This window comes from Arachis ipaensis, chromosome B08 (genome assembly GCF_000816755.2).
Source record: "Arachis ipaensis cultivar K30076 chromosome B08, Araip1.1, whole genome shotgun sequence".
NCBI lineage: Eukaryota > Viridiplantae > Streptophyta > Magnoliopsida > Fabales > Fabaceae > Arachis > Arachis ipaensis.
Window position 1 is genome coordinate 70,237,064 of NC_029792.2, and position 66,933 is coordinate 70,303,996.

Here is a 66,933-nt window from a genome sequence, read left to right on the forward strand (position 1 = left end):
GTCTTATATCTTACATCACTGGGTACTGTTACCATACTGAGAACCTTCGGTTCTCGTACCATATTCTGTTGTATTTTTCAGATGCAGGTTGCAACCTACCTCGGTGAGTTATTTGGATGGTGACAGAAGTGGAGGATCATGATACTTTTGGACTCTTTTTGATTATTCTGTCTATATATCTCTCATTTTTGTGTTTTGTTTTGCCTAGAGGCTTGTATTGAGAGAGAAAAACTTCTATAAATTATTTTTAAATTTCAGGTTCTGTTTTGTCTGTATATATGTCTAGCCAGCTTAAGCTCCGCGAGCCGTGGCTAGATTCTTATGATATTAAACTCTTATCTTTTGTTATATTATATCTATAGCTTGTGCCTTAAGGTAGTAGTTCCGTTAGTACGTTTTGCGCTTTTCAATTCCTGTTTTTGAGCTATATCCTTTATCGGGCTTCTAGATTATATTAATTCTTTCTATATCGTATATGTATGAGCTTAGAACTGTCGTAACATTTGATTAACCTTTGCTTTACGACAAGAGGTAAGGCTTAGGCCAATTAGGGTGTTAGATTTCACCTTCCCAACAAGCTTGTAAACTTCTGTGACACCTATTAAAGACTTTTTGGCTTGTTTTTGGATGTTAAAACATAGAGAAGGTCTTGGGTGGAATTATTTAGTAATTCCTTGAAAAGTTAAAGAACAGAGGTTTAGGTTTCTAGTGTGCTGTGGATGGGTTTGGTTAAGTGAGAAGGAAGAATAGTATATTGGTAATTAATGATAAGGGATTGTGAAAGTGGTGAACTGATGAGTTTGGAATGGAATTTAAAAATTGGCAGTGGTTGAGGTAAGTCTGGGACTTAAAATGGAATGATGGATCCATGATATATTGAAAAATGATTTCTGAAAACCATTGAATCACTTTTTTATACTGAGATTGTTGAGACGCTATGCGCCTAGCAGGGATGGTTTGGTTGGATCTCGCCTGTCGAGGTAGCGGCGGCAGCGTAAAGGCGGTGGTTCGTCCCGCTTACGTTGAGATGTGAGGTCTGTGGCAATAATATCCCGCTCGCATTCCTTCATATCACTAGAGTGTGCAGGCACAAAATCCTGGACGGTGTTCCGAACGCCAAATCTCGAGGGTTCCCATTATGATTCTGAAGGTCGACATCTCCATGGAGATGTGTCGGTTTGGCAATTGAACCGACAATGTGATATCACAGCCAATAGGGCAGACATTCATCATGTACATTTTCTATGTGGTTGCTTGCTTTGTCTACTTTCATACTATGCCTACTTGTATAACATGCCCAATTGCTTCTTGATTTACTTACTATACTTGATTATTTCTTCTGTATTACTTGTATGTAATTATTTGTGCTTTCTACTGGGATTGAGGAGGCTCGGTAGGCGGTGGCGATGGGATCGTATGGCGGTTAGGCTGGTGAAGGCTGTGGGACAGTGGTGATCTGATAGTTAGAAATCCCTTAAGTTAGTTTACCCCTATTTATAAAGGTTTTGAAGTTATGGTTTTAATTTTAGTATGCTTTAAGTTATATCTTATGATGGATATGAAGCTCTAGGATTGCCTCTGGTATCCCGGGGTCTTATATCTTACATTATTGGACACTGTGACTGATGGTGGCAGAAATTGGCGAGTTAAGAATTGTTATAAGATATGCGTTGCAAGTATAGTTCTCAACCAACCAGAAATCCGCTTATCAATTTAAAAGGGGTGTCACAGAAATTAAAATTAAAATACCGAGAGTATGAATCCCAGGTCGTCTCCCAACGAGTTGCAGGAAAGTGTGCTATTTTATTAATCAGATGGTTTTCAAAAAGATTTGAGTTGAATGACAGGAAATTAAATCAGAGAATTAATGTAATTTAAATAAAAGCCTTGACTGGGAGTAGATTAGTTGGAAGCCCTATTCTTGTTGCAGTACTTTCAAGATTAATTAATAATTGGGGTTGTTCTGTTTAGTTATCCCTTACTAGGTAAGGGGAAAGTCAAACAAGTTGGAATGCTGTTTCTATTCACAAGTCCCAATCCGCTTACTTGGAAGGACTGGCGTTAGTGACTAGAGAGCAAACCAATAATAAACCCAATTACAATTTCTCCCTTGAGCACTCCAACTCAAGGGTTCCCTTCAATCAACTCCCCATCAAGTTAGGGAACTACTCGCTCATTGTGAATGTAGAATTCATAACATAGGAAAGGGAATTAAAGGAAGACATGATAAATAAGACTCAAAGGAATTAATCAAAAATAAAAATAACTCTTGTATTGATAAATTCTAAAATAATCCAACAGTAAGATTGAAATAAATTAAAGGACATGGAAGAGTAAAGCCAAGTAAAGAAAACAAACTAGAATGACGAAGTCTTGATGAGGTAATAACTCTTCTCAATATCACAATGCAAAAAGCAATTAAAAATCCTAAGAACTATGAATGTGTAGAGAAAACCTAGAGGAGAGGAAAACTAGATCTGAAAAACTAAAACTATCTAGAATGAATGTTGTTTCGGTTTCTGCATGTTCTCTGGCTCTAGTCTGCTTTTCTGGGCCGAAAACTGGGTCAAAATAGGGCCCAAAATCGTCCCCAGCGATTCTGCAAATTATGCAGATCGCGCACGTCACGCGATCGCGTCATTCGTGCGGACGCATCATTTGGCATTTTGCTTCTCCACGCGGACGCGTCGTCCACGCCTCCGCGTCACTTATGCTATTCCAATCCGCACGGTCGCGTGAGCCATGCGGCCGCGTCACTTCTCGCTGGTCATCTCCTTAATTTCTTGTGTTCCTTCCATTTTTGCAAGCTTCCTTTCCAATCTCCAACTCATTCGTGCCCTATAAAGCCTGAAACACTTAACACACAGATCACGGCATCGAATAGAATAAAGGAGAATTAAAATACATAATTAAAAGTCTCTAGGAAGCAAGTTTTCAATCGTGCAATGATTTTAGGAAGGAAATATAAATGCATGCTAATTATATGAATAAGTGGGTAAAGATCATGATAAAACCACACAATTAAACACATTATAAACCATAAAATAGTGGTCTATCAGTGACCATACTGAGAACCTCCGGTTCTCATTCCATACTTTGTTGTTGTTTTTCAGATGCAGGTCACAACCCACCTCGGTGACTTGCTTGATGGTGACAGAGTGGGGGATCTTTATCATGTATTTAGAGTCTTTTGATTTATTTTTATTAGTACTCTCACTTTTGTATTTTATTTTGCTTTAGAGGCTTACTTTATGAGAGATATTCTGTATAAGTTGTTTTATTTTTAAAACTCCGTATGTCAGTAGTTAACTAGTCGACCTAAACTTCATGGGCTGTGGCTAGTATCTTATGATTATTATACTCATATATAACTACATATATCTTGTTATCTTACATAGTGGATCTTGTCTTTTACGCTCGTAGCCTCATGTGAACGTTCGCGCTTCTAATTCCGTATTTGAGCTTATTTTCTTCATTGGCCTTCTAGAATTATTATTCCTTCTATATATATTTATGTATAAGCCTTAGGATTATCGTAACCTTTAATTAACCTTTACTTTACGGCATGAAGTAAGGTTTAGAGTAATTAGGGTGTTACATTTTTCCTCTCTTATAAGGCCAGTTTTGTCTCATGTATAACATCTTTAGAATTTCTATCATCATGGATGCACTTAGTTGAGATTGACTCTTCACTAGAAGTTAAGTACTCCACCATTTCTAAATCAAGAGAACCTCCTCTCCCCACTTGCGTATCCACATTCTCTATGCTCCCATAAAAGATCTTCATCCATATCACCAACCTCTTTGCTCATATTATGCTTTGTATTCATCACTAGTGCTGCAACATCATTATCTTCTTTTCTATTATGGAATTGAACATTTAAGCTTTCATATTTTTCATTTTCATGGCCTTTATCTTTAGAATAATGCTTTATAGCATTATTTTTCCATTATTATTCTCCAAATTTGTTTTCTTCACAAAGATATCATATTTCTCTTTATTCAGACTTTATTCTAAGAAAAATATTGATACGATGAGTCTAGTTAGAGTCAACCAAAATTTTGACAAAATTGAAGTAGTAAAATATTATTATGATAAGTATGAATGGATGGATGTCCATTTGTGACTTTCTTCACAATATTGGGCGGCCAACTTTCTCAAGATTGAAGGAATCAATCTTCAAGATAAATGCAAATAAATAAACTTTGAAAAAGTAAGGCTTAGTATGTGTAGAAATAAAGGTTTAAACCTCTGACAACACACACGATCAATAATAACAAATATTCTCTCTCTTTATACTGAATACTTCTCTCTCTCTTTATATGCATTATATATAATATTAGTAATATATATATATATATATATATATATATATATATATTGAGCTAATTATATTAATATTAGAGTCTTCTATTTATACATCTTTATTTTATATTTGGTATATCTTTTATTTATTTTACAACACGTTATCAGCACGAGACTCTGATCAAATTTTTAGGAAGACTCAGGTAACAAATTTTCATTGTGTCGAAGCTCTCTCATCTTGAATTCAATGATCTTGATATATCTGAAAATAATTATTTATCATGGATACTAGATGCTGAAATCCATCTTGATTCAATGGATCTTGGAGATACCATTAAGCCTGAAAATAATGCATCCCAGAAGGATAAAGCCAAAGCCATGATTTTTCTTCGTCGTCATCTTAACGAAGGATTGAAAAATGAATATCTCACATTAAAAGATCCTCCAAATCTTTGGAAAGACCTTGAAGAAAGGTATAATCATAAAAAAATGGTGATACTTCCTCAAGCCCGATACGAGTGGACGCACTTGCGTCTGCAGGATTTTAAATCCATAAATGAATATAATTCTGCAATGTTTCGAATCACCTCACGAATGAAATTATGTGGGGAAAAGATAAATGATCATGATATGTTGCAGAAAACTTTCTCAACCTTCCATGCTTCGAATGTGCTCCTGCAGCAGCAGTATCGAGAAAAAAGGTTTAAAAAATATTCTGAGTTAATTTCTTGCCTTCTTGTTGCTGAACACAACAATGAATTACTCTTAAAGAATCATGAAGCGCGCCCAACTAGCGCCGCCCCATTTCCTGAAGTAAATGCCGCAAATTACCCCAGAAGAGGTAAATGGCAAGGTTTTAATAACAAGAAAAATTATGGAAGGAAAATGAATTATATTCAAAAGAGAGGATCTCACCAGAAGTGGGATAAAGAAAGAAATTCTGGACAAAATAAATCAACAGAGGATAAGTGTTTTCGTTGTGGTGAAAAGGGCCATTGGTCACGTACCTGTTGTACCCCAAGGCAGCTAGTCGATCTTTACCAGGCATCTTTGAAAAATGATGACAAAGGAAAGGAAACAAATTTTGTTTCAAATGAAGCTTAAAATTTCACCACTCATTATGATGTATCTGATTTCTTTGAGGACCCTGAAGGAAATATTGGTCATTTGATCAATGATGGAATAGTTTAATATGTAAAATTGTTAAGTATCCATGTAAATAAATAATGTAACGAACTTATTGTTAAGTTTTATTTTCTGTGTATTTAAGTTTCAAATATGATGTATTTAAAACTCGGTTTGCGGATTGTCATTTTGATGAATCAAAATTTCCAACATTAGGGGGAGAGAATAAGCTTCCTGAAAAGGAACTTAATTGGAATGCATCATCCTTGATGCATTTAGATCCTCGATCAGGGCAATGTGAACTAGAAGTTCAAAAGATTATACATTTGCAAAGAATAGCAAATGAATTGCTTGATGCATTTTCCGATACAAAGAGGATAACCAAATCCTATATACCAGCGGAAAATGCCCTAATTCGAATTGATGTCCTAGTAGGACAACTAGCCACTGAAGCAAATTTACGCCAGAAGCGTGGCAGGCCTGTCAGTTCCGAAGACAAAAATTCTCGAAAAAGAAAAGAGGTAAATACGATTCCTGTTGAAAAAGACATAGTAAAGACACCTGCAGTTGTCCAAAATTCTGATATAGTTTTAACGACAGAAGACGTTCAGGTACCTGAAAATTGTGAAAATGACGAGATCTCGATAAATTATGTCTTTACAGGAGAGAAATGGGACCGAAATAAGACAATTGTCAATGAAATATTTGCATATAATGGGTCATTAAATATCATGCATGAAATTAAGGATCTTGAGCCAAGATCAGTCGAAGAATGTCGACAAAGGAATGATTGGCCAAAATGGAAAGAAGCCATGAAGGCTGAATTAGACTCACTTGCAAAACGTGAAGTCTTTGGACCTATAGTCCGTACACCAGAAGATGTAAAACTTGTTGGATACTGATGGGTATTTGTGAGAAAATGAAATGAGAAAAATGAAGTTGTGCGCTACAAAGCCCGACTTGTGGCACAAGGTTTTTCACAAAGGCCCGGTATAGATTATGAAGAAACATATTCCCCTGTAGTGGATGCGATAACATTGTGTTATTTGGTCAGTTTATCTGCATATCATAAACTGCATATGCATTTATTGGATGTGGTAACAGCCTATTTATACGGCTCATTAGATCGGGATATCTATATGAAAGTCCCTGAAGGACTAAAGATATCTAAACCATCCAATGAATATTCATAGGGGTTATACTCAGTCAAATTGCAAAGATCTTTATATGGTCTAAAGCAATCTGGACGAATGTAGTATAATCGTCTTACTGAGTATCTGGCCAAAAATGAATTCAAGAATGATGATATCTGTCCATGTGTTTTCATAAAGAAATCTGCATCTGGATTCATTATAATTGCTGTGTACGTTGATGATTTAAATATAATTGGGACTCCTGAAGAGATTCTAACAATTATAAAAACTCTAAAAGAAGAGTTTGAGATGAAAGATCTTGTAAAGACTAAGTTTTGTCTCGGTTTGCAGATCGAGCATATAAAAAGTGGGATCTTTATTCATCAAACAACATACACAGAAAAGATCTTAAAGAGATTTTATATGGATAAGTCACATCCATTAAGTACCCCAATGATCGTAAGATCTTTGGATATGGAGAAGGATCAATTCCGTCCTAAAGAAGAAAATGAAGATATCATTGGTCCTAAAGTACCATATCTTAGTGCCATTGGAGCACTAATGTATCTTGCTAATAATACACGACCTGATATATCATTTGCTGTGAATTTACTAGCAAGATATAGTTCCTCTCCAATCAGAAGACATTGGAGTGAAATCAAACAAATCTTTCGATATCTTCATGGAACGGTTGATATGGGGTTGTTTTATCCATATGGATCCAAGTCACAACTAGTTGGCTATGCAGATGCTGGATACTTGTCTGATCCACATAAAGGGAGATCTCAAACAAGATACTTGTTTACATATGGTGGAATGGCTATATCTTGGAGGTCCACGAAACAGACAATTGCTGCAACATCTTCTAATCATGCCGAAATACTAGCGATTCATGAAGCAAGTCGCAAGTGTTTTTGGCTCAAGAGTTTGATCCAATATATTCTGTCATCATGTAGACTGATTGATCATAAGATAGCTCCAACTATCCTGTTTGAAGATAATACAACATGCATTGCTCAACTTAAAGGCGGATACATCAAAGGTGATAGAACAAAGCATATTTCTCCCAAATTCTTCTTCACTCAAGATCTTTAAAATCAAGGGACAATTGATATCCAACAGATCCGCTCAAGTGATAATCTAGCAGATTTATTTACAAAGTCACTCCCAAAATCCTCCTTTGAAAGATTGGTACATGAGATTGGGATGCGCCGATTTCGAGACATCAAATGATGTCGACAAGAGGGGGAGACTGTACTCTTTTTCCCTTGGTCAGGTTTTTTTCCATTGGGTTTTTCTTGACAAAGTTTTTAATGAGGCAGTCCCCATTACAAAGGATATTGTACTCTTTTTCCTTCACTAAAGTTTTTTTTCCACTGGGTTTTTCTTTAGTATGATTTTAATGAGGCATATTCCTAAATAGCCATCCAAGGGAGAGTATTGTGATAAGTATGAATGGATGGATGTCCATTTAATATATTGTGACTTTCTTCACAATATTGTGGGGGCCAACTTTTTCAAGATTGAAGGAATCAATCTTCAAGACAGATGCAAATAAATGAACTTTGAAAAAGTAAGACTTAGTATGTGTATAAACAGAGGTTTAAACATCTGACAACACATACAATCAATAATAACAAATATTCTCTCTCTTTATACTTAATACTTCTCTCTCTTTATATACATTATATATAATATTAGTAATATATATATATGAATTATTGTTATTAAACTTTCTCTTTCTCCCCCTTCTAGTGAAACTCAATGCTCTCACCCTCCCCTCTAACTGAAGCAAAGTTCAAGTTTGGTACCAAACCAAAACCCTAGGTTCCTCTTTCGCTTCTTCCTCCTTACCCTCTTGTAGATCGGCACGTTGTCCCCATCCTCCGTCTTCATATTCTCGGCGCCATCGTCAACTCGTCATCTTCTCTCCATCGTCTGGTCGGCGTCTTCTGTCAATCAACGGTTGGTCGGCGTCGTCTTCGAAGGTCAGTGGCTCAATGCTCGCTTGTTCTTCACTTGTTCAGTTTTTGTTCTTTTTTTCTTTTATACTCTGTTTTTGTGATTTCTGGATTGACTTCAGCGAATGCATGTCTTGCTGCCGTGAGCCCAAGGACTGCGAGCTCGTCCGTGAGGACTACCTCGGGTGCCTCCATCACTCCAAAGAGGTCTTCCTTCTTTCTTTCGTATTATTATTGCTGTTGTTCTGTTTCGTTCTTCATTGCCTCCTTCTTTCCTCTTTCATTCTCCAAACCCCTAATTCCCAATTACTCTATTCAACTCCACTTTCATTCGTTCTGCGCTTTCAGATCTTAAGGCCTTTATAGTATAGCGTTGTTGTTATATGTTATCTTCATGTTTTGGTCATTTTGTTAAGTAGCGATTTCATAAACCACCAACGCAGGTACTACGGGGCACAAAATCAGAGCATGCCCGATAAATTATGCCAAGCATGCTCGAACAGTGTTATTCTTTTACCACCATATAATATTTTTTTGCCACTAAATTTTGGTAGATTTTCTTTCGGCAAATTCTTTTTGCTGTAAAGTATTTTTCTAAATTATCACCCAGTTTCTATTAGTCATTGGATAATTCTTCTATCTATTAGTTAGTAGCCAATAACTGACACAAAAAACTTAGCTTGCGTTCAAAATACAATAGTTTTGTAACAACAACTAAACTATATACTTTATATCCTATGCTATGATGAACTCCTCCTTCTACTTGATTTATCACCCCTAACGGCTTCTCAACCTTGTGGTTATTCAATGAAACCTCCCAAATGTGTTCAAAAGGTTTAAGGATGTGGATGGAAATTTCAATGGAAAACTTGCCACAGAAGTTGAGGGACTCTTAAGCTTATTATGAAGCTTCACATCTTAGGATTCATGGAGAAGACATATTAGATGAAGCTCTTATATTCACTTCGATTCACCTTAAATCCATTACTCTTATGAACGTTATTTTGTTTTATTTTATTTTTGGGTAAAATATACTTTTTGTCCTTGAACTTTGGCAAAAGTTTCAAAAGCATCCTTAAGTTTTATTTTGTTTCAATTTTGTCCTAAAAGTTTTCGATTTGCATCAAATATACCCCCAATGGCTAAATTTTCAAAAAATTTAAGACCAATCTAACAATAATGCATGAAAATGATGCTTGATTTGCTTGTGTTGAGGGTTGTTCTTATGAGATTGTTATTGAATTGATCTTAAATTTTTTGAAAAATTACCCGTCAAGGGTATATTTGATGCAAATTGAAAACTTCTGGGACAAAATTGAAACAAAATAAAACTTAGGGGTATTTTTGAAACTTTTATCAAACTTCAGGGACAAAAAATATACTTTACCCTTTATTTTTCAATTTGATGATATCTTTGATCTTTGTTGCCTATGTTGGTGTTTGTTGATGGCCTGGAGTTTTGAGCCGTTTGTTAGATGAGTTTAGATTTTGATAAAATTTGATAATTGTTATGTTTTGAGAAGGTTTGGTTCAGTGATTAGGTTGAACTTAATTGTAGAAGAGGTCTTGCTACTTAGTTGTAAGAGATGTACAATATTAACTTATTAAATGATTAGAATTGCATTTTGTTTGAATAATGTTGACTTATTGAATAGTATTCACCGATTGGAATTGCATTTTGCTATAGATGGTGATGATTTTCTTGTGGAATGATTAAGTTTGTATTAGACTACAAGTATGTATTAGGGTGTTTAGTTGTCGAACTACTCTCCGTCGGCAGATCCGCAGTTCTGGCATTACACTAAGATTAAGTGATTGTGAGTCCCTGTTCCCACTTCTCTAATTTTTCTGTTAAGTTTCTTGCCTTCTTCTTCACCCAATTAATTAATTTGCCAAATTTTGCTATAATTTTAATAATAAAGTTGATTTAGGTTTTGAATTTTTGATAACTTAAATTAATTTTCTGTTTCACTGTTGTAATTATAAGGTTGATTTAGGTGTAGCTGTTGTTGTGATTGTTGCTGGTGTTGTTGCCAGTTTGCTGTGATCGAAGGGAAATTGGGATTCTTTTCTGATTTTGTTTAATTGTCATGGTGATAATTAGGAAAATGAAAAAGAGAGCAGTACCTACGCAGTACCTATTGTTTTGTCTAATTAGTTGTGTATAGTACTTATTGTTCTGCCAATAATTTTTAGGTTTTTTTTATTGTTTGTCGCTGTAGGTTCTGTAATGAACTTGAAAAGACAAGTGGCTATTTTATTGTTGATAATAACGGTTACTATTGTCTTATATATGGGTTTTTTGTATTACTAAAAGAAATATAGACAAATTTACGAGGATATTATTCAACTATATTGGAGACTAAGAAATGTTTTAAGTTCGACTAGAGAGCAAGACAATTTCAGTAAGTATTTAAGCTTTATATCTTAAAAATTTGATTCTTTATATTTATCCTATCTCTTACACTCTTAAATTTTTCAGACAATTGTTGAGCACTCATTATATGTACTTCTATTGAAGCATTGCATTATATAGGGGCATAGCGGATTCTTCTCTCTTTGCAGGATTTAGTGAATTGTATGGTCAAGAAGAAAAATGACAAAATAGATGAATTTTCAATAGAAGATATATTCGTTGGATAAACGAAAACTGCATGGTGTTCGAAGAAGAAGATTGTAGTTTTCCAAGGTAAAATGAGATCATTTTACCTTACAAAAAGACTACAATCTTCTTCGAACACCATGCAGTTCTTGCTTATCAAACGGAATGTATCTTCAATTGAAAATCCATCCATCTTGTCATCTTTCATCTTGACCGTGCAATTCACTAAATCTTGTGGAGAGAGAGAAGAAGTTACTCTGCCCCTTCATGTTGATATGGTGCAATGTTTCAATAGAAGTACATGCAATAAATAAATGCACAGTAGTTGTCTGAAAATTTAAAAAAGTAAGGGATATGATAAAAATAAATAATCAAATTTGTAAGATATAAAACCTAAATAGTTATTGAAATTGTCTTGTTCTCTAGTCGGATTTAAAATATTTCTTAGTCTCCAATCTAGTTGAATAATATCCTCATAAACTTGCTTACATTTCTTCCAGTAGTACAGAAAAACCTTGTATAGGACAATAGTAACCGTTATTGTCAACAATAGAATAACTACTTGTCTTTTCAAATCCATAACAGAACCTACGGCGACAAACAATAATCATCTAAGCAATTAAACAACAATAGACTCTAAGGTACTGTTCTCTTTTATTTTCCTAATTATCATCTAAGCAATTAAACAACAATAGACTCTAAGGTACTGTTCTCTTTTATTTTCCTAATTATCATCTAAGCAATTAAACAACAATGAACCATATTGGATTGTCCATTGTCGAAAACTCTTACGGACAATCCTGGCCATCCAAGGCCTTTGGAAGGATCAGTAGGAGGAAGCTGATGATTACCTTAGGTTTCGCACCAAGATGTATTAGAGATCCTAACGAAGGTATCCGCTACTACATTTTATATATTTAGTAATGTTTGTCTCTTAACATTTGTTAAAATGTTAGCAATGTAGATAAAATTATATTTTAGAAAACATTTATAATAAAACTATAGTTAATTTTCTTAAAAAGTTGAAAGAACTGTTTCCTATTCCTATTCTTGAACACACTAAGGGTTCATACTCTCCCCAAAACCCTCTCACGAACCATTGCGTGTTTTCTCACTCGGTGCTTCCAATCGGTTCTCACAATCATTGTTTCCTTTGAAATCAAGAATCAGAAAACCATTCTCCATCATAATCTGTTCCTCTCTTTGGATCGTGATTTATTCTACTTCGAACCTTTCTCAATCTCAATCTAGTTCTAGGGTTTGATTATTCTCTATTCTGATTGTTTCATTTTCGTTTCATGCTTGTTCCGATTTCTTTTTAATTTTGTTCCAAAAAGTTACTTGCAGAAGAAGAGTAGCATTATTCTAATCTGATCGTAGTGTGCGTGAGTGATTGAATTGAAACTGCAATGAGAAGGGGAAAATCTTAATGATCAAAGATAAAGGAATCATAATCTTAAATTGTTTGAGCTGTTAATTGAAGTGTAATTAATGCAGAAGAAAATTCTACTAAAACTTCATGCCACATACACATACCTCTTCCTAAGATTTTGTTTTGGCATTTGAATTAGGTGAAGCTGCAGCTTTATTTTTGCCCTTTCTATGATTGAAGGTGTTGAAGCAGGGCTACGACTGCTTGAACTAAGATATTGAGGTGTGCTTTGAACACCAACATCTCTTGTCATTCCTTCTTTTTTCTTCTTTGCATAAAAATATTAGATTCAGAGTTGAATTAAGCAACTTCTTAAAAATAGGATACTAGGAGAATGCAGAAGAAAATTCATTCATGATTATTGAATAATTAGGCATTAGTTATTTGATTAGTCTATAGAAATGAAGTGAAGTTTAATTGCTTATAGTGATTGCTTATAGTCTTTTAATATTTCAATTATGTTATATAATTGACTATGTTTTCTATATTGTTCTGTTTTAAGGGGAAGAGAATTCCGGTCCTTTGAAGAATAAGATTACACAAGAGGCTATAGCGGACATTTTACGATGATTTAGTCACTACCGAGGCAGTTGGGACATTGCGAATTGCCATTATTGGGTTGTAAGTTCTGTTACTATTTTTCTGTTTACTATGTTCTTAAATGGCTGCTTCATTATGTTCTTCATGCCGATCGAACAATGACAAATAGAGAAGTTCTAAATGAATAATCTATTCCGTTTATTTTATCTAGTTAAAATGATAAAATGAAGACTAGTAGTGCTTAATTTATCTTATTTTTTTAATTAAATGAAAACATTTTTTTATCATTAGAATGCCGACGTTCCTTGGGATGTGTTCCAAACGGCCTTCTATAGGAAGTATTCTCTTGAGTCTGCAAGGGAAGCAAAGGAGATGGAACTTATGTAGCTGAAGCAAGGTTCCTTGTCTGTGGCAGACTACACAAGCAAATTCGAGGAGCTTTGTAGGTTTTCTAGGGTGTGTTAGGGTGCCCCGGAGACCTACGAGAGCTGGAAGTGTATCAAGTACCAGAGGGGCTTGAAGGATAGCATTATGACTTCTGTGGCTCCTATGGAGATCCGTGTTTTCTCTGAGTTGGTGAACAAGGCGAAAGAGATAGAAGAATATGCAAAGACGGTAGCTTCATCCAAGGAAACTCACGGAGGAAGCTCTAGTCAGGGACGTGGCAAGTATTTCCCTCCGAGGGGTCAGAGTTTCAAGAGAGGAGGATATGCGTCTCAAGGACAATGAGGCTTCAGAAAGAACACTCAGAATCAGTTTCACTATGCCAAAGGGAGAGAAAATCAGAGTAAGATTTCTTCGGATTTGACTTGTGTGCGTTGTGGGCGTTTTCATCCATACGACTCTTGTAAGATTGGTTTAGGTGGTTGCTTCAACTATGGGTTGTCTGGCCACATTGTAAGGGATTGCACTCGCGGGAAGAACCCGAATGCGGGTCAGAGTCAGCACCAGGGGCGAGTATTTGCTGTGAATGCCAAGGATGCTTCTAAGACGGATCCTTTGATGAGAGGTATATGTTTAATTGGCGATAAAACCTTAATTGCATTGTATGATACTGGAGCTTCGCATTCGTTTATTTCATTTGCTAAAGTTGAGGAACTAGGCTTGAAAGTATCAGAATTAGCATTTGAATTGCATGTACATACTCCACATCAGACGGTTATGACTAGGCCAGGATGTAGGCAAGTTGGTTTCAAGCTTGAGGGTAGAGATTTTGTGCATGACTTGATTTGCTTACCAATGGTTGGGTTGGAGATGATTTTGGGGTTTAATTGGTTGTCGAAGAAACGAGTTTTGTTGGATTGCTTTGAGCGGTCAATTCAGTTTATGCCGGAAGGAGAAAAGGGAGCAGTGATAGCTGGGGGTTACTACCTGAACTTGGTAATGGTGCACTATAGTGGGGAAGAGTGTCAGGGTTCTATTCTGTTGGCTGCAAATACATTAGGTGATAATTAGGAACTAGATCAAATTCCGGTAGTTAGAGACTTCCGGAGGTGTTCCCGAAAAATATTCCTGAATTTCCACCTCAGAGGGAAATTGAATTTGCGATTGAATTGGTGCTAGGAGCCGGACTAGTGTTGATTGCGCCGTATCGAATGGCTCTGATAGAGCTGGCAGAATTAAAAACTCAGTTGGAAGAGCTTCTGAACAAGAGGTTCATTCGACCGAGTGTATCTCCGTGGGGAGTGCCAGTTTTACTGGTGAAGAAGAAGGATGGAGGAATACGACTGTGTGTGGATTACCGACAGTTGAACAAAGTGACTGTGAAGAACAAGTACCCGCTGCTAAAGATAGATGACTTGATGGATCAATTGCAAGGAGCTGGAGTGTTTTCCAATATCAATTTGAGATCCGGTTACCATCAGATAAGGGTGAAGGAGGATGATATCCCTAAGACTGCGTTCAGGACGCGCTATGGACACTACAAGTTTGCGGTGATGTCCTTTGGATTAACGAATGCACCTGCTGCTTTCATGGATTACATGAACAGAGTATTTCGTCCTTTTTTGGATAAATTCGTGGTGGTTTTTATAGACGACATCTTAGTTTATTCTAAGATGGCAAATGAGCATGAGGAACACTTGAGGATTGTGTTGCAAATCTTAAAGGAGCAAAAATTGTATGCAAAGTTGTCGAAGTGTTGTTTTGGAAGGAGGAAGTGAAGTTCTTGGGTCACGTGGTGAGTAAAGGAGGTATAGTCGTAGATCCTTCGAAGATAGAAACGGTGATGGAATGGGAAAGACCAATGACGGTGACGGAATTTAAGAGCTTCTTAGGATTAGCCGGATATTACTGGAGATTTATTGAAGGATTTTCCCGTATAGCACTGCCGATGACTAAGTTGACAAGGAAGGAAGTGCCTTTTGTGTGGACGCCAGAGTGTGAAGAAAGTTTTCAAACTTTGAAGTAGAAGTTAACTTCAGCACCTGTTTTTATTTTACCGGAACCGCATGAACTGTTTGAAGTATATTGTGATGCTTCTTTGAAGGGTTTGGGTTGCGTGCTGATGCAACACCAGAACGTTGTAGCTTACGTATCGTGTCAGCTGAGACCGCATGAGGTAAATTACCCAACTCATGACCTGGAATTAGCGGTGATTGTGTTTGCCATGAAGATTTGGAGACACCACTTGTATGGAGTGAGGTTTATCGTCTTTTCTGATCATAAGAGTCTCAAATACATCTTTGATCAGAAAGAGCTCAATATGCGTCAGAGGAGGTGGATGGAACTTTTAAAGGATTATGATTTTAAACTAAGTTATCACCTTGGAAAGGCGAATGTGGTAGCAGATGCATTGAGTCGAAAGTCCTTAACAATAGCTTGGATGAGAATTAAGGAAGAGGAGTTAGTGGATAAGTTTGTGGATCTTAAATTGGATATTGGTGAAGTTTCCGTAAGAGCTTGTTTGAATCAGTTGCATATCTCGAGTACATTTAAAACAGAGATTCAGAGGGCTCAGTAGGATGAGCAAAAGCTTCAGCAACTATTTCAACCAGTTGGTGAGAAGAGGCTTGGAGAACTCACCAAAGATGATGAAGGGTTATGGAGATATAAGGGAAGAATTTGTATACTGGATGTCGGGAGTTTGAGGCGAGATTTGTTATCAGAAGCTCACAACAGTGGGTTTTCTATTTATCCCGGAAGTACAAAGATGTATAAGATGTTCTGGTGGCCTGGGATGAAAGGTGATGTAGCTACAGTGGTATCCAAGTACCCGATGTGTCAGAAGGTGAAGATAGAGCATCAAAAACCGTCGGGAATGCTACAGCCACTTGAGATTCCTCAGTGGAAATGGGAAGGAATTGCTATGGACTTTGTGACCGGTTTACCAAGGACTAGATTGGCATTTGATGCGGTTTGGGTGATCGTGGATCGCTTAACCAAATTCGCTCATTTTCTGCCTATTCGAGTGAACTGTTCTATGGAAGAGTTGGCGAGATTGTACATCAAGGAGATAGTAAGGTTGCATGGTATGTCATCGAGTATAGTGTCAGACCGTGATCCCCGATTCACGTCAAGATTTTGGGGAGCTTTCCAAAATGCTTTCAGTACGAAACTATGTCCCGGTACTGCGTATCATCCACAAAGTGATGGACAGTCGAAAAGGATTATTCAGACATTAGAAGATATGCTGAGGGCGTGTGTATTGGATCAACCTGGAAGTTTGGACCGTTACATGTCATTGGTGGAGTTTGCGTACAATAATAGTTTTCATGCGAGCATTGAGATGGTTGCGTATGAAGCCTTGTATGGATGGAAGTGCCAATCTCCACTTTGTTGGTATGAAACCGGTGAAGCAAGTGTTTTGGGTCCTGATTTGGTAGCAGAGACTGCTGAGAACATTAAGAAGATTCGTGCAAGGATCTTGACTGCCCAGAGCCGATAGAAAAGTTATGCGGATCAGAGAAGGAAACCGTTAGAATTTGAAGTGGGAGAACACGTGTTTCTAAGGGTTACACCGATAACTGGGATTGGAAGAGCGATCAAAACCAAGAAGTTGAATCCAAGGTTCATTGGACCGTTTGAGATTCTGGGGCGATTCGAGCCAGTGGCGTATCAGGTAGCCTTGCCACCTCACTTGTCTAACTTGCATGACGTATTCCACGTGTCACAACTCCGTAAGTACACGTCGGATGCAGCTTATGTGTTATAGCCTGAGTCTGTCGAGTTGAGAGAGAACCTGACATTTCAAGTAACACCGGTGCGTATCGACGACACTAGTGTAAAGAAGCTGCGAGGAAAAGAAGTTCAGTTGGTTAAAGTAGCTTGGGAGCGAGCAGGAGTCGAAGAGCATACTTGGGAATTGGAGTACGAGATGCAGAAAGATTACCCCGAGCTATTCTCAGGTAATCACTAAATTTTGAGGGTAAAATTTCTTATTCGGTAGGGAGAATGTAAGAACCGCTACAAATTAATTGTCTAATTAGTTAATTAACATTGCCCAAATTAGGTTCCAAAAATTTAGAGTGAGAATTTGACGATTTAAATATGATTTTTGGACTCAGTAGGTTTTTCTGAGTTAGAAAATATATTTTCTGCAAAAAATCGAGAAAAACTGCGAACCGGCAGTTGAACCGGTCAGACCGGTTCAAGTTTTCCCGGTACTGCGCAAGAAAAAGTGAAAACAGTCAAAAACTTTAGGAAAGTATTAGAAATGAAAAACCGGACGTTAATTTTAAATGTTTGGCCCAAAATTAGGCTGAACGGGCTAAAAACGCTAACGGGTTGGACCGGGCCCAAGTTGGGCCCAAGCCTAACATATATATACCCTCATTAAAGACCCATTTCAGCACAACACTCACTTAAACACCACACACTTAGCTAAAAAGAAAAGAGGGAAGAGGAAGAAGAAAACACTATTCATCACCATCTTCACAAGCTCATATCTTGAGCTACGGAGCTCCGATCGCTGCACCATTTGCAGCTACGCGTTCCTTCCGAAGAGCTCTACGAAACTCACCCAAGAAACTGGTAAGAAAACTACGAATCCTTCTCAGTCCTTCTCTTCAAAAATTTGAAAATTTAGGACTTTTGATTAAATGAGTTTTTGTGATTTTGAGTGTTTAAGTGCACTCTAGCCCTTGATTGACGTTGATTTTGGCTTCCAAAACTGTTGGAATCGGTAAGAGGTCTTGAACTCTTGTGAAATTTTAATTATGATAAGCCCTAGGTTGATGAGTTATGATTTATGCGTTTTATAGCTTGATTATTGTGAGTTTGGAAGCTATTGGAGCTTTTGGTGCCTGTTGGAGTGGAATTGGAGGCTTGCTTGTGATTGAAAGCATAGATTGTGCTCAATTTTGGGTTTTAGATATATTGAAAATCGGCCAAGGTATGGTTTCGGTTTTCTCTATGTAGTATATAATATTCATGGACACTTAGGCTAGTGACCTATAGGATAGGTTTGATTTGATGTGGTTGTTGATGATGGTTGGTTGATGATGTATGATGAATTGAATTTGTTAATGTTGATAAGTAATGATGTGGAGGTATGATGTTTGATGAATTTGAATGAATATATATTGTTGACTATTGATATAAAGCCTTAATAAGGTTGATAATGAGAATTTATAGTGATGGAATGATGATTGGTAAATGTGTTGATGGAGGATTAATTTTAATGTTATCTATAATTGATGTTGATGATTGAGAATGGTGAAATGTGATGGAAAATTGTATAAATGGTGAATTGTGACCCAAGAAAGTAGATTGTGCTGTAAATGAAAGTTTGGTATTGATTTAGTTGGATATGGCTTCAGAATTTCGGAAAATGAAGTACTTGTGAAATTTGGTAAAAAGGAATTTTGGTGAGCTTTATCTGATTATAACTCATGCCTCAGTTTTCAAAATTTGTTGCAATTTGTATAGAATTAAAGTCCATTGAAAACTCTTCAAAATGATATAAAGTTTGTAAAATTTGGACTTTTGTAGAGGAAGTTATGATCATTCAAAGTTTGGTGTCAAAATTTGAAATTCTGCAAAGATGAAGAATTGTGATTTCTGGTATGTGCGTACACACAGCCTTGTGCGCACGCATACCCCTGTGAAAATTTAAACATGTGCGCACGCACAGCCCTGTGCGTACGCACACGCAGGGGAAGGCTTTCTGTTTAGAGCGCTAGCACAGCTTGTGCGCGCACATAACCAATGAAGAATTACAATCTGTGCGCACGCACAGCCTTGTGCGCACGCACACGTTGGGAAAGGCAATCTGTTGGGGGGCGCTAGAACAGCTTGTGCGAGCGAACAGAATTATGAAAATTTGTACCTGTGCGTACGCACACCCTTATGCGTACACACATGTTTAAAAAATTTTTTGGGCGTGCGTGCACGCCCTGTTTCTCAAACTTAAACTTTGTTTTCAACTATTTCACCTTCCCCACAAGATTGTAAGCTTCTGTGACACCATTTTAAGACTTTTGGGCTTAATTTTTGGTATGAGATCATGGAAAAGAACCTAAGAGATTTAGTTGACGTTATTTTGAAAAATTAGTAAACGGTGGCTTAACTTTCGGGTGTACTGAGGATGGTTTGATGGCATACGAAGGTAGATTGGTATATGAAATGAGAACTGATGAACTGTTGAATTCGGAATAGAAATGTAAATTAACAGTAGTTGAGATGATTCGAGGACTCGGAATGGAAATGTTGATTTGACAGTGGTTGAGACGAGTCGAGGACTCGAATGTGCAATGATGAATCATTAATGTATCGAAAATATTTTCTGAAAAACCACTGAACTACTGTTTTATATTGAGATTGATGAGACGCTATGCGCCCGGCAGGGACGGTGGTTAATCCCGCCTGTCGAGGTAGCGGCGGCGGCGCAAGAACGGTGGTTAATCCCGCTTACGTTGTGATGTGAGGTCTGTGGCAAGAGTATCCCGCTCGCATCCCTTCGGATCAATAGAGTGTGCAGGCACAAAATCCTGGATGGTGATCCGAGCACCTTATCTCGGGGATTCCCAATGATGATTCCGAAGGGCGACATCTCCATGGAGGTGTGTCGGGTTGGTAGTTGAACCGACAATGTGATATCACAGCCAATAGGATAGGCATTGATCATGTGCATCTTCTATCTGTTTGTTTGCTTTGCCGGCTTGTAATTGTTTGCCTATTTGTATAACATGTCTATTTGCCTACTTGAATTATTTGCTATATATGCCTATACTTGTGTTTTACTTGCATTTCAATTAATTGTACTTTCTATTGGGATTGAGGAGGTTCAGAAGGCGGTGGCGATGGGATCACATGGAGGATAGGTTAGTGAAGGCTGTGGGACAGCGGAGATCTGTTAGACTAGAAAATCCTCTAAGTTAGATTACCCTTTTAATATGTTAAGGTTTTATATATGCGTTACTGTTTTAGTTATTCCTTAAGCTTGAATCTTGTGATGGATATGAAGTCTAGGATTGCCTTTGGCGTCCAGGGGTCTTATATCTTACATCACTGGGCACTGTTACCATACTGAGAACCTCCGGTTCTCGTACCATATTCTGTTGTGTTTTTCAGATGCAGGTTGCAACCTACCTCGGTGAGTTGTTTGGATGGTGACAGAAGTGGAGGATCATGATACTTTTGGACTCTTTTTGATTATTCTGTCTATATATCTCTCATTTTTGTATTTTGTTTTGCCTAGAGGCTTGTATTGAGAGAGAAAAACTTTTATAAATTATTTTTAAATTTCAGGTTCTGTTTTGTCTGTATATATGTCTAGCCAGCTTAAGCTCCGCGAGCCGTGGCTAGATTCTTATGATATTAAACTCTTATCTTTTGTTATATTATATCTATATCTTGTGCCTTAAGGTAGTAGTTCCGTTAGTACGTTTTGCGCTTTTCAATTCCTGTTTTTGAGCTATATCCTTTATCGGGTTTCTAGATTATATTAATTCTTTCTATATCGTATATGTATGAGCTTAGAACTGTCGTAACATTTGATTAACCTTTGCTTTACGACGCGAGGTAAGGCTTAGGCTAATTAGGGTGTTAGATTTCACCTTCCCAACAAGCTTGTAAACTTCTGTGACACCTATTTAAGACTTTTTGGCTTGTTTTTGGATGTTAAAACATAGAGAAGGTCTTGGGTGAAATTATTTAGTAATTCTTTGAAAAGTTAAAGAATGGAGGTTTAGGTTTCTAGTGTGCTGTGGATGGGTTTGGTTAAGTGAGAAGGAAGAATAGTATATTGGTAATTAATGATAAGGGATTGTGAAAGTGGTGAACTGATGAGTTTGGAATGGAATTTAAAAATTGGCAGTGGTTGAGGTAAGTCTGGGACTCAAAATGGAATGATGGATCCATGATATATTGAAAAATGATTTCTGAAAACCATTGAATCACTGTTTTATACTGAGATTGTTGAGACGCTATGCGCCTGGCAGGGACAGTTTGGTTGGATCTCGCCTGTCGAGGTAGCGGCGGCAGCGTAAAGGCGGTGGTTCGTCCCGCTTACATTGAGATGTGAGGTCTGTGGCAATAATATCCCGCTCGCATTCCTTCAGATCACTAGAGTGTGCAGGCACAAAATCCTGGACGGTGTTCCGAACGCCATATCTCGAGGGTTCCCATTATGATTCCGAAGGTCGACATCTCCATGGAGATGTGTCGGTTTGGCAATTGAACCGACAATGTGATATCACAGCCAATAGGGCAGACATTCATCATGTACATTTTCTATGTGGTTGCTTGCTTTGTCTACTTTCATACTATGCCTACTTGTATAACATGCCTAATTGCTTCTTGATTTACTTACTATACTTGATTATTTCTTGTGTATTACTTGTATGTAATTATTTGTGCTTTCTACTAGGATTGAGGAGGCTCGGTAAGCGGTGGCGATGGGATCGTATGGCGGTTAGGCTGGTGAAGGCTGTGGGACAGTGGTGATCTGATAGTTAGAAATCCCTTAAGTTAGTTTACCCCTATTTATAAAGGTTTTGAAGTTATGGTTTTAATTTTAGTATGCTTTAAGTTAAATCTTATGATGGATATGAAGCTCTAGGATTGCCTCTGGTATCCCGGGGTCTTATATCTTACATTATTGGACACTGTGACTGATGGTGGCGGAAATTGGCGAGTTAAGAATTGTTATAAGATATGCGTTGCAAGTATAGTTCTCAACCAACCAGAAATCTGCTTATCAATTTAAAAGGGGTGTCACAGAAATTAAAATTAAAATACTGGGAGTATGAATCCCAGGTCGTCTCCCAACGAGTTGCAGGAAAGTGTGCTATTTTATTAATCAGATGGTTTTCAAAAAGATTTGAGTTGAATGACAGGAAATTAAATCAGAGAATTAATGTAATTTAAATAAAAGCCTTGACTGGGAGTAGATTAGTTGGAAGCCCTATTCTTGTTGTAGTACTTTCAAGATTAATTAATAATTGGGGTTGTTCTGTTTAGTTATCCCTTACTAGGTAAGGGGAAAGTCTAACAAGTTGGAATGCTGTTTCTATTCACAAGTCCCAATCCGCTTACTTGGAAGGACTGGTGTTAGTGACTAAAGAGCAAACCAATAATAAATCCAATTACAATTTCTCCCTTGAGCACTCCAACTCAAGGGTTCCCTTCAATCAACTCCCCATCAAGTTAGGGGAACTACTCGCTCATTGTGAATGTGGAATTCATAACATAGGAAAGGGAATTAAAGGAAGACATGATAAATAAGACTCAAAGGAATTAATTAAAAATAAAAATAACTCTTGTATTGATAAATTCTAAAATAATCCAACAGTAAGATTGAAATAAATTAAAGGACATGGAAGAGTAAAGCCAAGTAAAAAAACGAACTAGAATGACGAAGTCTTGATGAGGTAATAACTCTTCTCAATATCCCAATGCAAAAAGCAATTAAAAATCCTAACAACTATGAATGTGTAGAGAGAAAACCTAGAGGAGAGGAAAACTAGATCTGAAAAACTAAAACTATCTAGAATGAATATTGTTTCGGTTTCTGCATGTTCTCCGGCTCTAGTCTGCTTTTCTGGGCCGAAAATTGGGTCAAAATAGGGCCCGAAATCGTCCCCAGCGATTCTGCAAATTATGCAGATCGCGCACGTCACACGATCGTGTCATTCGTGCGGACGCGTCATTCGGCGTTTTGCTTCTCCACGCGGACGCGTCGTCCACGCCTCCGCGTCACTTATGCTATTCCAATCCGCGCGGTCGCGTGAGCCATGCGGCCGCGTCACTTCTCGCTGGTCATCTCCTTAATTTCTTGTGTTCCTTCCATTTTTGCAAGCTTCCTTTCCAATCTCCAACTCATTCGTGCCCTATAAAGCCTGAAACACTTAACACACAGATCACGGCATCGAATGGAATAAAGGAGAATTAAAATACATAATTAAAAGTCTCTAGGAAGCAAGTTTTCAATCGTGTAATGATTTTAGGAAGGAAATATAAATGCATGCTAATTATATGAATAAATGGGTAAAGATCATGATAAAACGACACAATTAAACACATTATAAACCATAAAATAGTGGTTTATCAACCTCCCCACACTTAAACATTAGCATATCCTCATGCTTAGTTGAAGGAGATAAAATAAATGAGTAGGAACATGTGAAACTCATGCAATGCAATGCAACCTATATATGTAAATGCAACTATATGATTCTTGTCCACTTGATCAAAAGTAAATAAGCTCTTCAAAACAATTACAAATCAAATTCCACTAATTCAATTCTTATACAGTAAGAACAGCTAAAAATGCAAGAAAATAGCTCATGAAAGCGGGGAACATAGAATTTTAAGCATTGAACCCTCACTGAAGATGTATGTACACTCTAGTTTCTCTAGTGTATAGGGTAATTACTCTATTCTTCTCTAATCATGCTTTCTAATTTTCGTTCTTCTCCTAACCAATCAACAACATTTAATATACCAATGCAAACATCATGAGGTCTTTTCAAGGTTGTAATGGGGCCAAGGTAAAGGTAAGGATGTATATATGGCTAAGTAAGCTTATAAATTGAATCTTTATTTAACCCAAGCTTTCACCTAACCTCTATGTATATTCTATATAACTTTAGAATGCATACCCAGCTACCCAGAAATTCCCTTCATATTCCATACTCATGTTTCAACTTTTTATTTTAATTTTATCATACATGCATTGATCTTTGAATTCTTAACTCAGCATTGGGGTAATTTTGTCCCCTTATTTATTTATTGAATATTTTTGGATTTTTTTTTCTTTCATAAACATAAGAATAAACATAGCTTATCAATGCACATAGATTTTTAATTCTTATAGTTTCACATGAGTAGGTATCATTATATTATCATGACACATTCCCTTATTATCTTTTGTTCCCACAATTTCCCATACTTAAATAACACACACAATTCTATCTTAAGCTAACCAAAGATTCAATTTGGGATATATAATTGTTTTTCCGCTTAAGGCTAGTAATGTGGTAAAATATAGAACAAATGGGATTTAAAGGCTCAAAGTGGCTAAAAAAGGTAATTGAAAGGGGTAGGCTTAATTTGGATAAGTGGGCTAAACAAATAATGGCCTCAATCATATGCAAACATATAAATATAATAAACATTGGACATATAGGATGAGACAAAATATAGATTACAATTATAGAGAAGTAAACACACATGAATAAAACAATTATGGTTAAATAATGTAACCATTCATAAAGGCTCAAATCTCACAGGTTGTGTGTTCTTTAGCTCAAAAATTATGTTCCAAATACAACTTCAAGCAAATTTAACATAGAAGTTTTGATTAAAATTAGTGAAATTTTGTTCCAAAGATAGGGTCTTAGAAGAAACTTATTGCCTTTTCAATCAAGCAGAACATGCTTGCAACTAACCTATTACTATGCAATTTATCCTATTCTACAAAAGAAAAATCTAGCTAAATATCCTAATTTATTGATGTTTAGGGAAGGGAAATTACCTCCGGAAGTCAGGTACTGACCGACCCCCCCACACTTAAGGCTTTGCACCATCCTCGGTGCCATCTGTCAGGAACAAAGGTTGGTTGGTATCAGTATCTCCATCATCGAGGCCATCATGGCTCCCTGTGCTGGTAAAGGAAGTGGAGTCCGGGGTGTCTGAGTCCTTGAATTTTTCCAAAATTAGCTCCTTGAGGTATGTGAATCGGCGCTTGTTACGGCGCTCTCTCATCTTAGCTTTCTGTTCCTGCCGATCCAACCTTGCAAGTATCTGCTAGAGCAGGTGGTCTGTAGTAGGTGCTTGTGGTATTGAAGAAGGAATATCTTTAACTGGTTCAGTAGACTGGCTAGTAGTGGCTGCTGGAAGTCTAAGGTACTTCCCGTTAGGGACATACTGATCATTCCGGGGAAGCATGACTTTGGTGTCCCCAGCTCTGTAGGAGACTCCGGCTGCTGAGGCAAGATCTGAGACCAAGGCGGGAAAAGGTAAGTTGCTCGCAATTTGTACGTGTCCCATGGCATTCCGGATATGTCTAGGTAGATTCAGAGGTTAGTCTTTAAGGATGCACCATAGAAGAACGGCCATGTCCGCAGTGAAGGAGGATTCGTGAGTACTCGGAAAGACGTAATGGGACATGATCTGTGCCCATACGCGAGCCTCCAAGGTAAGTGCTGAAGCCGAAATTCCCTTAGGGCGGGTACGATGGTATCCGTAGATCCAACGGCTGCTAGGTAGTGCGATCACTCTAAGAACGCTGTCCCAGTCAAATTGGTACAGCTGGCGCTTGAGTGCGGCTTCTTGAAAGGCATCCAATCCTTCTGGAACAGGGGGAAGACCTAGAGCTTTTTGAATGGCCTCTTCCGTAATGGGGTCTTGCTTTTGACGGACGTAGACAGACTGCAGGGTTGGTAGGTGAAAGTTGGAGTAGAAATCGACTACCCAAGAAAGATTGACCTGCCTTGACTGTCTCTGTAGGAAATCCCATTGTCTTCGTGCAATCTGCGGTTCAACAAATGTAGCAATATGGTTTGGGAGGAGAAGAAGGTATTCGTTATTTTAACTCCTTTCTGCCAGGATGGGGAACATCTGCTCACAGTAGCGATTGGGGAATCGCGCAGTGTCCTTTGCTGGGAAGGCTCTTTCTTTATCATCAACTTTTATAATCCTCTTAATTTTCTTTGTTGAGGGCTTAACCGCAGTTGAAGAGGGTTCTACCACTAATGCTCTTTTTGTTCCTCTTCTTGCTGGTTGTTTGGGAGTAGCTTTCTCCTTTCCTTTCCTGGTGGCCATCCTGAAAAAGAAAAGAGAAAGTAAATTAAATTCAAAGAGATAGAGCAAGGAAGAGGGCGGGAAAAGTGGTAATCATTGCATAATAAAGAAGAACGACGTTATGATAGTTAAAATTGTGTTGGTTAGGAATTTCTCTTATAGAAAGAAGAATTTCGTTGTAAGCATAGCTCCAAACCAACAAACAACTCTCACATCAAATTAAAATATGGTTTTGTCACATGTACAAACCCCAAATAAGAATTAACCGAAGTATTTAGACTCCAGGTCGTCTCACAAGGAATTGCAATGAAGTGATCAATTATTGGCTATGAAAATGCAAGGGGGTTTGATTTTTGATAATTGACAAGAAAAGTAAATAGCAAGAAAGTAAATAATAAGAACTAGTAAAATAAAGGAAAAGAACTCTTGGCTAGACATAGGTAATTGAGATCACTATCTTTGGCTACAAACCATATATTGATAATTATGAGAGGCAACCTATTAAGTCTACTTCCAAAGCCTTAAGTACGTAATATCTACTCCTAGGCTTGAAGTACGTCAAATAGGCTTGATCACATCAACCCAAAAGCCCCAACCTACCTACTAATTAGATTAGTAGTGGGTTGGCATCAATGAGTATCAAATTGATCACCAAGGGTTCTCAAATCACCAAATCATTGAGACCCAATGACTCAAGGTCACTCAATTCCCTTAGCCTAGGCCAAGAGTCAAGAAAACTACTCAAACTAGAGAAAGCATTCTATCAAACATCAAGAGTGCAAGAAAAGTAAACATCATGAAATGCAAGAATTAAAAGAACCAACAACTAACATAAGCAAGAAATCATAATAACAATCAAGATCAACATAAAAGAAATATGGAAACATAAAATTTGTATTAAAGGAAATTTAAGATCCAACAAGGTTCAGCATCAGAAATGGGTTGGATTGGGCCCAAAATGAGCTGCAAAATCGCTGGGGGCGATTTCATTAAAGTGGACCCACGGGCAGAATCGGCGCGCACGCGTACATGGCGCGTGCGCGCCCCTGAGCGCGAAGCAACATATCACAAAATTTATATCATTTCGAAGCCCCGGATGTTAGCTTTCCAACACAACTGAAACCGCCTCATTTGGACCTCTGTAGCTCAAGTTATGGTCGTTTGAGTGCGAAGAGGTCAGGCTTGACAGCTTTACGGTTCCTTCATTTCTTCATGAGTTCTCCCACTTTGCATGCTTTTCTCCTCACTTCTTCCAACCAATACTTGCCTTATGAATCTGAAATCACTCAACAAATATATCAAGGCATCGAATGGAATTAAAGTGAATTAAAATCACCAATTTTAGGGCCTAAAAAGCATGTTTTCACATTTAAGCACAAATCAAGGGAGAATTGCAAAACCATGCTATTTCATTGAATAAATGTGAGAAAAGGTGATAAAATCCCCCAAAATAAGCACAAGATAAACCACAAAATCGGGGTTTATCAAATATCCCCACACTTAAGCCAAGCATGTCCTCATGCTAAGAATAAAGAAGGACAAGAAAGGGGTATGAACATTTATTCAATGAAAATAAAATATATGCACCTATCTATATGCATGAAACTAAATGCAATATGATTCTACCTACTTGGTTAAACGAAAATCAATCCCCAAGAACACATATGCACATGTAGGGCAGAGTAGTATGATGATTCATGAATCCTACCAATTTGAATATCAAAATAAAGTACAAATAGACTTGCAAGAAGAACGCTCATGAAAGCCGAGAACAAGGAATTGAGCATCGAACCCTCACCGGAAGTGTATCCGCTCTAGTCGCTCTAGTGTATAGGGTCGATCACTCAATTCTCTTCTAATCATGCTTTCCAAGATTTGTTTTTCTTCTAACAATCAACAATTATTCAATGCATGCATACATTCATCATGAGGACTTATTCATAGGTTGTAATGGGGCTAGGGTAAAGGTAAGGATGCATATGGTCAAGTGAGCTTGAAGTTTGTATCTTTGATTAGCCTAAGCTCTCACCTAACACATGTAACAACCTATACAATTCTAATATACAACCTAGCTACCTATGATTCCCACTTTTTCACATACTCATGCATTCCCTTTAATTCACCACACATATGCATTGATTTTTATTGAACTTTACTTTGGGGCATTTTTGTCCCCTTTTTATTTCTTTTTCTCTTTTTCTTTTTCTTCTTTTTTTTATATATATTTTTTATACATATATATATTTTCTTTTTTTTTTTAAAGTATATACAAACGTATCAATGCATATGGTTTTACATATAGTGTATGAGTATGTACTCAATTTCCAATATTTTTAACAAAAATAAAAGTTACACTTTTACCACAACCAATGTCCCAAGTTTTCCATACCCAAATGATACACACCCTCACTAGCCTAAGCTAATCAAAGATCCAAATTAAGGACATTTATTATTTTTTACTTAGGGGTAGTGATGTGCTAAAATTAAGAACAAAAGGGATTAAATAGGCTCAAATTTGGCTAACAATGGTTGATGAAAGGTAGGCTATTTGGGTAAGTGAGCTAAATGAAATGATGGCCTCAATCATATAAATGCATGTATACATGGAATAATGGATATAAAGAATCAAACAAATCAAAGATTATAATCATAGAAAGAGAATAATGCACACAAGAATGGAAATAAGCGGTTATAAGATGTAACTACACAATTGGGCTCAAACTCACATGCTTGTGCTCTTAGCTCAAAAACCATGTTCCAAAATAAATTCTTCAAGCAAGTTTAACAAGAAATTTTTTTTTTCAAATTGGTAGGGTGCCCTAAAAACAATTTTTCTTGGAAAAGAAATCATCACCCTAACCAAGTAGTTGTAACATAAAAAGAAGTGGTAAAATATGTACAATTTCTAACTAGCATGCAACCTATCATGCAATGCAACAACTAACTAACAAGGACAAAAATTAAGAATTTGGTGTTGAAAAAGAAAGTTGTTACCCATGGAGGTCGGTCGGACGACCTCCCCATACTTAGAAATTTGCACTGTCCTCGGTGCATGCAAAGAAGAGCAAGGTGGATGGGTTGCTACAATTGATGAGCTCCTTCAAAAGGTTGTGCGGATGAACTTGTTTGTTGCCCCATTTATAAGCTTTCTCATTCCTTTCCCTCTTAGTGGCCAACCTAAAAGGAAAGAAAAAGAAAGAAAATTATGCCTACAACAAAGATATCAAAGCAAATAGAACATAGGCGGGGGCTAATGCCAAATAAGAGTAAGGTTCTCACTACATGTTAGCTACGCATGTGAGTGAGGAAGCAATATAGGCAAAGGGCATATCAATTAATACTTGATGCAAGAGTAAAGTCAAGGCATGAAGAGCACTCAGAAGCATCAAGTTCGACTAGAAAGAGTGGGTCATGAAAGACATGTAAGCTCATATCAATGCACAAAGAATATAAGGATCATCAAAGGTTAAGCATTGAATTAAATATTTCATTACCCATCAATATCAAACAAGTCTAGAAGCACCAAGATTAACCAAGAAATTCTCAACAATTGAGTAAGAGAATTCAACACCATTATTAAAATAAGAAACTTAGAAAAGAAGATAAGAACAAGCTATAAAAACAAAATTAAAATGCAATAAATGAAAATAAGCAAATGTAATAAAAGAAAATGGAAGAAAAGAAAATTTTTTTTACCGGCGCGGACGCGTCATGCACGCTTCCGCGCCGATGCACAGTTTGGCTAAAGGATGCGTACGCGCCAGGTGCGCGCACACGTGAGTTGTAGGCACAGAATAGGCACAAACTGGGCATAACTCTCTGGAACATGTACCAGGAGGGCAGGTGACGCTATCGGCGCGCACGCGCGGGTGGTTTGTGCCTCAGGCATGGTGCTGGCGCAGTGTAGGCACAACTCTCGGGTCAATGTATGGAGGGGTGAATTTTTCAATCCATGCATCCGCGCACATGGCGCGCCCGCGTGGATGGTCGAAAATGCTTGAGGCGCGCATACGCGTGGGTTGGTGCTCTATTTTTTTTTCAAAATTTTTTCCAAGTTCTTGCACCAAACCAAGCATTCCAAACCTCCAAACAGCTACCCAAACACCTTAAAACCTTATTTAACATATTATTCTACTAAATAAACTCAACAAACAAAACAAAACATGAAATTAAACTAATTACCAATATGTACAAAAAAGGGAAAATAAAAAGATTTTACCATGGTGGGGTGTCTCCCACCTAGCACTTTTGTTTATTGTCCTTAAGTTGGACTTATGGGGAACTCCTCTTAAGGTGGCTTGTGCTTGAAGCTATCCTTGAACATCCACCAATGCTTGAGTCTCCAATAAGCTCCATTCTTCAATTTTAATATCTTCAAGTTTTGATGGAGTTCTTCACAAACCATGAGCTCCCAAATTTGATTCTCCTTGTGCGATCTGGGGTCCCATACTTTGTTTTGATACCCATCTTCAAATTGATCATCATGATTCCAATTTGGTGGCGTGACCTTAGAATTCTCAATTAAGCACCCAAACATTCTCCTAGACCCATGCAATTTGGTTCTACACCAACCATTGCTTTTCAACTTTGAGCATGCAACCATCATAAACTTAGAGTGATGTGTCCAACCACTACACAACTCTCTCCTACTCTTGACTCCACAAAGAGCTCTAAGTTGCCCATCCGTCTCAAGCAAACAATATTCAAGTGAGAAATTAAAGCTTAGGGATAAGAATTTTACCCACTTGAATGTTGTATTGGATGGTGATTTAGGAAGGGTGGTCTTAATGATCTTGCAAGTTCTACTCCCTTGTGCTCTTCTTTAACTACCTCCACCTCTTCACAAGCTTCTTCAAATTCGACCTCTTCCTCTTGGTAGCTCTCTTCCAATTCAATCTCTTCTTCATTGCTTACCAAGGGCATGGGGGGTTGTGTATCTTCTTCTTTGATCTCAATTTCAAGCCCAATGGGAGAGGATTCAATTGTAGATAGGAACTCCTCAATGATTGAATCCATCTCTTGATTAACCTCTTCAAAGTTTTCCACCATGATATGCCTTGGAGGTTGTACACCCTCCTCAACATCAATATCAAGCTTCTTGAAAGAGGGCTCTATAATGATACATTCCCATGGACTTCCAACATCTCTTAGGTCTTCAACCACTCCTTCCGGCTCAATTGTCTCATCTTCCTCCCCTAGTGGCAATTCTTTCTTCAACTCCTCTTCTTTATCTTGAAGCTCTAAACTCACTCCCTCACTATGCTCCTTGGTTTCTTCTCCACATTCGTCAATGGGAGTGCCTTGGTCGCTTAGGCTTAGTCAGGAGGAGGCCATACTGCTAACGGCTTCCACTAAGATAGCCATCTTGGCTCCTAACTCTTTAAAATTCTTTTTATCCTCCTCTTGTCGCCTTAAGATATGAGATTCAAGATCTCTCAATTCATGCGTGGGGGCTTCATCAGGAGGTGATGGTGGAAGAGAAGGTTCATTGTTTGGGAGGAAGGTATCATGTTTGGAAGTTGGTTCATCTTGGTAAGGGTATGGAGTTGGTGTATATGGAGGTGGTTCTTGAGAGTAGTTGTGTTGGGATTGTTGTGGTTCTATGTATGGTTCATATGGTTCATAAGGTGGTTGATATGGTGGATAAGGATTAGGATCATATGGGGATGTTTGGTGATATGGGGCTTGTGAGTAAGGTGATTCAAAATCATGTTGAGGGGGCGGTTCATAGGCATGTGGTGGTGGTTGTTGACAATCACAATAAGGGTCACCACATCCATTAGATTGATATACATTAGGATGAGAATTATACCCATAAGAAACCGGAGGTTGTGGTTGCCAAGAAGGTTGATCAATCCCTTGAGGCTCCTCCCATCTTTGATTGTTCCATCCTTGATGCACATCCTCATTGTAGCTCCCATTTCCTACAATATAATTTGAACCAAACTCATAGCCAGAGTGATGAGAATTCATAGTAGCAAGAGAAAATAAAACAAATACTAATAAGAACAAATAAAAACTAACTCCTAAAATAAGCAAAAACTAGCAAAGAAGCATATTAACATATATACAATAGCCAATAACATAACACCATTGCAACTCCCCGGCAACGGCGCCATTAATTTGATAGTTAAAATTGTGTTGGTTAGGAATTTCTCTTATAGAAAGAAGAATTTCATTGTAAGCATAGCTCCAAACCAACAAACAACTCTCACATCAAATTAAAATATGGTTTTGTCACATGTACAAACCCCAAATAAGAATTAACCGGAGTATTTAGACTCCGGGTCGTCTCACAAGGAATTGCAATGAAGTGATCAATTATTGGCTATGAAAATGCAAGGGGGTTTGATTTTTGATAATTGACAAGAAAAGTAAATAGCAAGAAAGTAAATAATAAGAACTAGTAAAATAAAGGAAAAGAACTCTTGGCTAGACATAGGTAATTGAGATCACTATCTTTGGCTACAAACCATATATTGATAATTATGAGAGGCAACCTATTAAGTCTACTTCCAAAGCCTTAAGTACGTAATATCTACTCCTAGGCTTGAAGTACGTCAAATAGGCTTGATCACATCAACCCAAAAGTCCCAACCTACCTACTAATTAGATTAGTAGTGGGTTGGCGTCAATGAGTATCAAATTGATCACCAAGGATTCTCAAATCACCAAATCATTGAGACCCAATGACTCAAGGTCACTCAATTCCCTTAGCCTAGGCCAAGAGTCAAAAAAACTACTCAAACTAGAGAAAGCATTTTATCAAACATCAAGAGTGCAAGAAAAGTAAACATCATGAAATGCAAGAATTAAAAGAACCAACAACTAACATAAGCAACAAATCATAATAACAATCAAGATCAACATAAAAGAAATATGGAAACATAAAATTTGTATTAAAGGAAATTTAAGATCCAACAAGGTTCATGAACATAAAAGCAACAAAATAAAGGAAATGAACAAGAGAAACTAAGAAGATTAAGATATGATAACAAGAAATTAAGAGAGAAAGCTAAATCAAAACAAGAATTAAAACTTGGATCCAAGAAGAATTAACTAAAACTACCCTAAAATCTAGAGAGAGGAGAGAGCTTCTCTCTCTAGAATTCTACCCTAAAACATGATGAAAACTAAACTATGACTACTTGGTTCATTCTCTCTTTAATCCTTGGGTTCAATAGCATCAAAAATGGGTTGGATTGGGCCCAAAATGAGCTGCAAAATCGCTGGGGGCGATTTCATTAAAGTGGACCCACGGGCAGAATCGGCGCACACGCGTATATGGCGCGTGCGCGCCCCTGAGCGCGAAGCAACATATCACAAAATTTATATCATTTCGAAGCCCTGGATGTTAGCTTTCCAACACAATTGGAACCGCCTCATTTGGACCTCTGTAGCTCAAGTTATGGTCGTTTGAGTGCGAAGAGGTCAGGCTTGACAGCTTTACGGTTCCTTCATTTCTTCATGAGTTCTCCCACTTTGCATGATTTTCTCCTCACTTCTTCCAACCAATACTTTCCTTATGAATCTGAAATCACTCAACAAATATATCAAGGCATCGAATGGAATTAAAGTAAATTAAAATCGCCAATTTTAGGGCCTAAAAAGCATGTTTTCACATTTAAGCACAAATCAAGGGAGAATTGCAAAACCATGCTATTTCATTGAATAAATGTGAGAAAAGGTGATAAAATCCCCCAAAATAAGCACAAGATAAACCAAAAAATTGGGGTTTATCACGTTAACACATGGTCATGACTACATGTGAAAAGTTCATCAATAAAAATATAGCAAGTGCATGTGGGGACAATTAAATGCAATGGGTTTATTGGTATGCAGGCAAAGGCATGAGTAGCATAGATCAAGTATTCAATGTCCAAGTGAGATTACCAAGTCTTTCAAACTAACAATTTGTTTGTAATAACAATTATATCAAATTAATAAAATATAAAAAGGGTTTTGTGAAAAGCAAGCATTGAAAAGTAGAATAAAGTAGGAAAAATGCATAATGCCATATGGGCCTTTTCACAAACACATAGCATGCATAATAGTGAAGTTATTGAAAGCATGAATTTGAACATGCAAGCATCCCTTGAAAAAGTAATATATAATTGTCAAACAAATTTATAACAATCCACAAGCATATAATGAGAAATAATGACTCACATAAATTTATAACACCAAATAAAAAGGAAAAAGAAAGAAAAAGAAAATATGAATAATGAAGGTAAAACGAAAAGAAAAGAAGATAACATATAAAAATAAGAAGAATAATAGAAAAGTAAGGAGGGAAGGAGAAAAAAAGAAAAACCTTGTTAATGGGGGTGAGAGAGAGAGTGTGTAAAAAGTGAGAAAGAAGGAAGAAGGGGGGAAGGGAAGAAAAAGAAATAAGGAGGGAAAAAGAGAAAATAGGATTTGGGGAGAAAAAGATAAGATGATTGGCAAATCAGGAAAACTGTGCGGCGCAAGCGACGCGGTCACGTGAGGCACGCGGTCGCGCAACTTGCGCTTAAACTGATTGACGCGGTCGCGTCGGTCACGCGGTCGCGTGACCTGTTTTAGGCTAATGGCGCGAGGGCAGCCTCGCACTCGCACAACTCTCTGTTCAAAATTATTAATTACCAAATATTGGGTGACGCGATCGCATGGGGCATGCGATCGCGTGAGTGGCCAGTTATTAGGATGTGACGCGGCCGCGTGAGGCACGCGGTCGCATGAGTGGGATTGCGCGTCCAGCGCCAATACAGCACCACTCTAGCACAACTTTCGGTTGTGCACCCTTTTTACGTCGAAATCCAGGTCACGCGGCCGCGTGGGGCACGCGGTCGCGTGGGAGGCCAGTATTCCCCCTCGACGCGGACGCATCAGCGACGCGGTTGCGTGGGACGATTTGTGCCATTGGCACGCCTCCAGCCACGCTCCTGCGTGACTCTCTGTTCGTTTATTATTTTCTCCCATCTCTTTGCGACGCGGACGCGTCAATGATGCGGTCGTGTCGCGTAACATTTTTTTTTTAATAAAAGTAGGCAAATGCAGATGCACAAAATGTACTAATAAAGAGAAGAGTTATTGAATAAGAAAATTAAAAGTAAAGAAAATAACGATCATACCATGGTGGGTTGTCTCCCACCTAGCACTTTGCTTTAACGTCCGTAAGTTAGATGCTCCACTAGCTCAGTCTTCGGCTATGTGGGGATCTTCCAAGAGGAAGATCTCGAGCTCCTTGTTTTTCTTCAGCTGCTCGCCATGGTACAGCTTTAAACGATGTCCATTAACTTTGATAAGTTTAGAGCTTGAAGGATGGCTTAGGTGATAAACTCCGTACGGTTCGGCCTTCTCTATTCTGTATGGACCTTCCCATCTTGATCTCAACTTACCCGGCATGAGCCTCAGTCGAGATTTGTAAAGGAGGACCAAATCCCCAAGTTGGAACTCTTTCCTCCTGATGTGCTGATCATGCACAGCCTTCATCTTCTCCTTGTATAGTCTTGAGTTCTCATAAGCTTCCAGGCGAAGGCTTTCCAATTCTTGCAGTTGCAATCTCCTTTCAACTCCGGCTTCCTCAATTCCCATTTACTGCCCAAAAGGCTTTGTGCTCTACTTCAACAGGGAGATGACAAGCTTTTCCATAAACTAAGCGGAAAGGACTCATCCCAATGGGTGTTTTGTATGCGGTTCTGTACGCCCAAAGTGCATCTTGTAGCCTGGTGCTCCAGTCTCTTCTATGAGGTTTGACTATCTTCTGCAAGATACGCTTTATCTCTCTGTTTAACACCTCGGCTTGCCCATTAGTCTGAGGGTGGTATGTTGTTGCAACCTTATGAATTATTCCATGCTTCTTCATTAATCCGGTTAGTCTCCTGTTACAAAAATGGGTGCCTTGATCGCTCACGATTGCTCGTGGTGATCCAAAGCGACAAATAATATGGTTTCTCACAAAGGAAACAACGGTGTTAGCATCATCAGTGCGGGTAGGAATTGCTTCCACCCATTTGGAAACGTAATTTACAGCTAACAATATATATAAATAACCATTAGAATTTGGAAATGGACCCATGAATGGTCAGCGCCACATCTCCATAAATATGGGTCATCCTATATATAATATTTAGACTCGCTTTTCAGCTTGTCTCTTTGATGCTTAGAAAAGTTTGGAGGAAAGGTGCGGCTAACTAGATAATTAGCTACAGGTGCATACAAAGGGACTATCTCAGATATTGCTTGCAGGTTATCAAATGGAAAATTATCAGCTATAGGAGTGGAGTCATTTGTGATATGCTCAAGGCGACTCAAGTGGTCTGCCACTAAATTCTGGTTACCACTCCTGTCCTTAATTTCCAAATCAAATTCTTGTAATAGCAGTATCCAACATATAAGCCTTGGTTTAGACTCCTTTTTAGCTAATAAATACTTTAGAGCTACGTGGTCTGAATACACTACTACTTTAGTACCAAGTAAATAGGCTCGGAATTTATCCAGAGCAAAAACAATAGCAAGAAGCTCTTTCTCAGTGGTAGTGTAATTAGACTGAGCGGCATCTAAAGTTTTAGACAGATAAGCAATAACAAAAGGATCCTTACCTTCACGCTGAGCCAGTGCTGCTCCTACGGCATAGTTGGAAGCATCACACATTATTTCAAATGGTTGGCTCCAGTCTGGTCCTCTCACAATTGGAGCTTGAGTCAGGGCGGTCTTCAGCTTATCAAACGCTTGTTTGCAATTTTCACTGAACTCGAACTCAATATCTTTCTGCAGTAGTCTGGATAAGAGAAGTGCTACCTTACTGAAGTCCTTAATGAATCTCCTGTAAAAACCTGCATGGCCAAGGAACGAACGAACTTCCCTCACAGAAAAGGGGTAAGGTAAACTAGAAATAACATCCACCTTTGCTGGATCTATAAAAATGCAAGTATTAGACACAACATGTCCTAGTACAATACCTTGTTTTACCATAAAGTGACATTTCTCAAAATTTAATACAAGGTTTGTACTGACACATCTATCTAATACTCTAGATAATCCATCTAAGCAAAGGCTAAAGGAATCGCCGTATACACTAAAATCATCCATAAAAACTTCCATACAGTACTCAATAAGATTAGAGAAAAGACTCATCATACACCTTTGGAAAGTAGCTGGTGCATTGCACAAGCCAAAGGGCATTCTCTTGTAAGCATAAGTCCCAAAAGGACACGTAAAAGTGGTCTTTTCCTGATCCTCAGGAGCTTTATGAATCTGGAAATAACCTGTGTAACCATCTAAAAAACAATAATATGATTTACCTAACAGGCGATCCAGCATTTGATCAATGAATGGAAGAGGATAGTAATCCTTACGGGTTGCTTGGTTGAGGCGTCTGTAGTCAATGCAGACCCTCCAGGCGTTCTGAACTTTGGTTGTCAGGAGCTCTCCATGCTCATTCTTCACTGCAATGACTCCAGACTTCTTTGGCACCACTTGTACTGGGGTCACCCATTCACTGTCTGAGATGGGATAGATGATATCTGCCTCCAGTAGTCTGGTCACTTCCTTCTTGACAACCTCTAAGATAGTGGGGTTCAGTCTTCTCTGGGGTTGACGGACAGGTCTTGCTCCTTCTTCTAAAAATATTCTGTGCTCACATACTTGAGGGTTAATGCCTACTATGTCTGCCAAACTCCAACCAATCGCCTTCTTGTGGCTCCTCAGCACACTAAGTAACTGCTCTTCTTGTTGAGAAGTAAGTTCCCTTGCAATGATAACTAGAAACCTCTGCCCGTCTTCAAGGTAAGCATATTTGAGGTGTGGAGGAAGGGGTTTTAATTCTAACTTCTGATCATGGTCAAGCTCTGGGTTGTCTGGAGCTAGTAACAATGGCAAAGCACTGTCATTGTCCTCTGAGAATGTCCCCACACTTGGACCTTGTCCTGTGTGCTTCTCTTCAAATTCCTCCTGATGGACTTCAGCCATGGTTTCATCTATAATGTCACACTTGAGGATAGAGTGATCCTCCGGAGGATGCGTCATAACTCCATTCAGATTGAAGATCACTATTCGACCATCTATTTCAAAAGAGTATGTTCCTGAAAAAGCATCTAATTTAAACTTTGAGGTCTTCAGGAATGGCCTTCCGAGTAGGATTGATGAAGGCTTGTCTGAGTCATTTTGGGGCATTTCCAAGATATAAAAATTAGTGGAAAATGTGAGTCCCTTAATGCCCACTAATACATCTTCAGCAACTCCAACCACTGTAATAATGCTTTTATCTGCCAACACAAAACGAGCTGCTGACCTTTTTAAGGGAGGGAGCCTCAAAATATCATATATATACAAAGCCATTATACTCACACATGCTCCTAAATCACACATGCAATCAGAAAAATACTACACCACCAATAGTACAATTAACCATACAAGGACCTGGGTCACTACACTTTTCAGGTAAACCACCCATTAAAGCAGATATGGAACTCCCTAAAGGAATAATTTCTAATTCATTAATTTTGTCTTTATGTATACATAAATCTTTTAGAAACTTTGCATACTTAGGTACCTGTTGAATAACATCAAATAGAGGAACAGTTACCTCAACCTTTTTGAATATCTCTATCATTTTTGGATCATGTTCCAGCTGCTTCCTGGGCTTCCTTGCAAGTTGTGGAAATGGAATAGGAGTGGTGTCTTCTGCAGTGTCTGCACCTTTTGATGCTTCCTCCTGTGGTTGAGCTTCTTCTTTTTCAGCTATGTCCTGTATGTCATCTTCCTCTTCAACATCTTCTATTTCCACTACCTCTTCAGCTGAGGCGTGTTCTGGTGGGCTTGGCTCCTCCTGGTTCCTCTCCTGCAATGTGGTTCCGGACCTTAGGGTGATGGCATTAATACCACCCTTGGGATTGGGTAATGGTTAAGAGGGAATTCCACTGGAGCTCAAAGGTTGGTTATTGGAGTTATTCATTGATCCAATCTGGGAGACAAGAGCTTGTAAAGTAGCGTTCAGACCATTTAGAGTGGCATTAATGTTATTTTCTATGGTCTGCTGTCTCCGATCAATAGATTGTAGTAAGTCATCATTAACAGAAGAAGAAGGATAGGTAATTTGAGAGGTCTGTTGTTGGGTATTCTATGGTCCTCGGGATTGCCTCAAGTGAGGTGCTCTGTAAGGCTGGTACTGGTTCTGCTACCTGTTGTTATTGTTATTCCACCTCTGATTTCCCTGATTATCTCTGCTTCCTCTGTTGTTATTGTCCCTCCAATTCTGGTTAGAATTGTCCTGCCATCCATGGTTGTAATTGCCACTTTGATTGTACCCTTGGTTGGGGCGGTCATAGAAGTTATGAGTAGCTGCCACGGTGTTGTCTTCCTGCTGGAGCTGCGGACATTCATCAGTATAGTGGCTATAATCAGTACAGATTCCGCAAACTCTCTGTGGGACTAACTATTAGTTTTGCTGTGGTGGAGAAGGTTGAGCTTGCTGAACTTGTTGTTGGTTCAATTACATCTGCTTCAGCAAGTTGGTCATTTCACAGATACTCTGAATTAAAGCAGCAGTCTCTCTGCTAGAGGATACTTCTGCAACGGCTTTTGCACGGCCTTGTTTCTGCCTGTGATTCCTAGTAGATTCAGCTAAGTCGCTGATCAATTGCCATGCCTCATCAGTGGTCTTGTACTTTTTCATAGACCCATTGCTAGCACTTTCTAATGTGGTCTTATCTTGGGGCCTCATGCCCTGTGTGACGTAGCCGAGTAACACTATCTTGTCAATCATATGGTGGGGGCAAGCTTCCAGAAGATTATTGAAGCGCTCCCAGTACTCATAGAGAGTTTCAGATTCATCCTGAACAATCATGGAAATATCCTTCCTTAGTTTATCAGTAACTTCAGCTGGAAATAACTTTTCCAAAAATTCTCTTTTAAGTGTATCCCAGTTGGATACAGTTGCAGCGGGTTGAGTGTAGTACCACTCTCTTGCCTTTCCCTCAAGAGAAAACGGGAAGGCTTTCAGCAAAATTGAAGTTTCATCTACACCATCACGCCTGACAGTAGAACAGGCTGCTTGAAAATCTCTCAGGTGTTTGATAGGCTCTTGAGCAGGTAAGCCATAAAACTTGGGCATCAAATTGAGCAGTGCGGTCTTTATTTCAAAGTCTGTAGCCACCGCTGGATGATGCGCTTGAAACGGTTGCATTGTAAAATCAGGGGCTCCAGCCTCCTGGATAGTAACTCTCCTAAGTGCTGCCATGTCACCTATACGTAAATCAATCGAATCAGTAGAACGGGGGCTGATTTCTTCCTCAAATGACGTTTCAGATCCGCCCTCAGAGAGGACTAACCGATGCCGAGCTTGCCTTATTCGTGAAATAGTTCTTTCAATCTCAGGATCGAATACTGGCAAGCTTGGATCAGGAAGTGAACGCGTCATCTAGCGAAAGAAACAAGCAGCTCATAGTAGCAAAATAAAATAAAATACAAATAAATAAAATCCAATCAATAACTTTAGCACTCTATTGAAACTCCCTGGCAACGGCGCCAAAAATTGATGGTGGCGGAAATTGGCGAGTTAAGAATTGTTATAAGATATGCGTTGCAAGTATAGTTCTCAACCAACCAGAAATCCGCTTATCAATTTAAAAGGGGTGTCACAGAAATTAAAATTAAAATACTGGGAGTATGAATCCCAAGTCGTCTCCCAACGAGTTGCAGGAAAGTGTGCTATTTTATTAATCATATGGTTTTCAAAAAGATTTGAGTTGAATGACAGGAAATTAAATCAGAGAATTAATGTAATTTAAATAAAAGCCTTGACTGGGAGTAGATTAGTTGGAAGCCCTATTCTTGTTGCAGTACTTTCAAGATTAATTAATAATTGGGGTTGTTCTGTTTAGTTATCCCTTACTAGGTAAGGGGAAAGTCAAACAAGTTGGAATGCTGTTTCTATTCACAAGTCCCAATCCGCTTACTTGGAAGGACTGGCGTTAGTGACTAGAGAGCAAACCAATAATAAACCCAATTACAATTTCTCCCTTGAGCACTCCAACTCAAGGGTTCCCTTCAATCAACTCTCCATCAAGTTAGGGAACTACTCGCTCATTGTGAATGTGGAATTCATAACATAGGAAAGGGAATTAAAGGAAGACATGATAAATAAGACTCAAAGGAATTAATTAAAAAAAAAATAACTCTTGTATTGATAAATTCTAAAATAATCCAACAGTAAGATTGAAATAAATTAAAGGACATGGAAGAGTAAAGCCAAGTAAAGAAAACGAACTAGAATGACGAAGTCTTGATGAGGTAATAACTCTTCTCAATATCCCAATGCAAAAAGCAATTAAAAATCCTAAGAACTATGAATGTGTAGAGAAAACCTAGAGGAGAGGAAAACTAGATCTGAAAAACTAAAACTATCTAGAATGAAAGTTGTTTCGGTTTCTGCATGTTCTCTGGCTCTAGTCTGCTTTTCTGGGCCGAAAACTGGGTCAAAATAGAGCCCGAAATCGTCCCCAGCGATTCTACAAATTATGCAGATCGCGCACGTCACGCGATCGCGTCATTCGTGCGGACGCGTCATTTGGCGTTTTGCTTTTCCACGCGGACGCGTCGTCCACGCCTCCGCGTCACTTATGCTATTCCAATCCGCGCGGTCGCGTGAGCCAAGTGGCCGCGTCACTACAATTTCCCCTCTTTCGCGCGATCGCGTGAGCCATGCGGCCGCGTCACTTCTCGCTGGTCATCTCCTTAATTTCTTGTGTTCCTTCCATTTTTGCAAGGTTCCTTTCCAATCTCCAACTCATCCGTGCCCTATAAAGCCTGAAACACTTAACACACAGATCACGGCATCGAATAGAATAAAGGAGAATTAAAATACATAATTAAAAGTCTCTAGGAAGCAAGTTTTCAATCGTGTAATGATTTTAGGAAGGAAATATAAATGCATGCTAATTATATGAATAAGTGGGTAAAGATCATGATAAAACCACACAATTAAACACATTATAAACCATAAAATAGTGGTTTATCAGTGACCATATTGAGAACCTCCGGTTCTCATTCCATACTTTGTTGTTGTTTTTCAGATGCAGGTCACAACCCACCTCGGTGAGTTGCTTGATGGTGACAGAGTGGGGGATCTTTATCATGTATTTAGAGTCTTTTGATTTATTTTTATTAGTACTCTCACTTTTGTATTTTATTTTGCTTTAGAGGCTTACTTTATGAGAGATATTCTGTATAAGCTGTTTTATTTTCAAAACTCCGTATGTCAGTAGTTAACTAGTCGACCTAAACTTCATGGGCTGTGGCTAGTATCTTATGATTATTATACTCATATATAACTACATATATCTTGTTATCTTACATAGTGGATCTTGTCTTTTACGCTCATAGCCTCGTGTGAACGTTCGCGCTTCTAATTCCGTATTTGAGCTTATTTTCTTCATTGGCCTTCTAGAATTATTATTCCTTCTATATATATTTATGTATAAGCCTTAGGATTATCGTAACCTTTAATTAACCTTTACTTTACGGCATGAAGTAAGGTTTAGAGTAATTAGGGTGTTACATTTTTCCTCTCTTATAAGGCCAGTTTTGTCTCATGTATAACATCTTTAGAATTTCTATCATCATGGATGCACTTAGTTGAGATTGACTCTTCACTAGAAGTTAAGTACTCCACCATTTCTAAATCAAGAGAACCTCCTCTCCCCACTTGCGTATCCACATTCTCTATGCTCCCATAAAAAATCTTCATCCATATCACCAACCTCTTTGCTCATATTATGCTTTGTATTCATCACTAGTGCTACAACATCATTATCTTCTTTTCTATTATGGCATTGAACATTTAAGCTTTCATATTTTTCATTTCCATGGCCTTTATCTTTAGAATAATGCTTTATAGCATTATTTTTCCATTATTATTCTCCAAATTTGTTTTCTTCACAAAAATATCATATTTCTCTTTATTCAGACTTTATTCTAAGAAAAATATTGATACGATGAGTCTAGTTAGAGTCAACCAAAATTTTGACAAAATTGAAGTAGTAAAATATTATTATGATAAGTATGAATGGATGGATGTCCATTTGTGACTTTCTTCACAATATTGGGCGGCCAACTTTCTCAAGATTGAAGGAATCAATCTTCAAGATAAATGCAAATAAATAAACTTTGAAAAAGTAAGGCTTAGTATGTGTAGAAATAAAGGTTTAAACCTCTGACAACACACACGATCAATAATAACAAATATTCTCTCTCTTTATACTGAATACTTCTCTCTCTCTTTATATACATTATATATAATATTAGTAATATATATATATATATATATAATTATTGTTATTGAGCTAATTATATTAATATTAGAGTTTTCTATTTATACATCTTTATTTTATATTTGGTATATCTTTTATTTATTTTACAACACGTTATCAGCACGAGACTCTGATCAAATTTTTAGGAAGACTCAGGTAACAAATTTTCATTTTGTCGAAGCTCTCTTATCTTGAATTCAATGATCTTGATATATCTAGAAATAATTGTTTATCATGGATACTAGATGCTGAAATCCATCTTGATTCAATGGATCTTGGAGATACCATTAAGGCTGAAAATAATGCATCCCAGAAGGATAAAGCCAAAGCCATGATTTTTCTTCGTCGTCATCTTGACGAAGGATTGAAAAATGAATATCTCACATTAAAAGATCCTGCAGATCTTTGGAAAGACCTTGAAGAAAGGTATAATCATAAAAAAATGGTGATACTTCCTCAAGCCCGATATGAGTGGAGGCACTTGCGTCTGCATGATTTTAAATCCATAAATGAATATAATTCTGCAATGTTTTGAATCACCTCACGAATGAAATTATGTGGGAAAAAGATAAATGATCATGATATATTGCAGAAAACTTTCTCAACCTTCCATGCCTCGAATGTGCTCCTGCAACAGCAGTATCGAGAAAAAAGGTTTAAAAAATATTCTGAGTTAATTTCTTGCCTTCTTGTTGCTGAACACAACAATGAATTACTCTTAAAGAATCATGAAGCACGCCCAACTGGCGCCGCCCCATTTCCCGAAGTAAATGCCGCAAATTACCCCAGAAGAGGTAAATGGCAAGGTTTTAATAACAAGAAAAATTATGGAAGGAAAATGAATTATATTCAAAAGAGAGGATATCACCAGAAGTGGGATAAAGAAAGAAATTCTGGACAAAATAAATCAACAGAAGATAAGTGTTTTCGTTGTAGTGAAAAGGGCCATTGGTCACGTACCTGTTGTACCCCAAGGCAGCTAGTCGATCTTTACCAGGCATCTTTGAAAAATGATGACAAAGAAAAGGAAACAAATTTTGTTTCAAATGAAGCTGAAAATTTCACCACTCATTATGATGTATCTGATTTCTTTGAGGACCCTGAAGGAAATATTGGTCATTTGATCAATGATGGAATAGTTTAATATGTGAAATTGTTAAGTATCCATGTAAATAAATAATGTAAAGAACTTATTGTTAAGTTTTATTTTCTGTATATTTAAGTTTCAAATATGATGTATTTAAAACTCGGTTTGCGGATTGTCATTTTGATGAATCAAAATTTTCAACATTAGGGGGAGAGAATAAGCTTCCTGAAAAGGAACTTAATTGGAATGCATCATCCTTGATGCATTTAGATCCTCGATCAGGGCAATGTGAACCAGAAGTTCAAAAGATTATACATTTGCAAAGAATAGCAAATGAATTGCTTGATGCATTTTCCGATACAAAGAGGATAACCAAATCTTATATACCAGCGAAAAATGCCCTAATTCGAATTGATGTCCCAGTAGGACAAGTAGCCACTGAAGCAAATTTACGCCAGAAGCGTGGCAGGCCTGTCAGTTCCGAAGACAAAAATTCTCGAAAAAGAAAAGAGGTAAATACGATTCCTGTTGAAAAAGACATAGTAAAGACACCTGCAGTTGTCCAAAATTCTGATATAGTTTTAACGACAGAAGACGTTCAGGTACCTAAAAATTGTGAAAATGACGAGATCTCGATAAATTATGTCTTTACAGGAGAGAAATGGGACCGAAATAAGACAATTATCAATGAAATATTTGCATATAATGGGTCATTAAATATCATGCATGAAATTAAGGATCTTGAGCCAAGATCAGTCGAAGAATGTCGACAAAGGAATCATTGACCAAAATGGAAAGAAGCCATGAAGGCTGAATTAGACTCACTTGCAAAACGTGAAGTCTTTGGACCTGTAGTCCGTACACCAGAAGATGTAAAACTTGTTGGATACTGATGGGTATTTGTGAGAAAATGAAATGAGAAAAATGAAGTTGTGCGCTACAAAGCCCGACTTGTGGCACAAGGTTTTTCACAAAGGCCCGGTATAGATTATAAAGAAACATATTCCCCTGTAGTGGATGCAATAACATTGCGTTATTTGGTTAGTTTATCTGCATATCATAAACTGCATATGCATTTAATGGATGTGGTAACAGCCTATTTATACGGCTCATTAGATCGGGATATCTATATGAAAGTCCCTGAAGGACTAAAGATATCTAAACCATCCAATGAATATTCATAGGGGTTATACTCAGTCAAATTGCAAAGATCTTTATATGGTCTAAAGCAATCTGGACGAATGTAGTATAATCGTCTTACTGAGTATCTGGCCATAAATGAATTCAAGAATGATGATATCTGTCCATGTGTTTTCATAAAGAAATCTGCATCTGGATTCATTATAATTGATGTGTACGTTGATGATTTAAATATAATTGGGACTCCTGAAGAGATTCCAACAATTATAAAAACTCTAAAAGAAGAGTTTGAGATGAAAGATCTTGTAAAGACTAAGTTTTTTCTCGGTTTGCAGATCGAGCATATAAAAAGTGGGATCTTTATTCATCAAACAACATACACAGAAAAGATCTTGAAGAGATTTTATATGGATAAGTCACATCTATTAAGTACCCCAATGATCGTAAGATCTTTGGATGTGGAGAAGGATCAATTCCGTCCTAAAGAAGAAAATGAAGATATCCTTGGTCCTGAAGTACCATATCTTAGTGCCATTGGAGCACTAATGTATCTTGCTAATAATACACGACCTAATATATCATTTGCTGTGAATTTACTAGTAAGATATAGTTCCTCTCCAACCAGAAGACATTGGAGTGGAATCAAACAAATCTTTTGATATCTTCATGGAACGGTTGATATGGGGTTGTTTTATCCATATGGATCCAAGTCACAACTAGTTGGCTATGCAGATGCTGGATACTTGTCTGATCCACATAAAGGGAGATCTCAAACAAGATACTTGTTCACATATGGTGGAATGGCTATATCTTGGAGGTCCACGAAACAGACAATTGCTGCAACATCTTCTAATCATGCGGAAATACTAGCGATTCATGAAGCAAGTCGCGAGTGTTTTTGGCTCAAGAGTTTGATCCAATATATTCTGTCATCATGTGGACTGATTGATCATAAGATAGCTCCAACTATCCTGTTTGAAGATAATACAACATGCATTGCTCAACTTAAAGGCGGATACATCAAAGGTGATAGAACAAAGCATATTTCTCCCAAATTCTTCTTCACTCAAGATCTTCAAAATCAAGGGACAATTGATGTCCAACAGATCCGCTCAAGTGATAATCTGGCAGATTTATTTACAAAGTCACTCCCAAAATCCTCCTTTGAAAGATTGGTACATGAGATTGGGATGCGCCGATTTCGAGACATCAAATGATGTCGACAAGAGGGGGAGACTGTACTCTTTTTTCCTTGGTCAGGTTTTTTTCCATTGGGTTTTTCTTGACAAGGTTTTTAATGAGGCAGTCCCATTACAAAGGATATTGTACTCTTTTTCCTTCACTAAAGTTTTTTTTTCCACTGGGTTTTTCTTTAGTAAGGTTTTAATGAGGCATATTCCTAAATGGCCATCCAAGGGAGAGTATTGTGATAAGTATGAATGGATGGATGTCCATTTAATATATTGTGACTTTCTTCACAATATTGTGGGCGGCCAACTTTTTCAAGATTGAAGGAATCAATCTTCAAGACAGATGCAAATAAATGAACTTTGAAAAAGTAAGACTTAGTATGTGTATAAATAGAGGTTTAAACATCTGACAACACATACAATCAATAATAACAAATATCCTCTCTCTTTATACTGAATACTTCTCTCTCTTTATATACATTATATATAATATTAGTAATATATATATGAATTATTGTTATTAAACTAATTATATTAATATTAGAGTCTTTTATTTACACATCTTAAATTCATGAAACCGAGGGAAGAATTTTTAATACTTATTTAAAGCAATTTTATATTTACACAGATAACATGCATTACATACATATACATGTGTAATTTTGTTACACAAAGCTAGCTAAATAAAACAATATATTAAGGAATAAGAGAAATGCTATAATAATTGACTTGTTATCCAAAATATTATTGTGAGAATGTTTTGTTTTTCATTTAATTCTTTAAAGATTATTCTTAATCATATTCTACTTTCTGTTGTTGAGAGAATAATTATTAATTATTTTTTTATAATTATAAAACTTCACCAAAAATCAAGATAAAATGTAAATCTTATAACATTTTTTTTGTTTTTATATTTCTAGTTAAGTCACTAGTAAAATTTATTTCGTTAGTTTTTTTCATAATAAATACTATTATATGGAAGTTTGATCAATATTATTGTCAGAATTGGATCAAACTGACTAATTTGACAAAAAAATTAATGAATCAATTATATGATCAGTTCAATTTAAAAATATGATCGCATGAGTAATTAAATCGTTGATCGGTCAAATTCACTAAGAATCGACTAATTTGATTGCAAAACTGTATACCGCTACGAATCGGACACGTACACCAGCAACTTACCAAAACATGAAAGAATACTCGTTGATCCACCAATATTTCAACGGAATTTTAAAATGTATTCCAAAATGATTATTAATTTAATAACTATTTTGACTAAAACTGAATTTTTTTTTTTAAATTGAACAGAGTCTATTTAAAATAAACCAAATTTTTTAAGTAAAAACTAAAATGAAACTACTGTTTTTAATAAAAACTAGTTTGGTAATTTTCAGTATTCACTTTTTTTTTTAAGCCAAATAAAATTGCCTTTTACCCCCCCCCCCCCTTCCTTCTCTTTCTCCCCCTTCTAGTGAAACTCAATGCTCTCACCCTCCCCTCTAACTGAAGCAAAGTTCAAGTTTGGTACCAAACCAAAACCCTAGGTTCCTCTTTCGCTTCTTCCTCCTTACCCTCTTGTAGATCGGCACGTTGTCCCCATCCTCCGTCTTCATATTCTCGGCGTCATCGTCAACTCGTCATCTTCTCTCCATCATCTGGTCGGCATCTTCTGTCAATCAACGGTCGGTCGGCGTCGTCTTCGAAGGTCAGTGGCTCAATGCTCGCTTGTTCTTCACTTGTTCAGTTTTTGTTCTTTTTTTTCTTTTATACTCTGTTTTTGTGATTTCTGGATTGACTTCAGCGAATGCATGTCTTGCTGCCGTGAGCCCAAGGACTGTGAGCTAGTCCGCGAGGACTACCTCGGGTGCCTCCATCACTCCAAAGAGGTCTTCCTTCTTTCTTTCTTATTATTATTGCTGTTGTTCTGTTTCGTTCTTCATTGCCTCCTTCTTTCCTCTTTCATTCTCCAAACCCCTAATTCTCAATTACTCTATTCAACTCCACTTTCATTCGTTCTGCGCTTTCAGATCTTAAAGCCTTTATAGTATAGCGTTGTTGTTATGTGTTATCTTCATGTTTTGGTCATTTTGTTAAGTAGCGATTTCATAAACCACCAACGCAGGTACCACGGGGCACAAAATCAGAGCATGCCCGATAAATTATGCCAAGCATGCTCGAACAGTGTTATTCTTTTACCACCATATAATATTTTTTTGCCACTGAATTTTGGTAGATTTTCTTTCGGCAAATTCTTTTTGCTGTAAAGCATTTTTCTAAATTATCACCCAGTTTCTATTAGTCATTGGATAATTCTTCTATCTATTAGTTAGTAGCCAATAACTGTCACAAAAAACTTAGCTTGCGTTCAAAATACAATAGTTTTATAACAACAACTAAACTATATACTTTATGTCCTATGCTATGATGAACTCCTCCTTCTACTTGATTTATCACCCCTAACGGCTTCTCAACCTTGTGGTTATTCAATGAAACCTCCCAAATGTGTTCAAAAGGTTTAAGGATGTGGATGGAAATTTCAATGGAAAACTTGCCACAGAAGTTGAGGGACTCTTAAGCTTATTATGAAGCTTCACATCTTAGGATTCATGGAGAAGACATATTAGATGAAGCTCTTATATTCACTTCGATTCACCTTAAATCCATTACTCTTATGAACGTTATTTTGTTTTATTTTATTTTTGGGTAAAATATACTTTTTGTCCTGAAGTTTGGCAAAAGTTTCAAAAACATCCTTAAGTTTTATTTTGTTTCAATTTTGTCCTAAAAGTTTTCGATTTGCATCAAATATACCCCCAATGACTAAATTTTCAAAAAATTTAAGACCAATCTAACAATAATGCATGAAAATGATTCTTGATTTTTTTTGCCACTGAATTTCGGTAGGTTTTCTTTCGGCAAATTCTTTTTGCTGTAAAGCATTTTTCTAAATTATCACCCAGTTTCTATTAGTCATTGGATAATTCTTCTATCTATTAGTTAGTAGCCAATAACTGTCACAAAAAACTTAGCTTGCGTTCAAAATACAATAGTTTTATAACAACAACTAAACTATATACTTTATGTCCTATGCTATGATGAACTCCTCCTTCTACTTGATTTATCACCCCTAACGGCTTCTCAACCTTGTGGTTATTCAATGAAACCTCCCAAATGTGTTCAAAAGGTTTAAGGATGTGGATGGAAATTTCAATGGAAAACTTGCCACAGAAGTTGAGGGACTCTTAAGCTTATTATGAAGCTTCACATCTTAGGATTCATGGAGAAGACATATTAGATGAAGCTCTTATATTCACTTCGATTCACCTTAAATCCATTACTCTTATGAACGTTATTTTGTTTTATTTTATTTTTGGGTAAAATATACTTTTTGTCCTTGAACTTTGGCAAAAGTTTCAAAAGCATCCTTAAGTTTTATTTTGTTTCAATTTTGTCCTAAAAGTTTTCGATTTGCATCAAATATACCCCCAATGACTAAATTTTCAAAAAATTTAAGACCAATCTAACAATAATGCATGAAAATGATGCTTGATTTGCTTGTGTTGAGGGTTGTTCTTATGAGATTGTTATTGAATTGATCTTAAATTTTTTGAAAAATTACCCGTCAAGGGTATATTTGATGCAAATTGAAAACTTCTGGGACAAAATTGAAACAAAATAAAATTTAGGGGTATTTTTGAAACTTTTATCAAACTTCAGGGACAAAAAATATACTTTACCCTTTATTTTTCAATTTGATGATATCTTTGATCTTTGTTGCCTATGTTGGTGTTTGTTGATGGCCTGGAGTTTTGAGCCGTTTGTTAGATGAGTTTAGATTTTGATAAAATTTGATAATTGTTATGTTTTGAGAAGGTTTGGTTCAGTGATTAGGTTGAACTTAATTGTAGAAGAGGTCTTGCTACTTAGTTGTAAGAATTGTACAATATTAACTTATTAAATGATTAGAATTGCATTTTGTTTGAATAATGTTGACTTATTGAATAGTATTCACCGATTGGAATTGCATTTTGCTATAGATGGTGATGATTTTCTTGTGGAATGATTAAGTTTGTATTAGACTACAAGTATGTATTAGGGTGTTTATTTATAATTTATTTATTATTTTATTATAAAACGGTTTTTCCAGGTAGGCCACGGTTGAACCGGTTAGACCAGTGAACCAGTGATCAGAACGGTTCGATGACAGGTCCGATTTTCAGAACCTTGGAAAAAACCTTAGAGTCCCTCGTCCTCTCCTGCTCCCGCCGCTACCAAGCGCCCACGCCACCACTACCATCATTACCATCGTCGTTGTCGAACTACTCTCCGTCGGCAGATCCGCAGTTCTGGCATTACACTAAGATTAAGTGATTGTGAGTCCCTGTTCCCACTTCTCCAATTTTTCTGTTAAGTTTCTTGCCTTCTTCTTCACCCAATTAATTAATTTGCCAAATTTTGCTATAATTTTAATAATAAAGTTGATTTAGGTTTTGAATTTTTGATAACTTAAATTAATTTTCTGTTTAGCTGTTGTAATTATAAGGTTGATTTAGGTGTAGCTGTTGTTGTGATTGTTGCTGGTGTTGTTGCCAGTTTGCTGTGATCGAAGGGGAATTGGGATTCTTTTCTGATTTTGTTTAATTTGTCATGGAGATAATTAGGAAAATGAAAAAGAGAGCAGTACCTACGCAGTACCTATTGTTTTGTCTAATTAGTTGTGTATAGTACTTATTGTTCTGCCAATAATTTTTAGGTTTTTTTTATTGTTTGTCGCTGTAGGTTCTGTAATGAACTTGAAAAGACAAGTGGCTATTTTATTGTTGATAATAACGGTTACTATTGTCTTATATATGGGTTTTTTGTATTACTAAAAGAAATATAGACAAATTTACGAGGATATTATTCAACTATATTGGAGACTAAGAAATGTTTTAAGTTCGACTAGAGAGCAAGACAATTTCAGGAAGTATTTAAGCTTTATATCTTAAAAATTTGATTCTTTATATTTATCCTATCTCTTACACTCTTAAATTTTTCAGACAATTGTTGAGCACTCATTATATGTACTTCTATTGAAGCATTGCATTATATAGGGGCATAGCGGATTCTTCTCTCTTGGCAGGATTTAGTGAATTGCATGGTCAAGAAGGAAAATGACAAAATAGATGAATTTTCAATAGAAGATATATTCGTTGGATAAACGAGAACTGCATGGTGTTCGAAGAAGATTGTAGTTTTCCAAGGTAAAATGAGATCATTTTACCTTACAAAAAGACTACAATCTTCTTCGAACACCATGCAGTTCTTGCTTATCAAACGGAATGTATCTTCAATTGAAAATCCATCCATCTTGTCATCTTTCATCTTGACCGTGCAATTCACTAAATCCTGTGGAGAGAGAAGAAGTTACTCTGCCCCTTCATGTTGATATGGTGCAATGTTTCAATAGAAGTACATGCAATAAATAAATGCACAGTAGTTGTCTGAAAATTTAAAAAAGTAAGGGATATGATAAAAATAAATAATTAAATTTGTAAGATATAAAACCTAAATAGTTATTGAAATTGTCTTGTTCTTTAATCGGATTTAAAATATTTCTTAGTCTCCAATCTAGTTGAATAATATCCTCATAAACTTGCTTACATTTCTTCCAGTAGTACAGAAAAACCTTGTATAGGACAATAGTAACCGTTATTGTCAACAATAGAATAACTACTTGTCTTTTCAAATCCATAACAGAACCTACGGCGACAAACAATAATCATCTAAGCAATTAAACAACAATAGACTCTAAGGTACTGTTCTCTTTTATTTTCCTAATTATCATCTAAGCAATTAAACAACAATAGACTCTAAGGTACTGTTCTCTTTTATTTTCCTAATTATCATCTAAGCAATTAAACAACAATGAACCATATTGGATTGTCCATTGTCGAAAACTCTTACGGACAATCCTGGCCATCCAAGGCCTTTGGAAGGATCAGTAGGAGGAAGCTGATGATTACCTTAGGTTTCGCACCAAGATGTATTAGAGATCCTAACGAAGGTATCCGCTACTACATTTTATATATTTAGTAATGTTTGTCTCTTAACATTTGTTAAAATGTTAGCAATGTAGATAAAATTATATTTTAGAAAACATTTATAATAAAACTATAGTTAATTTTCTTAAAAAGTTGAAAGAACTGTTTCCTATTCCTATTCTTGAACACACTAAGGGTTCATACTCTCCCCAAAACCCTCTCACGAACCATTGCGTGTTTTCTCACTCGGTGCTTCCAATCGGTTCTCACAATCATTGTTTCCTTTGAAATCAAGAATCAGAAAACCATTCTCCATCACAATCTGTTCCTCTCTTTGGATCGTGATTTATTCTACTTCGAACCTTTCTCAATCTCAATCTAGTTCTAGGGTTTGATTATTCTCTATTCTGATTGTTTCATTTTCCTTTCATGCTTGTTCCGATTTCTTTTTAATTTTGTTCCAAAAAGTTACTTGCAGAAGAAGAGTAGCATTATTCTAATCTGATCGTAGTGTGCATGAGTGATTGAATCGGGTTTAATTGCTTATAGTGATTGCTTATAGTCTTTTAATATTTCAATTATGTTATATAATTGACTATGTTTTCTATATTGTTCTGTTTTAAGGAGAAGAGAATTCCGGTCCCTTGAAGAATAAGATTACACAAGAGGCTATAGCGGACATTCTACGATGATTTAGTCACTACCGAGGCAGTTGGGACATTGCGAATCGCCATTATTGGGTTGTAAGTTCTGTTACTATTTTCCTGTTTACCATGTTCTTAAATGGCTGCTTCATTATGTTCTTCATGCCGATCGAACAATGACAAATAGAGAAGTTCCAAATGAATAATCTATTCCGTTTATTTTATCTAGTTAAAATGATAAAATGAAGACTAGTAGTGCTTAATTTATCTTATTTTTTTAATTAAATGAAAACATTTTTTTTATCATTATCACTATTGAGTGCCACATGTATTCTTGTCACATGCTGGCTGCATTATTTCCTGTATCTGTTTTTGTTCAGCCCTGTGTCCTATACTTGAGAGTTGGGAGCTGATTGTATGTGATCTTGGTCCTCATGATTTTACAGTGAGAAATGGGAGGAGAGTAGTACTAGTATTAAGATTGTGTGATAGAAATCTAGGGATTATATAATTCATTCATACCAAAACGGCTTCTAGAGTAGGTGAAGCCAATAAAATCTAACCGGGAAAAATGGGAAGCTTGTGTGTGAATATTGTTATCTTAGTTAAGATTGACCCCACATACTTGGCTACTTATGATACTTTACTTTCCTTTTTCCAAATTGGAATGTCCCTTTATACCCAAAAATACTTTAATGTGATTAGTTGTTGGTATAGAAACACTTTGAATCGGTATTGTGTTAAAATTCAATTCTTGAATCGTTATTTCTCTGTTCAAGTCTTTCCAATTTTTGAATTCAATTCTTGAATATGATTACTTTAGAAGTGTTTATTTGTTGCATTTTACTGTTATCTCACTATCCCCTATTTCTCATCATGAAAACACCACCAACTCATCTGCAGAATATTGTAAAATGGCATTCAAAGGTTCCCTTAGAGTGTTGCAAGATTCTTTTAGCACCTTGTTTCCTAATGTGCAATACTGACCTTTCAATCAAGCAAAGCTAAGCTTGATGCCTCTCTAACATAAATTTTATGTTATGGATGAAACCTGATTTTTTATTTTGATGATATTTGTGCAGTAGTGCAAGTTATATGAATTGTTTCAGTTTCATGCAGTGTTTCTTTTCTGGATTTTTTGTTTTGCATAATATGATGAGTGTATAATCTGGTCAAAGGTTATATTTTGTTATGGATGCCGTCATTTTGTTTAGTGTTGTGATGAACAATTGATCCAAGACTAATTGCTTATGTTTTGGTGTATTTTTTGTCATCTTGCATACAATGATGAGTCCTAAGTGTATAATCTAATCAAAAGTTATAGTTCCTTATGGAGTTGGTCATTTTTAATTTGTATAATGATAATGATGAAGATGAACACTTGATAAAAAAATACTAGGCATTATTGGTTAATCTCCAACCCATGGAAGTCAGCTGTTTCTTAATATCTTTTAATGATAATTATATTGAAGATGTACTTGATGGAAATCATGTACTTTTGAGCACGTAGTTTTCTGTTTGACTGGTATATGTAGCTTTGGAAAATTGGTTTGAAGTCTTATTTATCTCAGACTTATCTTTTATGCATTATATATAAAATATATAATGTCATGTATGTGGAATTTTGTATATATCATATTTTAATCTGGTTCGGATATACTTTTATCATAACTGAATGGTAAATGCCTGTTATATCCAGCTAGTTCAATTATTTGAATTTTGGTGCACTCAGCATACTGTACCAATGTTCCCTTTAATGCTTAATCAGTGGACCTTTCATACTACTAAGTAGAAAAATTGTTGAAGCAAAATATTTGTGTAGTTTACCTTGTTATGATAATAGTTTTTTTTGTTGATGATTGGCAGGAATACAGTGAATTTGAAGAAACTGATGGAGAATCAGATTTTGATGAATAAGGCCCATGTAATTATCAGTTAGCTAGATAGAAGGTTTGGACCTGTTTGAATTGAAGCTGCTTGGTCTGAAATTTGTACATCTAGTATCCCTTGTTCCGCCAGAACAAGATTCACGCTTCCTCTGCGTCGAACCCGAACCGCAATTCAAAGGCCGGGTACCACTTCTTCCTCTACTCTTTTGTTGTGCGCAAATGCCAATGAGTGGGCTCAAAATTGTAAAAGAAACTTGTATTATCAAGAGTTCTTTGATCTCTTCTGCTAATTTTTGGTAGAAAGTTTGGGGAGGTACTTCTATATTTGGCCTTGAGATTTTATCTTACATACCTTCTATAGTTGTTATAGGGTTATGGCAAACAAGAAAGACAAAGCTTTAAGGTCAAGCATCAATGAGAGATATCATCTATGAACAAAAAGAACAAATTGGATCAGGTCCTCGTCAATCCCAATTAATATCCACTGTGATGAAAAGTAGAGGATTGAAAGGTGGTTCTATGGTTAATATCATTGGTGAGCTAGAGGATACTGCATCAAGCTCTTCACAAACACCTTTAGTACCGCATGCTAATGATGACAGTAAGTGTGCCTCTATTGTATTTTTTTTTTTATATTTTGGGTGCTGTGACTTATTGATTTACTAATGATATGTGATTTTTATTGTTATATAGTGTGAAAATGGTTATTAGATATTTTAGGGTAGTTAGCGAGAACCGGACCGGTCAATGAATCGGTCAAGTAACTGGTTCATTGGTTCAATGGTTCAACCGAGGTCGAAGTATGGTTGAACCGGTTTAGTTAAATATAACATAAAATTATTAAAAATTCAAAGTGGCATATATTGTGAGATAAGGTGCAGAGCAATTAAAGCATTGTATGAATTAAAATTGGTCGAAGCTTGGTTCTTTCATTTAAGTTTGTCAATCTTCATGTATATATAACACATTAGCAACTTCTAAGCTTGGTCAAACAATATCAGTTCCAGATATAACAAGATAATGATCCATTATAGGCTACCTAAATTTGAGGCCACAAATTTCAGTATGGTGCAGGGAGAAAAAGAAATCAGTATAGTCTTCAATTTGAACAAGAAGAAGCAATTCCACATCACAGTAAGAAGCTCAGAATGCACAAAAACTGAACAATTAAATTAACTAAACAAAAAAAAACACAATATAAAAGCATGAATAACCTTTATAAATTAGGTTTCCATTCCTGAATTTTCCATTTTCATAAATTAGGTAATCTTTTTGTTCTTTACTTCTTAACTTCATTCTCTTTTCCCATGAATAAACTATCTCCTTGTCTGAACTTCATCCAACCCTTATTTTAAAGCCATATATTAAATCCAATGCAGAATTGTAGCAATGTTTCTCTTTTGAATCAATGACAGCAAAATAACAATTTACCAAAATAACAAGAAAAACAGATTGGATTTATAACCCAATCTTAGTAGAATTAATTCAATATCAATCTCAGCAAATATAATCTCAGCATAATTAATAAATTAAAAAAAGTAAATTTATAACTCAATCTTAGCAGAATTAATTCAACATCAACTGACTGAATTCAAATAAAACTTCAGAAAATGAATATCTCAAAACTCAGCAGAATCATCAATAATTTATCATATGTATATTCAGAACAAAATAAAGAAGAAAACAATGTAATACAATTACAACAAATTGAAAATTATTGAAGAGGATAAAGGGGAGGTTTTACGTTATCTGGATTGCCAGCGAAGGAGAGGAAAAGACAGCATAGAGGCAGCGAGATAGAGAAATTCAAATTGGGAATTTTGGTAACGTGAAACAGAGAAGCGACGACAGTGAGACACGGGCGGAGCAGAGAGGCAGCGACGACAACATTGGCGGGGAGACGAGAAGGGGCCACAGCCAAAAACGACGAGGAGGTGAGAAGAAGAAACGACACGGCAAGGAGGGGAGAAGCAGTGACGACCTACGGCGAGGAGTGGAGAAGCGGCAACGACCAACGGTGAAGAGCAAAGAAGCAGCGACAGAGAGCTCGGACAGAAAAACGGCGATGCCAACAACAGCCCCGAACCGACCTTAGCTTCTGGCGACGCGAGGAGAAGAGCAGAATGAAAGGGGGGATGGTGATGGTGGCTCTAATAGGGTTTCGCCGTTTAGGAGAATCTAGGGTTGGTGAGGGTGTGTTTGTTAGCGAAAGAAAGGGGATAACTTAGCATTGGGTTTTTGTTTTTTATCTGGAATCAAAACGGCGCCGTTTTGATTGTTGGATCAGCGAACCGGGACTTGAAAAAACCCGGCCGGTTCACTCGGTTTTGCCGGTTAACCATCGGTTCACTCGGTTTTGCCGGTTAACCATCGGTTCAGCTGGTTTTTAAACCGGTTTTTTGCAGAACGGTTCTAGAGGCTAACCGGACCGGCCAAATGACCGATTCTCGGTTAATCCGATCGAACCGGTCGGTCCGGTCCGGTTTTCAGAACCTTGGACTAGTTACTATATCTGCGATTTAGGTGCTCTGCTTTCTACTATGTTTTGATCTAGGTGAAATTGCATTTTTACAAGGTTAGATTGAATGTATAAATAGATGTATTTAAGAAATTTCCTCCTCTCTCTTTTTGACTTTCTTATTCTTGAAATAGGACCAGCTTTAACACCTGAAGCTAATGATATTGATAAGTAATTATGTTTTATGTTTAGTTTAATACAAATAATAAATGTGTATTATTCTTTGCATAATTTTTTTTATTTATTGATTCCAGGACCAACAACCAAGAGGAAAAGGAGTCGGACAAATGCCTTAAAACTCATGGTTTAAGCTATGAGGATCAGCTGCCAATTAGATTAAATAAACGTGGCCAACCAATTGGTTGCAATAGAGCCAAGTTAAGCAGTCATTTGGGGACTTTGGTTAGAACTTAGAAATGCATGCCTTGCTCCGTTGACAAACATAAGTTGGCGTGGACTTAAAGATAATGGGAAGATTTGTGAGAAGTTACCATTGGGTTACGTTTTTACTCTTTTAGCTTTAGTGTTTTTCTTTCTTTATTGGTTTTAAAAACTAAATATTAATTATCATGTCTATGATCATTATGGTGTAGGAAAAGTGTGACATTTGAGTACTTGGTAAAGGGTGGGTTTTCAAAACCTTAGGTTCATCTTGGAGGACATATAAAAGTTGGTTGAAAAAACAATATTTTAAGGAGAACATGCCACTAGCTTACAATATGAAGAATTAATATGTGAAGAGGTAGAATTAATGTGTTTATGTTGTCTTATTTGCATTAATTCTTTTTTAGTTGATTGTGTTTTTTCTTAATAGGCAATGAAAAATCCTAATAGAAGAGAACCATGTCGGGTGAACATGTTCTTTCTAACACACAAGCCAAGAGATGAAAAATCAATGAGTGAGAGAACAAGCAAAACTTTTGTAAGATATATATTTCTTTTAATATATATATTTCTTTTGTGTGATATAGATGTTTTGTCATAAACTAATGTAGTTTGAATTTTGGATTTTAGTTAGAGCTTGAGGATGGCATAGCTTCACATTCTGAAAAATTAGAAAGCACAAACCAAGATGATATACTCTCCCGAGTGTTGGGGAAAAAATAACTCGGTCGTGTCCGAACTTATGGTAGAAGTGTTGTAGCTTCAGATTTGTGGGGGCCTAAATCTCAAGACGGAAAGGTTAATTGAAGAAGTTAAAGAGAATGTTCAAGTTGAAATTCAAAATATACAGCAAAAGATGCAAGAGGAGATGGAAACAAAACTTCAAGAAAGAGTGGAGGCCATGAAGTCACAGATGTTGTGTGGATTTAATATGTTTTTAAATCAGAATTCCAAATCTCTCTTTTGTATGTTTTTAAATCAGAATTCCAAATCTCTCTTTCATGTCAACTACTCTATCTGATAAGTAGAAGCTACTGCAACAACACAGCATGAAGTTACTGTTTTGCTATTGAGAAAGAGGTGTTTTTATCTTTGTATGTTTTTAAATCAGAATTCCAAATCTCTCTTTCATGTCAACTACTTTATCTGATAAGTAGAAGCTACTGCAACAACACAGCATGAAGTTACTGTTTTGCTATTGAGAAAGAGGTGTTTTTATCTTTGTATTTTTTTCTTCATACTATTGTTCTAAAATGTAGTCAATTATTTAATCTGCACTAAAATAACTCCAATCTTAACATTTATAAACTAATAATATCACTAATTTTTTATTTTTACATTTATAATAATAATTTTATTGCTGTGTATACCAATTATATCTTAATCATCATCTGTTTTAATTCAACTAAATATTGTAAGCATATATAACAATTAGTATGTGTGAGAAGCATATTATCGCATGTATATTCATCTTTAGATAACGTAGTGAATTATAGGAACTTAGTTAATGATTATTATTTTTACATAAAAGTCAATTAGTAATGTGTTTGTGGATAATTGGTGTCTTGAAAGCTGAATTTTAAGTTAGGCATATATATCCACGTTAATTTGACATTTTTGTGCGGCAAAATAAAAGAAGCTGAAGTGGAATGGTATGTTAATAAGTGATGTGGCAATGAGAGGATGATGTAGATGATGCGTTATGGGACATGACTTGAATGAATGCAGGAGATAGATAGATGGATAGATAGAAAGATATAGAAGCAGTGGCAGAGGAGCATAATCTGCAGCAGTAGGATTGGAGCAGAGAGATAGATAGATAGATAGATAGATAATTAAATAGAAAGAATAATTAAATAGAAAGAAAGAAGGATTTTAATTTTATTTATTGAAAAAGCTGTAATCATGCTTGATATAGAAATTTATATGTCAAATAGGTAGCATATACTGATTATCATATGATTAGATCTGATATTTATTATTCTTTTATGTTATAGGTTCTAAGTAAATCAAAGTGGGCTAGTAGAAATATTATAGAATTATCTATTATTATAGAAGATGTTTCTAAAGTTCAAGTTAAGTTATTACCTTTAATAAGGGAGAAGAATGTGATTCTTTCACCTAAGCAGGTATATTTAGAACTAAAATTAAAGAAGTTAAAATAGCATTTGTGATTCATGTTTTGTAATAATCATATTAAGATTAGTTAAAATGATATGTTTTATCTTTAAATAAAGTTGATATTACTTTTCTTTTCTTATTCAGTGAAAATATTGGTATTAGTGTTTTAAAATAGTTTTTTTTTCATGCTCTTTATTCTTCTCTTACTCAAGAAATTTTTGACTTGAAATTAGAGAAAAAGAAGTATAATCAATATAAGGAAAGATTAAAAAAAAAAAAGAAAGTGCTGTGTTAACAATATTGAGATGACAAACTAAAAAATATTTAGATGTTATATTTTAATTTGTTTATTTGTGTTGTTAATATTGATTGATGATGACAAATTAGAGAAGATTTGGATTTTATAATTTTTTGTTTATTTTAGAATTATTTTGTGATAATTTTAGATAATGTTAGAGAAAAGAAATCTAATTTGCTTATCAATTTTTTTTAATATATTTTGTGTTTATTATGAATTTATCTTCAATGTTTTGTGCATTTAAATTAGTGGTAATACCCTTCTAATGTTGTATGTAAAAATAAATAAAGTTACATATTAAAATGTGAAAATAGTAAATAAATACTATAGTTATAAATGTTACAAAAAATCTATGGTTATATTTTTCTTATTGTTAATAAAGAAGATTTTTCGTAACATTTTTTCAATGTTAGCAAAAACCATAAATAGTAACATTTAGTAGAGTGTTGCTATTGAAGATCTATTATAACATTTTTTAAAGTGTTATTATAGATATTTATTGTGATATTTTTTTAAGTGTTACGAAAAATATTTATTATAACATTTCTTTAATAGTGATCATTTCACCACCATTTTGTCAGCCTTAGTGTTTCTATAGATTAGTAGTAGAGATCAGATATATTCCACATTTTTTTGTTGGCAGCAACAAATAATTTAGATTTAAAACTAATATATGTGAAATATGGTAGTGGTACTCCTCCGGTGAGTTTAGAAGCTATATTTAAAGTTGCAATTGATAGGTTCATAAAGAGTACAAAAAACATATGAAAGAAATTTAAGAGTCAGTGTTTATATTAAAATTTGGCTAGTATTTAACTAACTAAAAAAAAGTGAATAATTCTATACTAATAGATATAATTTCATACTATTAAAAATACAGATAACGGGGATTCTGTATCCACCGGAAATCAGGGTCTCCGCAAATATCATCAAAATTTTAAAAAAATTCAAAAATATTTAACATAAAAGAGAAAAATTGAAATATAAAAGATACATTTAACATAATCCAAATCCTAAATTCAGTATTACAAAAGATACATTTAACAAAATCTATCTCTAAATCCAAATTTATCAATTAACAGAATTCAAACCCTAAACCTAAATCTAATTTCACATTAATAGAATTTAAACCATAGCAATTTCATCAATTAAAAAAAAAACATATATTAAAATTAGTGAGCGACGGCAAAATAAAGGCGGATTAGAGACAAAGACGGCGAAACTTTGAGCAGGAAGCAGTTACCACACTGCCTTATATAGTTATATAAACCTGCATCAACCATCAAAAACCACAAAATCTTTCTACAAACTCACCTAAACCTTCATAAAAAAACAGAAGCATATTTAAAAAAGTTAGAACTATATTTGTTTAGAGAAAATAAATTCATTCTAAAAAAAGAAAAATAAAATAAATCTATTTTGAGGGAAAAAAAAGAAATACCTTTATCAAAGATGGAGGTGGCGACGCGACGGAGACGACTGCCTTGCCGAAGATGAAGACGGCGACGACGAAGAACACTTCTGCCAAAGAACACTTCTGAATGACTCACAAAAGTGTTTAAATAAATTCCTAATAGATTAAACTAAAACATATGATAACTAATTAAATCATATTTGATCTTATTGGATTAAGGGCCCGTTTGGAAACTCTAGAATTAGCTTTTTTTAACTTTTGACTTATGAAAAGTAGTAGTATTAATGTCTGGTACAATTTTCAAAACCAAATTGCAACTTTCTAAGAAGCTATTTTGGAGCTTACAGAGAAGTTAAAAAAATGACTTTTATCATAATATTTCTACTTTTCATTACATTTCTATAAAATAAGCACTTTTAGAGTTAAAAATCCAAACACAAAATAACTTATTTATAAGTTACTTTTAAGAGAGTCATTTATTGTTTAAGTTATTTTATCAAAAGGAGCTTAATTAAGTTGGTTACCCAAATTGGGCCTAAATCAGATTTGATTTAAATTTAAAATCCTAAAGATATGATAACCAATTTAAATAAGATGTGATCTTATTAGATTAGATCATATTTGATTTAAATTTAAAACAACTAAAAATACTACTAGATAAAACAAAACCAAAAGATTATAACTCTTAACAATAAATCAAATTTAATTCTAATAAAATAAATTCAAATTTATGTCTTCTCAATGAACTTGAAAGGAATTTTTGGGCTTCTTGTTATCCTCACTTAGCCCAGTGAGTCTTCGAACTGCCGCCATTTTAACAACACTGTTTTTTAGACGAACTCTTAGTCTTCTTAATATCCAAAACTGACATAGTGCAATTCTTCTAGGATTCATATCCTTGAACATGACAAGATTATCATTCTATCTCTTGCCTCTAAAATGACGAAAATGCCCTCCTGAACACGTATCATTCTCTTCCTCTTTAAAAAGATTCGTCCTCGAATCTGCATATATATCAAAAGGAGAAAAATTAGATATACTAAACACAACTGTACCAAAATACTTACTAAGAAAATTATTCTTACTGGAATTGTTGTTGATAATCCCTAACACTTGAAATGGATCATCTTCCCTAACAACAAGTATTGTTTTTCTCAGAATGAGAAGCTCCTCTTTCCTCCAAGGAATCGAAACTCAATTTCCAGGTTTAAAGACCATATTTTAATAGCTCTTTTTTATCCACTGAATTGTGGCTATATCCCTCGTGTGTGCAAGTTTAAACTTTTCAACCTTATTTTCACCATCTAAAATAACACCGTTACTCAAGGACAAAAGCAAAAATTTTAAAATGGTCAAATATTTAAAATCATCAGAGATTCACAAAGATAACAATCAATAGAGTTATAAATTTCAGAGTTATGAGAAAACTCAATCTCTCGCACAGAATTATCTAAAACACTCTTAACATGCAATATATGATAATCTAAACAACTAGCATAAGTTAGCACATAAACAAACTCTTTGGAAAACAACTCAACAATGTGTGTAAAATCTTTAATATTTTGACTTACTATTAAAAATAAGTAAAGAAATGCACAACATATTCGAGAAAGCTTGAGATTTAAGTTCATGCAATAAAATTAAAATAAAGTCCATCAGCAATCCTACATTTATGAGGCCAACAAAAATATATAGATGACATATCTGAGATTTTTTTTATTCCACTATGACACTTGAAATCAATATTCTCATAAATAATAGATATAGAACAAAAATCAAATTTAGTTGTAATAACATTTTCCAAATATTCAAATTCTAACAAGTTAAAAGTAAGAGTAGTGATTAAATCATACCTTTTAGATAATTCATTAGCAATTACATTATCATTATCTTGTTGTATCACATATATATGAAAAATACTTCAGTAACTTAATCCATTTTGCATACTTTTTGTTCAATATCTCTTGAACTATCAAAAGCAAAATATACAACACCTTATCATATGTTGAATACTTGAAACATGTTTCATATAATTGCTCACTAAAGAATGAAAGTGGTTGTCTTTCTTTCTTTTTATCTATAGTAATACCGTCAAAATTATTCACAAAACTTGCAAAACCTTGAAAAAATATCATGGAAACATTAGGCCGTTCATGATTAGTTTCAACATGAAAAAGTAAAGATTTTTTGGAATTTAATGACATTAATGCACTCTTATCTAAGCTATAATTTTTTAAATCTCTCACAAGTGTATTTATTACTCTTAATTTTTTTCACTCATTGACTCCTCTCTTTCATTATTCTCTTATTTTCTCTCAAAACTCTCGCTTTCACTCAAACATTGAATTTTTTCACTCAAACACTTACTCTCTTTCTCAATTTCATCTTCTCTCAAATTCTCTTTTTTCTCTCTTATTTTTTTCAAATTGTTCACATCCAAATGACTCATTTGAGAAATTCTACACCTTTGGTTCCTCAAAATACACATTTCCATCTATAGCATACTCAACAAATTCTTCCATCATAGGATGTGAAAAAGAGTTTAAAGATAGGATTAGAAGAACTCTTTTTATGTCGATCAATAATATTCTTTTTGAAATCTGCAACGTTGAAATTTGTCGTATCCTCAAACTTTGCTCCTTTAGAATCCCATATAGAATTAAAGTCTGAAGAAATTTAAGTTGCCATAAATTGTTACTGTGCCTCCACCTTAATGGTCAGATTAATTAAATCTTCTATTGTTACATAATGGTAAAGTTCGACTTTATCTCCAGATTGAAAATTCAATGGGTCTTATGAGTGTCGCCATTTCAGCACCACTGTTTTATAGACAAATTCTTTGTCTTTTTTATGTCCAAAACTGACATAATGTAATTCTTCTAATATTTAGATCCTTGAACAAAACAAGATTATCGATCTGCCTCTTAACTTTTGAATGCAAAAAATACGCTCATGAACACGTATCACAGTCCTCTTCCATCCGTGTGCTCCTTCCAAAGAAATTTATGCATCATAGTACTAATTTTATTAACGAACCAAGTAGGAAAAGAGTGACCTAAAATGGATAAATAGGAATAAAGGATGTAACTAAATTTTAAGAAAGAGTCTTCGCTCTTTATTCAAAACATATTTCTAACTCTAAAATGTCCAAGACTAAGACCAAAATATCTCCTTAAAACTTGAGTGAACTGAAACGAAGAAACACTAATAACATCTTCTTTCTGCGAGTAGAAACATTTTTGAAGTAAAGAACTTTAGATTTCTCAAGATTAATTTTTACACTAGAAGTCCTACAAGCAGTGTTCATAGTAGTCACAAAAACTTGAACTTAGGTTTTCTTTGCTTTACAAAAAAGAAGCAAATCTTCTATCGATAAATATAAGATGAGAGATTCTCAATCCTCCACGCGAGATAACAACCGAATCGCATATCTTATTTTCCACTTGTTTGCTATAAAAAAAAGCTAACTCCATAATAACACAAATAGATAGAGGGACATTGGTCACCCTGAAATAGACCTCTTTGGGGAGAAAAACTATCCAATTTACTACTATTTCATAGAACTTATAAAGAGAAAGCATAAACACAAGTCATCATGATGAGATTATTTGTGGATTTCAAAAGACCAAACTTAATAAAAAAAAAACTTTTCAAAAATCTCCTATTCATCCTATTATACACATTTTTCAAATCTATTTTAAAGGCTAAAGATCCTTTTCGAAATTCAGTCCTTTTCATAAAATGAAAGATCTCTTGAATAATCATGATATTTTTTGGAGTACCCTTTTTAAGAATAAAGCCTCCTGTAAAGGACTAACGATATAAGTCAAGAAAGTCCTAAGCCATTTCACTAACTCCTTAATTATGTTTATGTATAATAGATTAATTGGTCTGAAATCTTTGATAAAATTTAAAAATTAGCAGAATGAAAGTATGATACTGTATTGAATATCAGACTCTTTCTATTAATTCAAGATACTTCAATCATATTATTGATTTTTTATTTTTCAAAAGGGTAAATCACCAAAAATGCACCCGAATAATTGTCACTAATAAAAATACACTCAAATTTTATTTTTTTACAAAAATGTCTTCAAATAATTTTAAAATACGGCAAAAATTTCCAACATTAAATATATATTCTCAAAAAATACTTTAGAAATTGAATTTCGATGCAATATTTTTTAAGTATGATTAGAAAATTTTTGTCTTAAAGTTTGGTGATTTTTTGTTAAGTATATATTGTTTTTGTGATTTTTTTTGTCAACAACCAATAATACTTTCAAAAAATCATAAAAAAGAATATACTTAGTAAAAAATCACCAAATTTTAAGAAGATAAATATCTTAGTTTTATAATTATTCTTGCAAAAATCGCATCAAAATTTAATTTATAAAGCATTTTTTGAGAAATACATATTTAATATTGGATATTTTTACTGTATTTTTAAATTATTTAAGAGTATTTAAGAGTATATTTTTGTCAATAATAAAATCATTTGAGTATATTTTTAGTAATTTATCCTTTTAAAAAAAATATTTTTGAATTGTTTTAGAATTTGGACAATAAATTTATTGGATAATATATACCGATGGATTCATATATGTGGGTACATATAGGAACAGATCCCTATATGTTGGTGTGAGA

At 35.8% G+C, this 66,933-nt stretch overlaps 1 long non-coding RNA gene across 9 annotated transcripts; it reads left to right on the forward strand.

The window, feature by feature from the left end:
• LOC107613123 lies at window positions 10,324–59,679 on the forward strand. Of its 9 annotated transcripts, XR_002352573.1 has the most exons (10): window positions 48,436–48,700; window positions 48,797–48,881; window positions 51,143–51,368; window positions 53,643–53,761; window positions 55,529–55,734; window positions 55,913–56,152; window positions 58,324–58,566; window positions 58,663–58,811; window positions 58,884–58,991; window positions 59,084–59,679. It is a non-coding gene; the product is annotated as an uncharacterized LOC107613123 (long non-coding RNA). The 9 variants fall into 9 exon arrangements; XR_002352578.1 differs by lacking the exons at window positions 48,436–48,700; window positions 48,797–48,881; window positions 51,143–51,368 and adding exons at window positions 11,560–11,768; window positions 11,831–12,019; window positions 12,699–12,781 and having other exon boundaries at window positions 58,324–58,811; XR_002352574.1 differs by having other exon boundaries at window positions 48,435–48,700; window positions 58,324–58,811; window positions 58,861–58,991.